Source organism: Rhinatrema bivittatum, chromosome 8, assembly GCF_901001135.1.
Source record: "Rhinatrema bivittatum chromosome 8, aRhiBiv1.1, whole genome shotgun sequence".
NCBI classification, from domain to species: domain Eukaryota; kingdom Metazoa; phylum Chordata; class Amphibia; order Gymnophiona; family Rhinatrematidae; genus Rhinatrema; species Rhinatrema bivittatum.
This window is the reverse complement of record NC_042622.1, coordinates 42,847,883-42,919,971: the sequence shown is the minus strand read 5'-3', so window position 1 is coordinate 42,919,971 and position 72,089 is coordinate 42,847,883. Positions and strand designations below refer to the sequence as shown.

At 43.6% G+C, this 72,089-nt stretch overlaps 1 protein-coding gene and 1 long non-coding RNA gene across 2 annotated transcripts; one reads left to right on the top strand and one right to left on the bottom strand.

Moving 5' to 3' along the window:
• The first annotated feature begins 29,885 nt into the window (after positions 1–29,885).
• On the top strand, positions 29,886–59,653 carry LOC115097159 (protein-glutamine gamma-glutamyltransferase 5-like). The gene is made up of 10 exons (XM_029612715.1): positions 29,886–29,964; positions 35,370–35,549; positions 36,113–36,328; positions 38,346–38,464; positions 40,748–40,876; positions 41,189–41,366; positions 48,642–48,780; positions 57,144–57,247; positions 57,373–57,612; positions 58,705–59,653. The coding sequence occupies exons 1-9, from the start codon at positions 29,955–29,957 to the stop codon at positions 57,603–57,605; spliced, it is 1,308 nt and encodes a 435-aa protein (XP_029468575.1). The 5' UTR covers positions 29,886–29,954; the 3' UTR covers positions 57,606–57,612; positions 58,705–59,653.
• Positions 36,033–46,886, bottom strand: LOC115097160. The gene is made up of 2 exons (XR_003858228.1): positions 46,630–46,886; positions 36,033–36,412 (listed from the first exon to the last, which is right to left on the bottom strand). It is a non-coding gene; the product is annotated as an uncharacterized LOC115097160 (long non-coding RNA).
• Positions 59,654–72,089: the final 12,436 nt, after the last annotated feature.

The window sequence follows — 72,089 nt, the reverse complement described above, 5'->3', positions numbered from 1 at the left end:
GCTGTCCTTGGGCTGCAAGGCACCCCACCAGAACTGCTGACAGTACGTTTCTGAGGTATACCCAGCTTTCTACAGGATAACAGCCTTGGCTTCTGCATAGGTGGCTCTCCCATCCCGGTTGGCTGCTTGGATAGCCTCTTGATTCCTGCTCATGAGCAAGTTCAGCAGGTAGGTTGTCCAATTCTTTTTTTTTTTTTTAATTTATACATTTTTATTAGCAAGGAGAAGATACAAGTCAATATTATGTGATCCAGTAGCCAAGCCGACAGCTGGGCTGCCCTTTCAAAGTTTTTTAGGAAGTCTTCAGGGTTTTTGCCAGCTTTCATTTTAAACAGGATATGCAGAACATAAGAAATTGCCATCCTGGGTCAGACCAAGAGTCCATCAAGCCCAGCATCCTGTTTCCAACAGTGGCCAATCCAGGCTACAAGTACCGGGCAAGTACCCAAACACTAAGTAGATCCCATGCTACTGATGCCAGTAATAGCAGTTGCTATTCTGTAATACAATTTGATTAATAGCAGTTAATGGACTTCTCCATGAACTTATTCAAACCTTTTTTAAACCCAGCTATACTAACTGCACTAACCATATCCTCTGGTAATAAATTCCAGAGCTTAATTGTGCGTTGAGTGATAAAGAATTTTCTCCGATTAGTTTTAAGTGTGCTACTTGCTAACTTCATGGAGTGCCCCCTAGTCCTTCTATTATCCGAAAGAGTAAAAAACCGATTCACATTTACCCGCTCTAGACCTCCCATGATTTTAAAGACCTCTATCATTTCTTCTCCAAGCTGAACAGCCCTAACCTCTTCAGCCTTTCCTCATAGGGGAGCTGTTCCATCCCCTTAATCATTTTGGTTACCCTTCTCTGTACCTTCTCCATCGCAACTATATCTTTTTTGCGATGCGGCGACCAGAACTGTACACAGTACTCAAGGTGCGGTCTCACCATGGAGCGATACAGAGGCATTATGACATTTTCCGTTTTATTCACCATTCCGTTCCTAATAATTCCTAACATTCTGTTTGCTTTTTTGACTGCTGCAGCACACTGCGATGACAATTTCAATGTATTATCTACTATGAGACCTAGATCTTTTATCTGGGTGGTAGCTCCTAATAAGGAACCTAACATCGTGTAATTACAGGATGGATTATTTTTCCCTATATGCATCACCTTGCACTTGTCCACATTAAATTTAATCTGCCATTTGGATGCCCAATCCAAATGGCAGATGAGGTTGCCTGCAGCATCCTGTCCAGAGTAGTCTGTACAGCCTTTGCTATCTGAAGAAGTAACTGTGCTTTGCTGTGTCATCTGCACTTGAAGCGCCTGCTGCTGGTCAGTCTGGGATGGCAGGGCATTTTGCAACTGTTGCTGACCCATCGTAAGCATTTCAATACTCTGCTCCATCTTCCTTACTTACTGAGCTGCTTTCCTGTTTTGTATCTCTCCGGGGATAGGAGAGTGTGGGCAAAACAAAACAAAAAAAAACCCTGTGGGCCTGTCTGGTCCTTACTCTGTCCTTGACCCCTGACCAACCAGGCAAGGATAGTCCCCTTGGCCTGTGCACAAAGCTGGGGTTGGAACTGAGGCCCAGGAAAAGAAACTCTCTGTAGAGGGGTTTTTTTTTGTTTTTTCTTCTTCTTTCAGGCCTCTGCCTATACTTTACTACTACTAAACATTTCTATAGCACTACATGACATGCGCAGCACTGTACAAACATGCAAAAAGACAGTCCATGCTCAACAGAGCTTACAGTCTAATAAGACAAACATACAGGACAAGAGATTTGGGGCTTTTCAGAAAGGAAGTCAATGGTTAAAAAGGAAAAGAAAAGAAAGTTATTTAACAATGCTAAAAGCAGACAATCAGGCATAATATCTGAAAACTTTAAACTCCTGTGCTCTGGTGAAGCAGTTCTTTGAATATATAGTGTTAAATTATACTGTTCAAATGGATCCCAACAAATTAAAGGAAACGTTCAGCTTCTCAGCAGATTATATATCGAGCATGTTACAGGGTCAACCTCTTTTGACTGAAGAAACTACAACTCCTAAAGTGGATTTTGAAACATCTTACAATGATTTACAACAGCAATTGATTCGTTTCGAACTTCATTCAGCGACGTTGATTCAATACTTACGTCAACAGATTATCCCGTGTGGTCTAAGGATCAATAAAGCTCCTCTTGTGTATCAAGAAGATGAATTATTTATGAGTAAGTGGATTGCAATTTTAAATAAGTGTTCCATAGATTTGATGACACTTATAGTGGAACGTACGAAAACATCAATTGATGAAACAATGGTACAAATAATAGAGCTTCAAGAAAAAATTACACAAGAGACATCATCAGAACAAATGGAACAAATCATTCAAAAAAATCAGGCAGCTTTAGATGAGTTCCGTACCTCGATGAAACAATTTAAGATAAATAAAATCCATTGAGATGAAGATGACTATGCTTCAAACAATGTATATCGTTGGCTGAATAAAGATAAAGAGAAGGAGAAAGAGAAAACAAAGAATAAATCGTCGGAGGGAAGACGAGTCACTTTTGCCAGTTCAGACAGTTTAAGCAGTTCAAGCAGTTCTGATGAAGGTTCATCCTCCAAATATTCGAAGAGGGGTATTGGAAATCGCCCCCCTTTTTTAAACAGAGGGAGAGGACGAAATCGATGGCGATCCCAACGCAAAGCTTACCATCAAGACCCAGTAACACAGGCACACGCTCAATGGGAGGGACCGCAAACCAGGTCCAAAACACAACAAGCTCCGCCGTAATAAACATTTCTCATTATAAATTGACAGAGGCGCAGGAGCAGATTTTAAATTGTGGGTTATCTTTTGTGCCATCTAACTCCCATAAAGCGTTTGAAAGCCGAATTTCTATAGCTCGATTTATTAGGAAACTTCAGATCAAGTTATATTGTGCAAATAACGACTTTCCATCAGATAAAGTCTCAGTGGTCAGACCTAAATCATCGTGGATGCCTCCGGGACCCATAGATCCTAAGATTGCTATATTTAGAGACCTAGTATTAAATGACCTCGGCAAAATGGAATCCTCGTCTGGGAAATCATATCACAATGTTTCAACGCATCATAAATTGGCTTTAAAAACACTAGCGAATAATGATGCCATTATAGTAAAACCTGCAGATAAAGGGGGAGGCATCATTATTCAAGACAAACTCCAATATGTGCAGGCATTACAGGACCAATTGGCAGATACCAATTATTATCGATTATTAGAAGAGAATCCCACTGAAGAATTACAGATGATCATAGATCATTATTTAGAGGAGAAAGCAACTCCTTTCCTCACACGGAAAGAAAGACTCTTTTTGAGGGTACAGCATCCAAGAACGCCAGTACTCTATGGCATTCCGAAAATTCATAAATCGATGACTAATCCCCCGTTAAGGCCGATTGTGTCCAGTAATGGGTCTTTATTGGAACCGCTAGCAATTTTTCTTAACAAGTTCCTGCAACCACACGTAGAAAAAATGAAATCCTACGTGAAGGATACAACCCAAACATTGAAAAAACTGAGTGAATTTGAACATCAATCGGATCAACTTTTTTTGATGTCGTTGGATGTGATATCACTATACACTAACGTGTCACAGTCAGTGGCTCTGGAAGTTATTTCTGAAACTTTGGAAAATCATTTACCATCAAGAATCCCAGTATCTTTTTTGTTGAAGATAGCAGAATTAGTTCTTTAAAAAATTTTTTTTTGTTTTCAAGCACAATATTATTTGCAGATTCACGGAATAGCGATGGGGTCTTCAGCGGCCCCATCGATTGCTAATTTGGTTATGGATCGTTTAGAACGTCATTTCATATATGGATCAATTTATTTTCAACATATTCCATTCTGGATTCGTTATATAGACGATTTATTGTTTTTTTGGACGTTAGATGAGGGGTCGTTGAAACAATTCATTATTTGGCTTAACACAGTTGATCACGATTTAAAATTTACTTTTCAGTATAATACAGAACAAATCAATTTTTTGGACATTCAAATACACATTCAAAATAAAAAAATTGCCACTACTATTTTCCGAAAACCATCAGAGAGAAACAACTTATTGCGATTTAACAGCTGTCACCCCACAGCATTTAAACGAGGATTACCGGTGAGTCAGTTTTTTCGATTAAAACGGATTTGTTCAGATCAGCGGGACTTTAAAAAACAAGCAGGAATGTTGGCATATAGATTTTTTGAACGTGGATACCCGTTTGATGCCGTTCACAAAGCCTATCGACGAGCTAAATACTCTGACAGATCATCCCTTTTGGAATATCAGACACGCAAACAAGACTGTCCAGATGTTTGCGTGTTACAACATTCTGATAAATCCAAATTTATTGTCCAGAGTATAAAACGACATTGGCATGTATTACAATTACATTCTTCCATTTTTTCTGATTTACCTTTGTTTTCATACTCTTGGGGAAAAAACATCAAAGAACATATTGTTCGTGCAAATACCACCCATACTATTTCAATGAGTGAAGGTATACATAGTACGTGTGGAGCATGTGACATGTGTGAATCAGCAATTGTAAGGGGCCGGAATGGTGTCATCCCAATACAGGACGGAGATTCAAGAAATGGTGTCATACAAACTGTCTGTCTTCCAATGTCGTATATGTCATTCAATGTACTTGTCCGTTAATTTATGTTGGACGCACAAAAAGAGCGATTAAGGTCCGCTTACGAGAACATCGTAGCAGACTTAACACCTCAAATTTGGAAGCTCCAATGGTCAAACATTGTATTGACAGAGAACATGCATTTCAAAATCTTAAATGGACAATTCTGGATCAAATTATTCAGTCGGATGACAGCGGAGATAGCTCTTCCAAACTCAACTTTATTGAACAGAAATGGATTTTTACATTACAAGCAGTCTCCCCTAGGGGGATGAACGAGGCCATTGATTGGACCACATTGGTCTAACGTGTGAGAGTTTACAATGTCATTACGTTAGTTTGCTGTTAGAACTTGGACCACTCCGATTGGTTGGGATACGATTCGTGAGTCGGTTTAAAAAGCCGCCGGGTTAACTTTTCAAGATGGAGGAACAGCTGATCTGTAGGCTGTGGAAGTCGGGAGACATAAGTTATACAATTGATGTACAGATAAATAGCAAGTATATTATATAATTGTCTTTCTAAATTGCATTATTTAATACAGCGTTTGTGTTTACAGACAACTTACTAAGAGCCCCTGAAGAAGCAAAAAAAGAAACGCGAGCCGCGTCGGGCGTAGTTGTTTCTTTTACTCCGGCGTTCCGGTCTAAAGTTTTAAGACATTCAGCTGTAAACATCATTTAAGATAAGTACTTCTTATAAAATAGTGTCTTTCAAGACAAGTACTTTCCACAGTATGTTATAAAAAACAAAAAGAAAAAAATATGAAAAATTAAGAATGCAATGCTATCGAACCTTACAACCAACGACCAATGATTAGAACCACAATGCACATAAGCCTTTCAAAATATGTGGTATCTACCCAGGGCAATTGAGCTCGGGTTAAGGTGTATGAGGTCTGGTTGAATGGTCCATTTCTCTTCATTTGCTGGATCCTTCCAGTATAATACCAGTGTTATGTGAGATTTTTGATTAGGTGTTACACAAGGGTGAAGCAGTTCTTTGAATATATACTGGTGCACACTACGGCACTGCTTGATTTCAAACTTCTGGCAGGCTATATACACCAAACAAACTTTTATTTCTTCTGCAGGCTTTCGGCTTTTCTCTTTACCTGGTTTAGAGAAAAAAAAAAATCCCACACATCACACATGTGGTAACTCGAGCGGTGAGTGGCTGTTAACAGCCAGAGAAAACAGCAGGTATGCCCTGGCTGTGGCTTGAGTGCACTTTATTCACAGTGGAATTAACTTCAAACAATCTGGCATCATGACTTCATTTTACTTAAAGTATGGCACAAACCTTTAATCTTGGGAGGTCGTTGTAACAGGCAGGGCCGGTGCAAGGGGATTAGGCACCCTAGGCGAGCCTTCTCCCTTGCACCCCCACCCCCCCGTTGCGCCACTCCCCTGTTCTTGGCCCCGATTCCTACTTCATTCTCGATCACGCCCGCTGACTGTCTGGTTTTTCTGGGTCGCGAGCAGGTTGGGCACTGCTCGGGGCCCGCCAAATCTCCACTCCTCTTTGCCATCGCTTGCGGCCCCATATGGCTCGCACCCAGTGGCGCACCAAGGGTCTCCAGCGCCCGGGGGCTAATGGATTTGTGTGCCTCTCCAGCATCCCCCCCTTAATCCTTCTTGTACTAATGCTTAAGGTCACAGAAAATCAGTGGCGTCTCTAGACAGAAGAATTGTTGGGGGGGAGCCAAAATGACATTTCTTCATCTCACCCACCTCTATAGCATGGATCCTGCTTTAAAATTGGTTATAAAAAAAAGTGTTAATAAAAAAGTCCAAAGGGTCTTCTGTGTAATTTTAAAAAGCTGGCCAGTTTCACACTTCTAGAAAAACTTTTATAAAATTATCTGATAGCCTCATTCATATGGCTATGAGAGTGAAGTCTGGAATTTATAGGAAGGGACAGAATGTCAATATAAATCCTGCACCTCCAGTTCTTTAACTCTGTGCATCCACTGAAATTCCCCCAAACAATGGAGCTTGGATGTTTCCCTTACAGCCCATCATACTAAAAGATATTTTCAAATTCTGGTGTCACCTCACAGTAACAGCAGCACAAACACCTTCCACTGCCAGACACATTGTGAACTAACACAAAACCCCGCAAAAAAGACACTCAAAATCTATACTGCAATCCCATCGTAACATAACAGTAATAACACCAAGGACTCAAACAACAATAACCCTATCTGTGAAAAAGCACAGGTAAATATTACACTGGGTCCTAGAATACCAATACACCACCCACTGAGGAAACAAAACAAACCCGATTGCTATAGATCCCTATACAGACACTACATGCTAGCAGAATCTCTCATCGTGGTCACACACACAGAGCAGAGACAGACCCTCACCAAAATTAGAATACAAAATAAAGGAGCACAAATTAGAAAAAACTGAAATGGAAACCCCCAAGAAGCCAGACTCTGTGTATTAACAATGGAAAAACAGAACAACCATTCCTCATAAAAAAATAAAATCAAGAAACATAAAGCATCAGTTATAATAGTAAAACTATACTAATAAAAGAATATTTTAAAACTACTGATTAATAGAATTTCTATTAATTAAAATCATATACATTTTTTACAATTTCCCAAATACCAATAAAATATTTCAAAACAGCGCATATATCAAATAACACCCAATAATTAAAACTAATAAGGATTTTAAAAAGCCCCTGCTGTCCATACGTGGGAGCTCTTGATTTCCAGTCACCCTGATATTATCGAGGATTAGGAGGTTATCCTCTCTCTCTCACACATACTCACATGTCCATTCTCTCTCACACATACACTGTCACATACATACACATTCAGGCTCTTATACCCACCATAACCTCTCGCTCTCACAGACACTGACACACTCTCAGGCTGTAAGACACTCTCTCTCCCTCCCCCCCCCCCCCCCCCCCCCACACACACACTCTTACTCCCCTGGATTTTCTCATACACACTCATGCTCTCACTCTCACTGGCTCCCTCACATACACACAAACACACATCCCCAGGCAAGCTCCCAATCATTCTCACACAAACACACACACACACACACAGGCAAGCTCCCAGTCATTCTCACACAAACACACACACACAGGCAAGCTCCCAGTCATTCTCACACTGACCCCCAGGCAGGCTCCCATTCATTTTCACACCACTCCCTCCCCATCCCCCAGGCATGCACACATTCATTGTCACACCACTCCCTCCCCATCCCCCAGGCATGCACACATTCATTCTCACACACACAGACCCCCAGGCAGGCACCAATTCATTCACACACACACACACATGCACCACACACAGGTAGGCACCTATTCTCACACATACAAACCCCAGGAAGACACCCATTCATTCTCATACACAGACACACCCTCAGGCAGGCACCCATGCATTCACACACATACACCCCCAGGCAGACTCCCATTCATACACATGCACACACTAAAGGCAGACCCCCTCTCTTTCTTTTGCCAGCAACCTCAGAGCCTCTCTCATTCCTCTGCTGCCACTGTCACTGCTGCCGCGTGGCTATTGGGGAGGTGCTGATTGCTGCTACTGGCACTGAAGCCCATTCTGCTGCCTCCTCTATGCAGGCCCTGTGGGCTTCCAGTTCCTCCATGCTGATCTCATACATTGTGAGATCCACATACAGAACGTGCTATTCTTGCACATTACCAAAGATTACATGTGCCAATCAGTAAAAAGTAATTTATTTTTTTTTACTTTGCTGTCTGATCTTAGTTTTCTGATCGGTTGGTAACAGGATTTTTTTTTTTCCACCTTTCCTTTCTTATTTTTTTTTTTTTGCCAATTCCTTTTATATTGTCTTTTTTTTCTATTTCTTTTCTCTCCATCTGTCTTCTTCCCTCAAACACACAGCCAGGTTCTCATTCTCACATGCTTTCTCTCTCTCACACACACACACACAGGCTCTCACTTTCACATGCTGTCTGACACACACACAGGCTCTCTCTCACTCCCACATGCCATCTTGCTCAAGCACAGGCTCTCACTGTCACATGCTCTCTCTCATACAATCATTCATACACACAGTCTCTCACTGGCACATGCTGTCTGACACACACACAGGCTCTCTCTCACTCCCACATGCCATCTTGCTCAAGCACAGGCTCTCACTGTCACATGCTCTCTCTCATACAATCATTCATACACATAGTCTCTCACTGGCACATGCTGACTCACACACACAGAGGCTCTCACATGCTGTCTCTGCAAACATTCAGGTCCTCACTCCCACACACAGTCTCTCAACTCACTCTCACACACAACTCATCTCATGCACGCACACATACACAGTCTACAGGCCCTCAGCCTCTCTCTCACCTCTGGGCCTCCTCTTCATGGGTCGCTGCAGGATGGGCTCTGCAGCGGCCCTGGTCTTCTCGGGCCGCCCGCAATGTGGGATTCACGGCGGCCCGTAAGCGCTGCTCCTCTTCTGCACGTGGCTGATGCTCCTCCTCCTTCCAGCACGTGGCTGATGCTCCTCTTCCAGCAAGCAGCTGATGCTTCTCCTCCTTCCTGCCCATGGCTCCGGCAACATTTTTCTTCTGGTGCCGCGGGGGCAGGAAGGAGGAGGAGTAATTGCAGGCTTAGATGCGACCTTTTTCTTCAGGCCATGGTGACGTGAGGTCCACCATGGCCCTGCCGATCTTCGGTGGCCGTATGAGCCTTCTTGTCGGCCACCAGCGGCTCCGCGCCCCCTAATGCTAGGCGCCCTGGGCGATCGCCTAGTTCGCCTAGTGCTTCCACTGGCCCTGGTAACAGGTAGCTCTTTCTCTCTCTCTCGCTCTGCTTCCTAGGCCTTCCCAGCTCTCTCGGGCCCTACCAGCTTAACTCCTAAATATAGGGAACGCCCCTGGACCAGAATCCCTTACAGTACTGATCCTTAAGTAGGACCAGGCCAGATACCTGTGGTCAGTCCTTTAAGGTGGTTTGAGGGAGTTTCTTGGAACTCCCTCACAGGGAGCAGTAAATGTAAATCATATAGAATATGTTAGCTCATGATAACCATTAGGACTGAATTATAAAGTTCATCCATTTAATGGCATTTCTCTACGCAGATGACATACAACTTCTAATTCCCATCAAAAACTCCATTGACGAAACATACAAAGAAACATCTGTTCTACTTGACTCAAACAACTTCTAACAAAATTAAAACTCATAATCAACATTGACAAAACCGAAATAATCATCATGGACACAAAACTCAGTCCAACACCACCACCCCAACTCACAGCTAACAATCAAATGAACCCAATATCCCCTGTCACTCACACCAGAAACCTTGGCGTAATCATTGACAAAAACCTATCCTACAAAAACCACATAACAACCAAAATCAAAGAAGGATATCACAAACTTCTAACCCTAAGATGTATAAAACCTTTCCTAAACTTGTATGACTTCAGAACTGTACTGCAACTACTAATTTTCTCAACCATAGACTACTGCAATTCCCTACTGATTGGCCTTCCATACAACAACATCAAACCTCTTCAGATTCTACAGAACTCAGCAGCCAGAATCCTAACTGGAGAAAAAAAGAACGATCACATCACCCCCATACTAATTTTCACTACACTGGCTTCCTATTAAATCCCGAATTGAACACAAGACCATGACCATCATACATAAATTAGTACACATCAATCATCAAAAACAAACAGGTTTAAAAATTACCCCACAAAATGCCCATAGGAACCTGCGATCAAACAACACATTTCGTCTAACAATTCCTCCCATCAGAGATGCTCACCTATCAACCACAAGAGATAGAGCATTCTCCATTGCCTGCCCGAAAATATGGAACTCCCTACCACATGATTTGAGAATACAAACCAGCATCAAAACATTCAAGAAAGATCTAAAAACATTGCTTTTCCACTAAGTCTACATTGACAATCAGTTAAATCAATGATCTAACAACAATCAGTACCACCAACCAAACCCACGCAAGAAAGAAACAGCAACCAGCATCAACCATTGTCATACCACTATGAACTTATAAGAAACAACACAAAGAGACTGCCTCTAAGATTAATAAATCTCAATACCATTGCTATCCTCTTTCCCTTTCTTTCCATTTCTTCCCAAGTTTTCCCCCCTCCCTCTCCCCCCTTCCCGACATCCCTCACATTGATATTTTTGCAATGATCAGCAAATGTTTAATTATCTGTATTCTGTTTGAATCTTGTAAACCGTTGTGATGGCTGCACCAAATGACGGTATATAAAACTTAACAAATAAATAAATAAATAGTGTGACAGAGGTAAAACTGTTCAAATTTAAAAGATGATGGGGAGACTCTTCAAGATATTCAATAAACAGGTTTATTCAATGGTCTTCTCATGCAATGCAGTCCCCCAGCTCGGCCGTGTTTTGCCAATGGGGCTGCGTCGAGAGGGGCCTAGAATACAATATTTGTATAACAAACAAATTGAAACTATTAATTATATGAACATGGGCAACGTATAGCAGCATCAAAGGATTATAGAAACCCACTTTGTACCAGGTTAGCTCTAGTGCTCCTGTACTAGCAGGTATGCTCTTTTTAGATGGCAGGTCCTTCATTTATCCTTGTTATTTTAGTTTTTTTCTATAGATAATTTCATGACATGGTTATATCACCTCAGCCTCTGGTTCCTTCACTGCTGAGGCAACTATATCAAAACTAGTTTCGGATCAGGTCAACTTTAACAAGAATTTTTCACTATAATACACACACTCTATAGACACAAGCGTTTGAGGATGTGGAAAGCAATACAACGAGTGAGGTAATCAAATCTACGGATAACACAAAATTATGCAGAGTAGTTAAATCTCAAAAGGATTGTGATAAATTGCAGGAGGACCTTGTGAGACTAGAAGACTGAGCTTCCAAATGGCAGATGAAATTTAATGTGGACAAATGCAAAGTGATGCAGATAGGGAAAAATAACCCTTGCTGTAGTTGCACAATGTTAGGTTCTATCTTAAGCGTTACCACCCAGGAAAGAGTTCTAGGCGTCAGTGTACTGTGGCAATCAAAAAAGCAAACAGAATGTTAGGAATTATTAGGAAAGGAATGGCAAATAAAATGATGGATGTCATAATACCTCTGTATCGCTCCATGGTGAGACCACACCTTGAATACTGTGTGCATTTCTGGTCGCCACATCTCAAAAAATATATAGTTGCACTGGTGAACATGCAGAAAAGGGCAACCAAAATGATAAGGGGCATGGAACAGCTGCCCTATGAGGAAAGACTGAGGAAGTTAGGGCTGTTCAGTTTGGAGAAGAGACGACTGACAAAATCATGAAAGGGCTTGAACAAATTAATGTAAATTGTTTATTTACTATCTCAAATAATAGAAAGACTAGGGGACACTCCATGAAGTTAGTAAGTAGCTCATTTAAAACAAATCAAGAAAATTATTTTTCACTCAGTGCATAGTTAAGCTCTGGAATTCATTGCCAGAGGATGTGGTTAAGGAAGCTAATGTAGTTGGGTTTAAAAAAGATTTGGATAATTTCCTAGAGGAAAAATCCATAAACCGCTATTAATTAATAAGCAACAGTAGCTTGTGATTTATTTAATGTTTGGGTACTTGCCAAGTACTTGTAACTTGGCTTGGCCACTGTTGGAGATAGGATACTGGGCTTGATGGACCCTTGGTCTGAGACCCAGTATGGCACATCTTATGTTCTTATGTTCTAACACTCGATTCCTCATGTGTTAATCTTTGTACAGAATGTTTTGGCTGTGACCTCACAGGAAGTTAATTTTGGAACATATTAGATTTTGGTATGTACTGTCTTTATAGAATAGCCTTTGATGCTGTACATTGCCTCTGCTCATATAAGTAATAGTTTCAATTTGTTTGTTACACAGATACTGTATGCTGGATCCCCCCAACACAGTCCTATTGGCAATGTTGGGGGGACTGCATTGCATGAGAAGACCATTGAACTTTTACATTTGAACAGTTTTACTTTCCCCCTTGCTTGAATAAAGACCCTCGTGTGTGACTCATTACTCCATGCCCTCTGTGGCATTTCTTTTGTAGTGTCAGGTAGGGAAAGAGAACATGCCAAATGTTCTTCCTGCGTATAAGAACATACATTAGCCTGGCTATCTTCTGCATAGGAGAGTTAAAATAATTAGTAGCTATTAGTAGTCTTCCACCATCTTCTGTCTGTTGAGACTCGTAGACCAGTTTTATGAAAAGAGCACTTAAGGCTCACTGCATTTTTTCAGTGATTCTCTGTTTACTGTTTGCTCTGCTCAGATTTTTGTTTTATTTTTATGATCTTCATTTGGCTGAAAAGTTCCTCCATAAGTAAGAAGTTCCTGCTTGCTGGGATGCCCACATAATCCGTTCATAAAAGTAGATATAAAAAAAAAAATATCTCCCTTGTTAAAATCCTCTGGGACTCCCTGACATGTCCCGAAAATTTGGTGGGGACAGCACACGAGACACAAAAGTTATTAATACACACACACAACATTCACATGGTGATCTTATCAGACTTTTTTCCTTTGGAAAGTAGGCTTCAAATGAATAAATGGGCTTCAAGAAGCAGAGGTGGCTCCAGATGGAAGGCGGGGAGGGCACGAGCCCCTCTCTCCACAGCTGTCCTCCAGGTTTGGCTTGACCACTTTCTGGCCGATACATTAAAGAGCGCAGGAAAGTGGGCACTCAGTGTTGAGCACCTGCTTTCCTAACACTTGCCCAGCCACCTCTCCTGGGGGCACAATAGAATATTTAAATGAGGGGTCGCCCTGCCAAAGAGGCCCTAGGGACAAATGTGCCCCCCTAGTGCCTCCTTGGCATCAGGTGCTCAGGAAAGGTGGCTTTCAGCAGGTTGGGAAAAGGGACGCTCAATTTTACGAGCGTCTGTTTTCCTAACCTGTGCACAGCCACGGGTTAGGAAAATGGACGCTCGTTAATTGAGAATCCATTTTCCTAACCTGAACAATGGCATACTTTTTTTTTTTTTTAACCTTTTGGTTCCTCCAACTTAATTTCGCCACGATATTAAGTCTGAGGATGTACAGAAAAGCACTATATTTCTGCTTTTCTGTACACTTTTTCAGTATGCTCAGAAATTAACCGTCAGGCGCTAATTTCTGAGCATAAAATGTGCAGATCGGGCGCACGTTTTTTTTCTGTATCCCGGATGAATAGCTAATAGTCTCATCAATATGTATTTTGCATGGGGTGAGCACTATTAGTTTTGGGGGGGAGTTTAGATGTGCATTTTGGACACGCTAAACCCCTTATTGTAAGGGGTAGTGGACGTGCGACCAAATATACGTGTCCAACTGTGGGTAAAACAGTGTGCTCGGCTGAGCGTGCTTTACTGTAATGGCCTGTTTGTTTGGTTGCATGTGAAAGCACTTGGCATTTGCTCACCCTGAAATACACTGGACCTACTGTATATCTTCCTCCTTGCCCCCCCCCCCCCCTTCCACCTCATACAAACATTTCTGGAGCCACTGCTGGAATAAAGAAACTTGTTTTAAACAAAGGCTAATCACGTCAATATACTGGCAAAAGTACTGCAGACACGTCTTGAGAAAGCAATGCTGGTCCTGATTGGGAGATAATCAAACTGGCTTTATTAAATGCCACCTATCGACTACTTACACCAGATGGCTTTTTAACATTATTGCTTTGGCAAAGAAAACTACCACCGCTGGTTTGGTGGTCACTTTGAATGTAGAAAAGGTGTTTGATCTACTTCAATGGGCCTTCCTGTTTAGGGTGCTGGTAAAGGCATGGCTACCTCTAGAGTTTAGGGAATTAGTGCATATTCTATACGCACATCCCCAAGCCCAAGTCTACACTGATGTTTATTACTCCAGCCTTTTTCCAATCTCCTGCGGCACTAGTCAGGGTTGTCCCCTTTCCCCACTCCTGTTTAATTTGGCTATTGAAGTCTTAGTGCTTAAGGTTCGCAATGACCCTGGGGTGAGAGGATTTCTCTGTGCAGGGGTAAAGCACATTATCTTCCTTTATGCAGATGACGTTCTATTCTATTTTACTAGTCCCAATTAGTCAGGGCCCCATCTTTTGAATGTCCTGTCTCATTATAGTTGACATTCAGGCTACAAAATTAACTTCTCTAGATCGGAAGTATTCCCCCTTGGCCCCCTGTCATTAGAAGGGATACCCCGTTGTTTTTTCCCTTTTAAGAAAGCATGGACGGGATTAAAGTACTTAGGCATTTGGATCCCTTGGGAGACATCAGATCTATATAGACTCAATTATGCTCCGGTAGTCACAAAGATCCATCAGGATATGGAAAGATGGGATGATCATTTTCTCTCCTGGGCAGGCAGAATCAGGGGCGGATTGACCTATCGGGTGATCGGGCATCCCCCGGTGGGCCGGTTGCTCTGGTCACGTGGTCTGCCGAGCGCGGCCGCGACACAGCCTCACTCGGCAGACCATGGGGTATCTTCTGGGCCGGTTTTGGGGAAAATCCCTGGGCCGATCTTTACCCGGAATCTGCTCCTGGGCAGAATTAGTGTTCTTAAAATGAATATCTTGCCATGCCTGATGTATCTTTTTCAACACATTCCATGTTACTTACCTAAAGGCTATTTCACATCACTAAACGGAGCTATGTCCAAGTTTATCTGGCATAAGAAACCTGCGTGTATTAAGCTCCGTATGCTTTGGAGTCCTAAGGCAGCAGGTGGGATGGTCCTACCTAACTTGCAATGTTACCATTGGGCTTGTGGTCTTGCGGATGCCATGGTGTGGCTACATCGGGATTGTGCCGCGCCATGGTACATGCTGGAGCACACGCTTCTGGGTGACACTGATTTGTCTTTATTATTATTGCAAAAACCCTCACCATAGGAAGCCAGACATGTGGGAAGAGCTATGTTACACCTTCAATATCGTGTAACAAATATGGAAGGTACTGAGCATGAAACTCAAATAGTCTCTCCATGGTGTAACTGCACTTACCGCCCTGCTTGGGAACTGGAATTTGTCTACAGCTATGCAGAAACCATTAGGTGGTGGAATTAGGTCTTAAATTTGTGGGTCAACTATGGGAGGATGATGTACCTCAATTTCAATCCTTTCAAGACCTTCAAGATGAATATGACCTAGATGATAGTTCAGTGGAATTTCATAGTCAACTACTAGCAGAATTCGACCACTTATGGGAAAGGTGCTCCCGGATCCTGTTATACGAATACTTATTCAGGATACCTGTCCCCACAGGGGAATTTCTCTTTTCTATAAAGCTTTATTGAATGTTCAAGGTATGCAGGACCCACCTCCCATCATCATTCAACAGTGGAATAGCGACCTACAACTTGATTTAACTAGTCAACATTGGAAATGTATTTGGGAAAAAGCTCATAAGATTTCATTATGTGGCAGATGGGTGGTTGTTATGTGAAGTTTCTTCACAGGGCTTATCGGTATCCTTTGTTTTATACTAAGTTTAGTCCAACCTCTACCAGCCTATGTTGGCGTGCATGTGGCCTGTCAGGCTCCTATGTTCACATGTGGTGGACCTGTAAACATATTGATCTCTTCTGGAAAGCAGTGTTAAGGGTGTGTTACCTTATTCTGGGCAAAGAAATAACCCAGACCCCTGAGCTGTGTTTATTCAGCTTATGGAAGAAACATACTCTCATGGTTGCACAAAGAAAACTAGCCGATCATTTAATTCATGCAGGACGATTTACTATCGTGCTAATGTGGAAATCATCATTGGAACAATGGTTGCGGCAGGTACACGAGATTGCTCTTGTGGAGAAGCTCACTTACACTCAAACTGAAATTGTCAGTATGACACAATATGGTCAGTTTATTGGGTTTACAAGACCACCTTTCTTGTGTAATAACGCACTTCAGCTGTCATTGGCAAAAGTTATGTGCTGCTGAGTTAAACCTGGGTATACTTGCATAATATACTTATTCTGTTCATACTGTGCTTTTGGTTCGGCTCCATGGGAGGGTGGGTAAAGGGCTTACTACTGTACATTTAATTATGTTTTAAGATTTTACTTTCTGTATCGTTAAAAATCCCTAAATAAAGAGTTAAAAAAAAAAAGAAAGAAAGGCATGGAGCTGTAGCTTCCATATGACCTACCCTTGTTTTTTATGCAGATAACTAACCACTACCTTCCTGCATTTTATTTTAAGCAGGAGGTTTAATTCTCTTGCTTTGGTTAGGGTTATATCATCATTGTGTTCCTAGGTTCTCAGTCTCAATGTAAAGACCAAGAACGTACTGACCTCAACTGGGTCTTAGCCTAAGAGTCCGGGAAGCTGTTGTTACATCCATAACGAGCTGTCCCTGTGTGTGTTGCTTAGTAGCTGAGTCTCCTTTGATGATGACTTGTCAACTCAGGCTTCTGAAATGCACGCCTCACCTAATGATTTTTTATCATGTGCCACACCCTCGTAGATGATTTATATCTGCTCATATGCAAATTGGAAATGGCAAATGATTTCAAAACACTACACCATCATCTACTTTTTTTTTTCCTTGTGTTGTGCAGCAATTTATTTTTGTGCTTTGAACCGACCTGCTTTCTGATTTTGCTATTTAGAGGTTTTGTTTCATTTCATCACCTGCATTCCTAAAAGAACATTGTAGTGCAAACTTCTAGCAGCCATACTGGTTCAGGAGAAAACTGGAATTTTTGTAGGTTGTGAGATATTGCAGCACATTTATTTATTTATATTGAGACACACTTATTCTACTTTTCCGAGGTAGCTCAATGCGGATCATATCAGTAATAACAAAATATTAACAATGTTATAAAAATGCCATTAAATATAAAGAATACATATAAAATATAAACCAAGTTAAAAAAAAAAAAGAGCACAGTTGCTTACCTGTAACAGGTGTTCTCCGAAGACAGCAGAATGTCAGTCCTCACACATGGTGACATCATCTGATGGAGCCTGGCATGGAAAACTTATGTCATAGTTTCTAGAACTTTGAATGAGACTCTCTGAGCATGAACAGCATGCCATTATACCATGTGTCCATGCGGGGTTCCCTCAGTCTTATAACATAGAATTCATAATAGAATAATAACAACAAAACTCACTAAATGGAAACCCAGCTCTGCAGGGTCGTGGGTAGGTTTCATGAATATTGATATCCTGCTGTCCTCAGAAAACACCTGTTACAGGTAAGCAACTCTACTTTCTCCAAGGACAAACAGGATGGTAGTCCTCACACATGGGTGAATCCCTAACTATAAGCTGCCCTCCCAACAGAAAAGGGAACCAACAAAACAAGTGCCAACAGGCACAACAACAACAGTATTTTGTTGGCAACAGGAGGGGACAGCCTGAATAGAAAGAACGGACCCTAGGCAGGAACAGAGTTGGGTTCTAAACCTCAAACAAGTTCTGAAGGACAGCTTGGCCAAATCTGCTGTCACGTCTGCCATCCCTATCCAGACAGTAATGTGATGCGAATGAGTGGATGGAACTCCACATAGCAGCTCTGCAGAGCTCCTCCATGAGGACTGTTTGCAAGTGGGCCATCGATGCTGCCATGACCCGAACAGAGCGAGCCTTGATATGACTCCCCCAAGATGCATAACAGGAAATGCAGTCTCCTAGCCAACTGGAAAGCATCTGCTTGGCAATAGTGATCCTCAGCCTGTTCTAATCAAAAGAAACAAAGAGCTGGGTGGACTGTCTCCAGATAGAAGACCAAGGCTCTTTTGCAGTCCAAAGTATGCAGGGCTTGTTCAACTTGATGCGAATAGGGTCTGGGAAAGAATGTTGATAGGTTGATGGACTGGTTCAGATGGAAGTCTGACAGCATCTTAGGCAAAAACTTAGGATGTGTGCATAAAACCACCTTATTGTGAAAACATTTTGTATAAGGTGGATAAGTTACTAAGGTCTGGAACTCGATGACCGTGCGTGCTGAAGTGACCACCACCAAAAATACAACTTCCAGGTCAGGTACTTCAGGTCACAGGAGAGCAGTGGCTCAAAAGGAGCTTTCATCAGCTGAGCCAACACCACATTAAGATCCCAAAACACAGCAAGAGGTCTTAGGGGAGGCTTCAACTGAACCAGACCTTGCATGAAATGTACAACTAAAGGCTGTGTAGAGATGGATTTAACTGCTGCACCATGGTGATATATGCCAATCACTCTCAGATGGACATTAATGGACTTGGTCTTCAGACCAGCTTCTGAAAGGTGCAGAAGATAGTCAAACAGTTTTGTGGTGAGCAGGAGATAGGATCTAGGGTCTTTTGCTCACACAACACAGAAAATTCCCTCCACTTCAGTTTATAGAAGCTATAAGGACCCAAGACACACCTTCCGAGAGATCAAGTGATTGCTCAATCAGCCTCTCAACATCCAGGCTGTGAGTGACAGGGCCTGAAGTTTGGGATCACACAACCTCCCCCGATCCTGGGTGATGAGATCTAGAGAAGTCCCCAGTCTGATTGGTTTTTTGATGGATATCTCCGAGAGGAGTGGAAACCAGACCTGTCTCTGCCAATGAGGGGCTATAAGGATCATAGTCTCTTTGTTCTCAAGAAGCTTCAACAAAGTCTTCACCACCAGTGGAGCTGGAGGATACACGTACTGGAGACCCTCAGCCCAATAGAAGGCGAAGGCATCTGAAGCTGATATGCTGTGTGCTCTGTACTGGGAGCAGAACTGAGGAACCTTCTTGTTCCAAGGCACTGTGAATAGATCCACATCTGAACTTCCCTACAGGCAGAAGATATGATTCACAACCCCTTGATCCAGAGGCCATTCATGGGGTCCGAAGAAGCAACTCAATTTATCCGCTATCCCATTCTCCATCCCAGTCAGATACAGGACCCTAAGCACCATCCTGCAGGAGAGGGCCCTTGACCATATTTGGACCACTTCCTGACAGAGGAGGTACAAACCCATGTCTCCTTGCTTGTTAACATATCACATTGCCATTGGGTTGTCAGTCTGTACCAGCATAATTTTGTTGGACAGTCGATCTCTGAAAGCTCACAGCACGTACCTGATTGCCTGGAGCTCTAGGAAGTTGATTTGAGAAAGTCATTCCTGGGCAGCCCCTGGGTGCTGAGCCCATTGACATGAGCTCCCCAGCCCAGAGTGGACACATCTGTCGTTAGCACAATTTGGACATGAGAACTTTGGAAAGGTACCCCGTTCCAAATTGAAAATTTCCCACCATCAAGACAAGGAGTCCCAGAGGGGTGAGTGACTTTGATGCAGTACCTTAGTTCCTAAGTGGCCTGGTGCCACTGGTACCTCAGGGTCCATTGGACTTTCCGCATATGTAAACGCACCAAGGGAATGATATGTACTGTTGCGGCCATGTGGCCCAGCAACCTCAGCATGTGCCACACTGATACCTGATGGTCATCAAATTGATGGCCCATTGTGGGGGCAGAAAGGCCTTGGCTTGAGTCATGTCTAGCAGGGCTCCAATGAAGTCCAATTGTGGTGGCAGGCTGAGATGGGACTTGGGGAAGTTGATAACAAACCCTAATGATTCCAGCATCTGGATAGTCAAGTGCATGGATACTTTTGCCCCTGCCCAAGAAGTGCTCTTGACCAGACAGTCATCTACATAGGGGAAAATGTCTACTCCCAGCCTGCGAAAGTGCACCACCATGACAGCTAAGCATTTTGTGAAGACATATGGGGCTGACGCTAGCCCAAATGGCAGAATGTGATACTGGAAATGCTGGTTTCCCATCAGGAATTGGAGATACTTCCAGTGACAGAGGAAGATCTCAATGTGAGTGTACGCATCACTGAGATCGAGGGAAAATAGCCAGTTCACATTTTCCAGAAGGGGGATCAAGGTGCCCAGGGAAACCATCTTGAACTTTTCTCTTTTTATAAACTTCCTCAAAGCCCTTAGATCTAGGATGAGATGGAGTCCTCCTGTTTTCTTTGGAAACAGGAAGTATTGGAAATAGAATCCCTGCCCTGATGGAACAGGCTCAATCACTCTTGCCATTAAGAGGGAGGAGACCTCCACAAAAAGTACATCCTGATGCTACCAGAGCCCAAAAAGGACTCGGGGGCAATTTGTTGGGGCACTCAAAGGGGTAGATTTTTAAAAACAGCGCGTTCGCGTACTTTTGTTCGCGCTCCAGGCGCAAACAAAAGTACGCTGGATTTTAGTAGATACGCGCGTAGCCGCGCGTATCTTCTAAAATCCAGGATCAGTGCGCGCAAGGCTGCCGATTTTGGGCAGCCGGCGCACGCCGAGCCGCACAGCCTGCCTCCGTTCCCTCCGAGGCCACTCCGAAATCAGAGCGGCCTCGGAGGGAACTCTCTTTCGCCCTCCCCTCACCTTCCCCTCCCTTCCTCTACCTAACCCACCTCCCCGGCCCTATCTAAACCCCCCCCCTACCTTTGTCCACGGATTTACACCTCCCGGTGGGAGATGTAAATCCACGCACGCCAGCGGGCCGCTGGCATGCCAAGACGCGACCCGGGGGCGGTTCCGGAGGGCGCGGCCACACCCCCGGACCGCCCCGGACCGAAACCACGCCCCCAAAACGCCGCGTCCCGCCCCCAAAACGCTGCGTCGATCGGCCCCGCCCCCGACACGCCCCCGACAAAAAACCCCGGGACTTACGCGAGTCCCGGGGCTCTGCGCGCGCTGGCAGGCCTATGGAAAATAGGCGCACCGGCGCGCAAGGCCCTGCTCGCGTAAATCCGCCCGGATTTACGCGAGCAGGGCTTTTAAAATCCGCCCCAAAATGTTTAGTTTGTACCCTCTGCTGATAATGACAAGGATCCACTAGTCTGAGGTTATACAGCCACAGGCTCAAAAAGAATCACAGTCTTCCTCCAACTGGATGGTTTCTCACCATGGGTACAGTGGACTTGATTACCCTCTCTTTCATCCAGTACAAATCCTGTCCCAGGATTTGATTGATGCTTGGTTGAGGCCTGATGCTGCTGACAAAGCTGAGATGGCAAAATATAACATTTCTTTGGGTGGAAGAAAGACTTCCTATGGCCCGACCTTGGAGGTCTTCTGGATGAGGAGGATGGGTGCTGAGTGTGAGGGAGAAAGTTTGAAGTGTCGCATGGAGGTCCTGAATTTGGGCCACTGTGTCCTTCACATTATCTCTGAAGAGATTCTTCCCTGTGCATGGCATGTCAGTGAGTCACTCCTGCACCTCTTGACAGACATCTGAGCCTCCAATCAGGCAAGTCTGGGGCACTGATCCCTGCTGCAGAGACTCTCATTGCCATCTCAAAAATATTATAGGTCGAACAGACCCTGTGTTTCCCACACTCCAGACTCTTGACCACCAGCAACTGGGGAATGTCCTGCTGCTGTTGAGGTGGCTGCTCAGCCATTTCCTCACCTGATTCAGAATGACCTGCATATACTGACCCATGTAGAGCCATTATGCAGGCAATAAGCATAGCAACCTGAGACGCTTTTCTCCCAAGAGCATCCATGGCTCTCTGATTCTTTCACAGGGGCACCAAGTGCTTGGCCTTTTTGAGAGTGGATTTGACTACAATTGATTGGTGTGACAGCTATAGCTTGTCAAATCCAAGAGCTTTCTGGACAAGATTTATCTAGTCTGTCTTCCTATTGATGGGAAGTACTGAGAGGGGGTGTTCCCACATCCTCAGCAGCAGCTCCACAAGGATTTCATACACTGGGACTGCCACTATCTTCTCAAGAGGCTCCACGTGCTAAAGAATATGCAGCATCTTGTGCCGGGTATCCCCTTCCATCTGTAACTGAAATTGGATGGCCTCAGCTGTCAACCGGATAAAAACTGTGAAGGAGAGGTCTTCAAGTGGAGACTTTCTTCAGGTTTCGGAAAGAAATGGGTCTGAAGGGAGGCGCTCCCTTGATGATTCAGAGTCTGAACATTGTGGAGCCCTCCCCCCCCCCCAGGGGTCATAAAGGTCCTCATCCTCATTGTCAGGGGTAGGGGATGAGTTTCAAGGCACTCAGTCGCTGGCCAGTGATATAGGAACAGACTCAACTACCTATGTTGGGCAAAACACCGGGGCTGCCCCATCATCAGTAAAGCTTCATCCTTCAAGGAACCATGGATGACCACTGAACCAAACTGAGGTGGCCTCAGTGCCCCACCAGGCATCAATGCTGCCCTGGGCACTGACACTGGTAAAGGTGTTGGTAGCACTCCGATGAGTGCAAGTAGGGTTTCAAGCAAAAACTCGAGGAGGGATGGTGCTGGGCCTGATGCCATTTGTGCCCCAATTCCAAGGCCCCTACTGCCCTCTCTATAGTCAGATGCACACCCCTCTCCAGCTCCTCCTCAAAGATTGACAATGCCATGACTGGATGGGATCCAGGAGGCATGGCTAAATCCTCTTTGGAACCAAGAAGAAGAGCGGTAATGGGCATCAGGACCGGTGGAGACCATAGTGAACCCCTGATATCAACGGAGGACTGACACTCCTCACCACAGGGTTACTTCAGGGGCATCACAGCTAATGCTGGTGCCTCTCTGTGTCTGGGGCCATGCATAGATGGAGACCAATGCTGATGCTTCTTTCTACAATGCTCAGATCAGTCCTTCCCCAGTGTTGAGGCTAAAAACGACGAACCCGATGTCTTTGACCTGGAAGAGGCAGGCGATGGCTCATCTGCGCATCCCTGAAAGCCATCAACGCTGATGGAACCAGTGGCCCAACCAATATCGATGGCTCAATGGTCATCAGTGTGGTCCAAGATCACTCCATGTCGATGCCTCTAATGTTGATGGACCAATCTTGCTTGGCCCAAAGAGTCAATCCATCTTATCGAGCTGGATGCTGTGCCCTTTTGGGGTCATCTGGGCACACCTGCTGCAACTCAAGACATCATGTGATGCCCCCAGGCAGAGAACACATCATGGGTTCCATGATAGACATGGTCCTCATGCACCAAGGGCACTGGTTAAAACCAGGCAAGGTCTTATCATTGTGAAATAAAAGGGACACAATGTCAAAATCTATGGCAGCAGCCTTCGATGGCCAGTGGGCCCTGAGTGTGCTGCTGCCCCAGGGGATTGACTATGAAATAAAATTTACCAAAATCATCAAAAACCCTGGCTAAGAAGATAAGGGGAGAACTGGGGGGACCCCACATCTTCTGTGTGATCCCAAATGATGACAAAAACCTCAATTAAACTCGCCAAAACCTTCTTGAATTCACAATGGGGTAGATTTTTAAAAACTGCGCGTTCGCGTACTTTTGTTGGCGCACCAGGCGCAAACAAAAGTACGCTGGATTTTATAAGATACGCGCGTAGCCGCACGTATCTTATAAAATCCTGGATCGGCGTGCACAAGGCTGCCGATTTTGGGCAGCCGGCGCGCGCCGAGCCACGCAGCCTGCCTCCGTTCCCTCCGAGGCCGCTCCGAAATCGGAGCAGCCTCGGAGGGAACTCTCTTTCGCCCTCCCCTCACCTTCCCCTCCCTTCCTCTACCTAACCCACCTCCGCGGCCCTATCTAAACCCCCCCCTACCTTTGTCCACGGATTTACGCCTCCCGGAGGGAGATGTAAATCCACGCGCGCCAGCGGGCTGCTGGCGCACCGAGACGCAACCCGGAGGCGGTTCCGGAGGGCACGGCCACACCCCCGGACCGCCCCGGGCCGAAACCACGCCCCCGGGCCCGCCCCCAAAACGCCACGTCCCGCCCCCAAAACGCCGCGTCGATCGGCCCCGCCCCCGACAAAAAAGCCCGGGACTTACATGAGTCCCGGGGCTCTGCGCACGCCGGCAGGCCTATGGAAAATAGGCGCGCCGGCGCGCAAGGCCCTGCTCGCATAAATCCAGGCGGATTTACGCGAGCAGGGCTTTTAAAATCTGCCCCTTTATCTTTGCCACCATAATTATATGTTTCTGGTCATCATATGAACTATCAGGCCATAAAACTACCTGCAACACACTCGCTATTTTTTATATTATTGGGTGGGTTACGCATATCTGCCACATTCTTTGTAGTGATCATCTGTTAAATCAACATTTGTTTGTATACCCACCCAAAGTTATGACCTACAAAAAGGTAGAAATTTGGAGCACTGTGTTAGCAACCCTTAATAGAACTGCTTAGTAATTGGGTGGATAAGGAAGGCTTTGAGATGGATGCTTTTGCATCTACTGAGTCGTCTGGTCTTTCAGAAACTAAATAGTCCTGAAAGCTTGCACCCTTAAACATTCGTTAATCTAATGGTGGTATCATATCTACACAACAACTAACTGGGTTTTTAACCAACTTTATTCTGAGAACAGTCAATTTATTGTTATGGGCAGTTTACAGCACAATGCAGCCTTCTGTCCATAAAAAGAGAAGAATACCCAGGTCATTTCAGATCTCTTCATCAGCATCACTTTTAGGTTAAAAACTAAAAACCCATTTCTTGAAAAATATTCCCTCCATGATCCTGTTCCTTGATATCTCAACAGTAGGGAGAGTAAGGGGTATGAAAAAGAAGCATTCAGGCTGTGATCCCTGGTGGATGTAGAATATCCTTTCAAATTATTCATTTTAAACAAAGATAGGAGCCAGCTACTTCAAAAATAAATACTTTACAAAAGATGTCAGGTAAATTACGAGAAATTTTGGTCTTCTTCATTGGGATGGTAACTTTCAAATCAGCGCATGGGCGGGTGCCCAGATCCAAGGCCATTTTATAACTTGAGCACACGTGTGTGCCCCATTTTAAGTGGACACACGCCTAGGCATACAAATTTACCGCCAAGTCAGGGTATTTTATAATGGGTGCGCATCCACGCCATTCCCAGTTTCACCAGTTCATCCACTAGTTTGCCCAGTTAAGAGCTAAGTCCTCCAAACCTCCCTGGTTTGATAGCCTGCACTCCCCCCCCCCCCCCCCCCCCCAGTTATCTCAGATCCTTTAAACCCAACAGAAATAGCTAATTTCTTATATTTTTTGTTACACCTCCTCTATACAAGAAATAAAATTATGTGGCAGTGACCTGAGTGCACCCAGGGGCACATTTGCAAGCACATCTCTTGGCCTCACCCTTAAACAACCAGGCCACACCCCAACCACGCCCACACTACCCTCTTTTGAAATCAAGTGAGATGTACATGCAGCAGGAGATATGCATGCATCAGGGCAGCTTTAAAAATTCGGTGGGAGCATGCGAGCCTGACTTGTGTGTGCTTTTCCCAATTTTGGCACATGCCATGCCTTGAAATATTCACCTTTTCAGGATTTCCGCAACAGGCATATGAGACACTTTATTAAATCAAGTACACCGATGCCTGCTCTAAAAAATATTTCTGAGTGGAATCTGTTTTATTACACTAATGCTGCTCCTCTAAATAAAAAAATAGCATTGCATGACTCAGTTTCAGCAAGGCTGGCATGCAAAAACTTTTATCTTTCTTTGCATCATGACTGGAAGAAGAGGAATAGTTTTTCATTTTTTTGGTCTGCATACATGGAATGGAATGTAAGTGAGCCGGTTTCGAAGAGATAGTGTTAACTTGAACGATTAAAATAAGAGTTATGAAGGGTGGTCTAGGTTCAGTCCCAGACATCTAATTATTCAAAGTTTGGATTTTTGGTGAACATCTAAGATCATCTCCCATAAAAAGTAGATTGCTTTGATTACTGTGCTTTCATAGGTCCCTTTAAATGTCTGCAAACATCAGATGTACTTTCTAGTGAGTGAAGACTAAGTCCTGCAATCCAAGGGGGTCATTTACTAAGTATATTTCCCATAGGCACAAAATGGGAGAAAACCTTTAGTAAATAAACCCCCAAGTCAGCCCCATAAAACTACCATGCAAGTATTATGATTCTTACGTATTTCCTGGACCAACGGAGATACTTTATAATTAAAAAAAAAAAATGTGCACCTGGAAAGTGTGCTCCAGGATGTCCCTTTCCAATTTCTTATAAAACAACAATTTTAGGCTTTCCACCCTTCCCCACCACTGAAAAAAAAAAGTGTCCTTTTATAGGCACGATATGACATGTTGGAGTATACGACAATGAGGATTTGTCTACGCATCCCAAGTGGGTTTAGTCTTCAATTCTACCTTGTTCCAGTCACATCAGGAGCATGTGACAAATTTGTTTTGCCAGGCACCTACTGTATTGGCAAACGAGGTGGAACAATGTCAGATGAGGCAATTTTTAAAACTGCCTTTCTTCAGTAGCCAACACAGACATGTGGAGAAGAGCACAAAGCATGCACACACAGCCTCCTGTGGAATGCCACACAACAGACAGTGCTCCCCATTATTTCTAGTGCAAAGTTTCGGGCGGTCCCGTCCTATTCTTGGTTGATTACTTCTCTTGGTGCCGTGCTTTCCCCATTAGGAGGAAGTAGGAGAGCATGGTGGCTTGGGACAGGATGCACGAAACAGCACGCACCATGGGAATGGGGAGCAACAACCTGTAGGTGTGTTCACCAAGCAAAGTCATTAAATTATTTCAGCCTGAACTTGTACTTGGGGGAAGGCTAATTAAGAAATGTTATTAAAACAGCTGTAACAATTTTGTAATGAGTCAAGTATCATAATTTGCAAACGGGAATTTTCTCATGCATGCTGCGCATCGTCAAAGAATCTGTGGAATTTAAAACGGAGTATACTGTGGCGTCTCAGTACTGTGGGGGATGATTATGGAGGTTTCCTTGTTTGTTTTTTCTGGAGGCCATCTCCTAGACATATTGATCTTCATATTGAGCCTGAAAGGCTACCTGAGATCCCCAACATAGATATAAGCCTGATGTTACTAAAACTGTTCAGACTCTGTATCATAAGTCCTATCAGGAGAGACTTAAAAACCTCTATATGCACATCTATGTAAATACCCGAAAGCTATAAATAAATCACACATGGCAAGCAGATTTCACTGGACAGGAAGTATTAGTCTAGGACAAGGGTTCATGGCATGAGACTGGAAGGTGGTAGATTTAGAAGTAATTAAATATTTCTTCACCAAAAGAATGGTGGTGGATGCATGGGGCAGGCAGAAGACCTTTAGAAGTCAGAAAGTGAACGTAAAGACAGAGAACATGTAAGATCTGCGGTGCTGTGGGAGGCATGGAAAACAGACAGTTCAAATGGGTCTGGTGAGCTTTTATACTTTAAACTAAAAACATGCTGAGCCCTGATCACCACCAGACTACCTGTCTATTCAGTCAGGAAAATGTGCCAGTCCTGAGGGTAGCTCTAAGCCTTTGGGTTGTCCACAGGAAAGGATTTTGTTTTGTTTCATATTTTCCTTTGTTTTTGTTTTGTTTGATCCTTATTTCGGTTTGATTTTTTTTTTCTTCAAGTGGAAAAACATCAAAGGAACAAAAACCCCAGAAACAAATAAAACAAAAAGGCAAAAGGGACTTAGGCTCTTCTCTCTCCAAACGCACACTGACACCCCCCCCCCCCAAACACACACACACCCCCACACACACACACCCCATGACCACTGAGCACAGAATTTTAAATCACTGCCACCAACCCTACAATGTGCGAAAACTAAAAAATTAAATTCATCCGCCACCCTCACCCCTATCCTTGACATAACATATCCCATCTGTGGGGTTCCAGTAGTCCAAATGGGCAGGCGTGATCCCCAATTGCTCCTGCCCCTCTGGGTCATGGTTTGAAAATGGTGTCCGTTTACCCCAAAACTGGCACAATTTTGTTGTATTTTTTTTTATTTTATTTATTTGTTTTTGTATACCGACATTCGATCAAGATATCACATCGGTTCACATGTAACTGAGCATAAATAAGATAATGGTTGCTTATTTTACATTGTAACTCATATAAGAATTTAGGAAGGTTAACTTACATAATAACTTTGAGATGATAACATTTAACAAGTGATTTGAAGATAAATAGACATAAAAATAAAAATGAAACAGAATTAACTACTTCCAGTGACTTTTTACAGGGGGAACAATTAGGGTAGATGAGGGGGACTGGGTAGAAGGGGTGACAGGGAAAACAGGGGTATCTGGCTGTACCACAAAATGTTGCCAGCTGGTGCTGTTTTGAAAGCAGAGCCTGGCAGGACAGAGCGGTGAGGATCACTCCTGCCTCGTCTGGCAGAACCTGGTGGAGCAGCGCTCCTGCCCCATTTGGACTACCGGTTGTCAATGGGAGGTGGGGGGTGCATTTATTTATTATTATTATTTCTGCAGACTGTAAGAGAGTTTGGCAGGAGTGATGGTCCTTCTAAATGCAAAAAAAAAAAAAAAAAATATCTTAAATACATTTCAGCTGGTTTTTCTTTTCGTTTCATTTTCTAACCAAAACATTTTGCTGCATTTTTCATTTCACTGGAAAAAAAAAATGCACATCCTTAGCAAACACCTCAGTGTTTAATGAAATAACGGGACCAAAAGGAAGTTAGCTCCAAATTAATGCTTTTGCGTGAAACTAATAAAATGATTTTCTGATGCTATTATTGACTTCTTGATGTTATTTGTTTGTGGCAAACATTAAAATAATAATTTTCATATTGTAAAGGGTAAAGAAAATGGGTCGGTATTCAATCTCACCCCTGCCAAAGACACATTTTTCTGCCCAGTCCAACAAAGGGGTCCCCCTAGAATCATGGCGCAGGTAGAAGTTTATACTGAAAAAGAAACTGAAATCACGTATGCACTTCAGCAATACTTTAATGTCATGGGGAGAAAGCACAGCCTCCAATTCTAAAGCATCTAGCAGGCCTTCTCTGAATTTTGGCAAGCAATGAGCAGGGACAAGGGCCTCAGTACTATGTAATTCAGAGGCCTAGAAGACAATGTGGTGGCCATGCCAGTTCACAGAAGTAAAGGCTGGTAAGCAATACCATTGATTGGACCAACCTTATACATTTAAGTCTAACTTTCAAGAGTTTTATATATTCTTCCTTCATCAAGACAGGGTAAAAAAAAAAAAAAAGACACTTCCACAGGACAGAACCAAATATCTCTTTTCTGGCCTAAATATCTTTTTTTTTTTTTTTGCAGTGTGAATACACAACACTGTGGATTGAATCTCTCTAGCTATCTGGCTATTGAGGGAACTCGTGAATTCTGCAGAACTGAAGCCACTGTGACTCAAGCCACTTAGTGTAAATGGTCAGGGCAGAGGAATGAGAGGAAGTACCTAATGAAGGCTCCACCCTCCTTTTTATGTTAATTACACATAAAAGGAAAGATTGAACTCTCTAACCATGGGTTGATAGGTTCTCAAACATTCTAACAGGAGCATTGAGTCTTGAAAGAACCAAGAGACAGAGGACGGGGCCCATGGCAACTGGTAAGTAAACAGGGCTGGATCAAGACTAGCCCTAGACTATTTTAAAGATGGCTTCTTAGCCCACTGTGCCTTCCTAGACAGGCTTCATTGGAAAGCTGCATGTGAAACCTGAAAGCAACAAAGATTTATCAAGTGCAGAATTCTAAGGGCCATAACCATTCTGGATTGTTATGGAACCAACATAAGAATTATGCAAATGTACATCTCTGGATGCTTCTTTTGCTGGTTCAATAAATGATATTAAGATTGCTAGAAAAAAAAAAGTGAACACACCAAAGAAAGCCTGCGCTCAAAAAATGAGTTTCTTAGGGGAATCTGCTGCTTACCTGCTTAAAAACTGAAATAGCACAGGAAAGTCTTAAGTTTTCTGGTTCAGTGTGGAATGTTCCTATTGCGCTCATATGCTGCTTTGTATTTGTCAGTGGATTATCCAGAATGACTTGTCTGTATAAACAGAGAAAGATGTGAGCGTGTACAGTGTACCGAGATGCCGGTAAATGTTCTATTTTTGTTCAGCAGTCCCACCCCACAGGCAGATTCTGCCTTATGTAGATCTATATACTTGTAATGGGAGCATCCAACTAATTGGCATCAATTAAATAAAACCATGTGCTTATTACAATTTAATTTTTTTTAAAAAGTGCTATTTTCTATTTCTGACAGCAACTTTTGTTGCTTCCAAAAGTGTTTTAGTCAACTTTTAATTTAGAGTTCTGTAATTGAAATGGCCTATTTTACGTTCACATGGAACACAACGGAAAACATGAATACCTTTTGCATTAATCTTCCGCTTAAAAATAGCTCACATGCAAAGGGAAGCATTTCCACAGTGTCCACGTCAGGACAAAGCCTGCCGGTACTCTTTCATCAATTTTCAAAAAGGCACATGCGTGCCTGTGTGAACTTTTTAACCTTGATTTTATGGTAGAAAGGCAGTTAAGAAACGAAATAAACTAAACCTAAGCTATAAACTTTGAAATTTGCAGCGGGTACGTCACGTCCACCTGCTTTTTTGAGTGCGTGCGAGTTGTCTCACGGGTGGGAGGAGGTGGAAAGAGCGTGCATAGACCTGAAAATTCAACCTGCGCACTTTGAGGTAGATTTTAAAAGCCTTGCGCGCGCAATAACAGCCAGATATGCACGTAAGCGGGCTGCACGGGAACTGCGCAAATGTTAAATAGCCGGGAAGGGCGTGCTTACATTAATGTATGCGCACCCAGAAAATAGTAGGTGGAAAAGGGGCAGGGCGTTCCAGCGCTGACATGTGTAACCCCTTGTTTTCCTCAGCCAGCGCACGCAGATTTGCTACAGTTTATCAGTAGAGAGAGAGACTATAAAGCTCAGCTTGACACTTATTATATGTAAGGGGCACTTTGATTCGGGGTGTTTTTGGGAGGTGGCTTGTAGGGGTGTTGTTACAGACACATTCAGAGGTATTCCTTATAAAATTGACATCATTAAAGAATTTTAGACCTTATAAGCAATGAAAAGTCTAACAAAAGGAGTTGATTTGTACCCTGCAGTCTCTGCTAGCTGCATTGTACAACTCAACTCTTTTTCATCACTTATAAGTACTATAATTATATCAATTTTACAATGAATACCTCTGAATGTGTCTGTAACAACACCCCCTCCCACTCCAACCTACCTCCCAAAAACTCACCCCGAATCAAAGTATCAAAGTGCCCCTTTACAATGGTCCATGTATAGAGTGTCAAGCTGAGCTTAACAAAGGGTCTCTCTCAACATACATGTGTGAAGAGTATTGTATAAAATCTTTGCACATGGCAAGATATGGGCACACATGTAGCCTGTTTATTTTCTGAGCCCACACAAAACACACCTCTGGCCAGGAAGGCCTTTCTCAGTGCACCAGAGATGACCACGTGCGCCTGTACTAACGAGGAAGAGAAGTTTTTTGACAGCCGATTCACGCACATGAACGGCTTGCAAACTTGTACTCCAAACAGGAGGCATAGCTTAACCAGGTGAAGCGAGACCCTACATCGCTTCCACATCACCTTTGAACATGGCGTAGGAAAAAAAAAAAGGCCACCCTGAAATCATCTGCCAAGCATTTAAAACAAATGGGTTTTTAGCTCAGTCAACTCTTTAAGAATGAAATGCTATATTAAGAGTCATTTCGTTAATATCATGAAAACATTTGTCATCCATGGAAGAAGGGAAGGCAGTCCCTACCCACTCCATCTGCCTGTGCTGTAGTAATAACTATATTCACACACTCAGTATGAGGCATGGAATGCTGCTCCCTCAACCAGTCAAACTAATGGAACTGGCTAACAGGAATCCATTTGAATTTTAGTCTTAGATGTGTTTGCACAAATCCTCAATATTCCTTGAGATTACCAGATGGAGAACTTTTTGTCACCATTTAACTTCAGGTCATGTCCCACCAGACTCAAGACGACTCACAAGGCACCTTGCTCATTGACAGCAAACCACGGAGTCTTACAACATTAACCCATTATGCCCCGGTGTCCTATTTAGAAGATAGCTTCTTAAAACGTTTGGGACATAATGGGTTAAGAGGACAGTTCTTAAAAGGGATTTAGAAGAATAACATAAGTAATTCCCCTGCCAGCTTCTCCTAGAGGAAAGTTCTCCCCCTGGGAGAAGCTGCTGAAAGTGTACACCAGCTTTGACAAAGGCGCACTATGAGCCGGATTAAAAAGAGGCGTTCCTGAAAGGAGGGTGTCATTTAGGTCAGAGAAGTAAACAATGCATGCAACAATTGCGTTTTCAAATGTACGTGCGTTGTTTTCCCTGCATTGCGCTACCTGCAGAAATATCAGGTGAAGAGTAGGCAGGTACTTTTGTACCCACGAATCTTGTCGCTAATTTTCAAAGGGAAACTGCAAGGATATTTATATCCTTGATGAATTTCTCTATCATAGTCCCCCTCCCCCCTTCTCCTACCTGATATATAAATATTTAAGACCTTACATTTTACTTCCTAAGGTTTATGGGGCAAACTCTGCACTGTACTGGTAGCCTGCCTCTGGGTTGCATCTGTGCTGCTGTCTGGGGATTCGGCTTCTAGTGCCGAAGACAATACAGCAGAGGACGACTCACTGCAGGCTTCTCAAAATTGCACCCTAAGCACATTCTAGCTTGCACACAGTACAGCAAAGCGATATTTGTGGTCTCTAAAATTCAGAATGCACATTTGGATTCTATTGGGGCAATTCTGAATAGGCCACATAGTTGCAAAGTACCAGGGTAATTTTACCACGCGCACTTTGTAGCTAATTTTGAAAGGGAAATTATGTGGGTAGTTTCTAAGGGTGTGCATTCATTTCTAAATGAAAACTGTGAAGAAAAGCTTGCATTTCAGTTAGCTTTGTTTGAAAATGAACCAAAAAAAATAAAACACCAAAATATTTTTTCATTGACTTTCATTCTGAAAAGTTAATGAAACAAAAAGGCACCATAATTTTTCATTCTTGCCCCTTGGCTTTTGCCTGAACCCTCCCTCCACCCATCCCTCTCCCCACCCCCGCAGGCATAGCTTACCCTAACTGTAGGGTCATAGCAGTCCAAATGGGGCAGAAGTGAACCCCTATCACTCCTGCCCTGACAAGTCCCAGTTACAAAATGGCACCGGACTGCCCTGAAACACAGAGCAAAAAACCAAAATGAAAACATGAAACCAATTGAATATTTTTCTGCATGCACATCCCTAGTAGTTTTCCTTTTGAAAATTAGCTAGCATAAAGAATGAATGTTAAAAAACCCCATGTACTTTGTACCTGCTCTTTGTGCAGGTGGTGAGGTTAAAATAACGTGTGTACTTGCGTCCCTGACCTAAAGGTGCTCCGAGGGATGTCGCTTTTTAATGTGGTTAAAAGTGCCTGCATTGTGTACCCTGCATATAACTTTTAACTGCTAAGGAGAGCAATTTTCAAACAGGACAAGTTACCCTGGTAGGGGGGTATATGAAGTATTTGCAGGTAGATTATTTTATCCAAGGTGAGATGCAACAGTATTTTCATTTATAATTATAGAGGTCCATATTCAGACACTGCCCAGACTGCAAAGTTAGCCGATTAAACTTATCTGACCAATTTTGGAGGTATAATTGAATAGTGCTGCTGCACTATTGAATATAGCTGGCTATCTTAAAATTAGCCGGCTAAACATAGCCGGCTAACTTTAAGACAAATCTTTGGCCCAACCAGACAGCCAGGTAAAATAGCAGGCTAAATCTGAACATCAGAGTTAGCCGATTAACTTAGCTAGCTAACTCAATTCCTCCCAGTTATGCACCTTAAATGCTTCTAACGTAGCTGGCTAAATTCTAGCCGGTTAACATATTAGCTGGATTAAATGCCCAAATATTAATTCAGCTGGTTAACTTCTGAGTTAGCCAGCTAAATGCTTCTGATTATACACCTCAACGTGTATATGATATTTCTGACACTTTGTTTGTTATATTGAATTTTTAACCTTTTGTAAACCACTTTGGATCATCTAAATTTTAAGGCTGGGAAGGTGGTTTGTAAACATAATAAAATGGTAGATTTTAAAAGGAGCGCGTGCGCACATGGGCTCGGCAATTTTATAACATACGGGCGTCGGCACATGCATATTAGAAAAATACAGATCCCGCACACACATTTGCGCCGGATTTTCATGTCCACGGGCACGTGTGGGCAGGTGGCCTGCTCTGCACACAAGGGGGGATTTTAGAAAAATACAAGCGGCAACGGGAGTAGGGCTTCCCAGTTCCCTATACCTCTACCTAACCTTCCTACCTTCTCCCCTCTCCTGTCCGACCCCCTAACCCTTTCCTAGCTACAATACCTTTTTTTGTTTTTTACCTTGCTGCTCCTTTGGAGCAAGCGTAGTTTCCATGCGCCAGCCAGCTGCAGGCACGTGCTTCCCCAGGACAGCGGCTGATGGCACTGTCATGGCCTGCCCCCCACCCCTCATCCCCGCCCAGACCATGCCCCCATCCCCCCTGGCTGCCCCGGCACTTGTGTGCATATCAGGGGTTATGCGCGCGGCCGGGCCCATTATAAAATACACGCAGCGCGCACAAGTCCCAGCCACGCGCATAACCTCTGAAATGTGCGCATGCACAGCTTTTAAAATCTGGCCTTTAATGAAATAAGATTACACTGACATTTATTTAATGCATTGCTAACATGTGTGGAATAATGTACAAAATATATATCCAATCCACCCTATAAAACCCCCATAATCAACAATCAGCATCTTTACACCATTATTTAAAACCCATTGTTAATAACTGCTCTCTACCTTCTGTCCCCTCATATCCTACAACATCTGATATACTAATATAGTCAATAACTCTAACCATAGCTGCATCATGGCCATTAACACAGCCTAGACCGTATTAATTACCATATTCTTCTTGACAGGAAAAAACTTCCGATATGCAAATTTTCAGATCCATCAGAACAGCAAGCAACATCATACAGATGTATATAGGCACAGCAAGCTGATTGTAAGAAGGGGACAACCTTTTACCTGCACCCTATTCTTCAAACATGGAGGATTTCAGGATGAAACAAATCAAATGACTTTCATCGCTGAGACAGGTAACCCTTCTTGAAAGCATGATATGTATGGATACTCAGCTAATAATGCCACTAGTGTCAGTTCATCTCCGCATGAACAAATAATATCCATCTGTGTCACTTCACAGAATGGCAATACCTTACATACTCTTTAGAAAAAGTAGAGTGGTTGCCATGTTACTCCCCTTGAATGCATCATGGAAATAAAGGTTACTTCACAGAGGTGTATTCTGCAATACTTACCTCGCAGCTAAGCTGTCTCCAGAAAATTCACCTTGCAGTTGATCTCCATCATACATTCATGTCACAGACAAGTAATCCCATCACACATTCATATCTCAGACAGGTACCTCACAGGCAGATAATCTCTACCACAAGTGTCTCAAATAAATGGTTTCCATAATATCTGCCTCCATAGTGATTTGAAATAATGCCCACCTGAAACTTGCAGTAGGTGTGATTTATCAAAAGCACTGTGTCAAGGGGAAAAGAACCTTTAGTAAATTAGGCCCAAAGCTTTCTTTTATTTAAAAGAATAAGAATCGAGTTCATTTGGCAATGGCTGTTTCTTGTTCTGGTTCTAGGTTCCAACCAAAGGAAATTCTCAATATCGCAAAATGAACCTGCATACGCTTGGGGTGCGGTTGTTAACGACACAAGTCCACAAACACTGGAAATCACTTTTTTCACTCCATCCTTTGCCATCGTTGGGCGCTACTCGTTGATGGTCCAGTTCTCCAAGGAAGAGCAACCCATCAAATGTGGAGAATTTATCCTTCTCTTCAATCCCTGGAAGCCAGGTAGAAGTTTTGAGCAGCCTTTACCTTTACTAGCAGTGTCATTCTCCCAGAAGGCTTTGTGCATCACTGGTTGGCTCCACTTTACTGAAAAAAAAAAAAAAAGAAATTGTTCACCCCAAGAATGAGGAAGTGAGGTAGCAGCAGAATTTACTTTAGATTAAGATGTGCCTTGTATGGTTGGGCCCAGTCAGGGCCACTTGGTACTTAGCTGGATTAAACCATACTTTACCTGATTACATTTCCTACGTTTTAAAACAGTGAGGAGAATGGAGGTACAGCCAACTAAATTGCTGCAATGTGTATTTTAGGACACCGCTGCCACGCACGGTGCAGGGGTTTTGTAGCATTCTGCGGGGGAACTTTACCCTGTTACAGAGTTTCAAAATAAACTATGAATGAGAAATTCATAGGTCCTTTGGGGAAAAATTAAGATGCACCAGGACGAGAACCTTTTCCTGAAGAAGAGTGTTATTGTGCTGCTAACTAGAAATGTGTGGCTAATTTGAGGCTGAAATCAAACATGATTGGAGCTTGCTGAAATTTTCAAATTTTTCCTCAGATTTGCCAGGGAAATTTGTGGGAAAAAAAAAATGTCCAAGCAAATCTGGGATAATCTGACAGATTATATAGGGATTCATTGCAGGTTTGCCAATTCAGAGGAATCTGCATTGAATCTGATTGCTGCTCATATTTTAATGAAGATTTGCTGATTTGAAGACCCAGCATCAGGTTTTTTAGGAAAAAGTTCAGGAAACTAATTTAATAAGTTTACAGATTACATAAGAACAAAAGATATGGCCTGATAGGTCAAGCCAAGGTCCATCCAGCCTAGCATCCTTCCTCCAACAGTGGCCAGTTCAGTCAACAAGTACCTTGGCAGACCCCAAAAAGTAGGATCTATTTCTTGTTACTGCCAGGGATATCAATGTCTGCCCCTAGTCTACCTGGCTAATAATGTTTTATGGGCTAATCCTTCAAGAACTAGTTACCTTGGCCGCATCCTCTGGCAACAGTTTCCTCAGCTTCATTGTGTGTTCAGTTCAAGAATACTTTCTATGATTTGTTGCACTAGTTCAGGGTCCTTTTTTTTTTTTTTTTTTAAAGTTTGCACCCCTTTACTGCTAACCTTGCTTTTCAGATCATGCAATCATTTGCTTCTTGCCAAACACTGTATAGTGATACACCGATATAGTAAGAGAAATTGTTTAAAGCATGTCTTTAAGTTACTTTTAATGTCCTCTGAGTGTAGAAGCTCACTAGGAGCCCGACACTACCTGCAATAAGACACACACAGTAGCTAAAAGCTAGTGACTAAGTGTAGTAGGACGCAGTGATGGATTTAGGTTCTTGCCATTCCTTGGCACTGTTGGCATCACCACCCCGCCTTCTTCTAGGAAGGAAGGTCAGACATGGATGGGGGTGGGAATCTCAAAGAGGCATTTCAGCAGCCCGGCCCTTGTGCCGCTGTCTTTATTGCCCAGTGAAAGGTACAGAGGTGGCCAAGAACCTCCCGGGTTCTTCATGGACCACCGAGGCTGCGCGACTCTTCTTCCCTCAATGGAAATGATTAACTGTACCGTCTAATGGGAAAGGTGATGGGGGACCGCAGTCCAAATCTGCTGCGGCATTTTGTATCCTTCACTACTTTGCTGCTCCAGATTTTTGGCACTCTACCACCCTTGGAAATTCAAGCCTGGTAGGATGGTTCAAACTCTCTCCTTTCTAGTGGAAATGATGCCCAAATGCAATAATGCCCAAGATTCAAACTCTCTTCCCCCAAATCAGTTGTGCACAGGCCTGGGAATTCAAGCAACTGGCCTTTAATACAGTAGGATCTCCACTGCAGCCCAGAAGTTCTTGTATTCATCACACTCCCAAGAGCCTCTGAGTGCAGTAGAATATATATCTAGCAGTTCAGTAGCTCTGTGATTTTAAAGTGTTGAATATGAGTTGCACAAAGGAACACTTTTGTTTTTCGGTCACCTAATCTGTGTCCCTCTTCACTTGCCTTTCTCAGGTGATACTGTGTTTCTGAGCAAAGAAGAGGAGATTCAGGAGTATGTCATGAACGATTATGGCATTATCTTCCAGGGGACTCAGAATTATATCCAGTCAATTGGATGGAATTATGGGCAGGTAAAAATTGCATTCTTTTAGCATTAGGATCACTGATGGGCCATTACAAGGACAAATTCAATACCCGAGCATCCGTTTCAGTCCTGTGATCCTCCCCTTTCCATGGAAAAAAAGGCAAATCTGAAATTTCAACATTTGTAAACAAAGCAGGCCAATGTGTTCATGCAGTGAAACAGCTACATTTCCACACATGCTTATGCTCAGGACCAAATGATTGCAGAAATAGTCCAACATTTCCATTGGGAGGCTGATTCCTAAGATTACTCCTGAGTCTACCCCCTTTCAACCTCATCTTTCCATTGAAAAAGGCTCCTTTCCATTTGCATAATGACAGGAAAAAAGGTGTAGTTATTCTGGCATTAAAATCCACGATAGCATGTTTTACACCATCACACACAGCACAAACCACCCCTCATTTTATTTACTCCGCCCAGTTCGGGAAAAGTTCAAAATTTGCATATGCATCTCGCGATGCGTATGCAACTGAATGTAGGAATGTGCAGGGGTAAAAAAAATTCATTTCATTTTTCGGTTTGTTTCCAGGAAGCTTTTTCCACATAAATTTCAATTTGTTTAATGTTTGAAATATGTGATTTGTTTCTTTCATTTTAAAAAAAACTGAATGAAGCCCCCTAAAACAAACAAACAAAAAAAGGAAATGGGGCCTCCCAAACCCACTATCCATCCTTCCCACCTGGAAAAATGCTGGGACCAAGGCTAGTAGCTTGCCGCAACCTTGGCTTAGGCTCTATGCAAGGCCGAGGCTTGAAGGCCTGGTCCTGACGCCTCAGCCCAGGCCTGACGCCAGGGTCTAAACCAGATGCTATGGCCTCGGTCTAGGCTGGAGCCCAGGCCCAATGCCAGGGCCTCAGCCTGGATCCAGGCCCGATGCCAGGGCCCAATCCAGAGGCCAGGGCCCAGGCCCCAGCCATACACCGGGACCCAGTCCGGAGGCTGGGTCCTGATGCTGGAGCCTCAGCCCAGACACAGGACCGATGCCTGGGTCCAGCCCGGACCCAGGCCTGATGCTGTGGCCTGGATTGGAGGCTAGGTCCCAGAGCCTGGGCTTTGGCCTAGGTTAAGGCCCAGGCCTCAAGCCTAGCCTTTGGAGCTCTGTCAGATACATTTTCTTTCTTCATCTGTATTCATGAACCTACTGCCCTCCATTAGGGAGGAATGCACCAGAGTTAACTCCCAGGTGTCGGGATCCAGCCTGGCCATGGCTTCGGATACATGATGGATCAGGTAAGTGGGAAAAGATTTTTCAGGGAACCCTGCCCTTGCTTGGATCTCAGCCAAGGCCCAAGCATCAGCCCAAGCCTAGGCTAAGTTCCCATTATCGCACCGGGCCTAGGCCGTGGCCCCTGCTTTGGGACTAGGCCTATGCCCTAGGCGAGGCCCCAACTTTGGGCCTAGGCTGAGACCCTGGCATCATGCTCAGGCCTAGGCTGTGACCTCTGCTTTAAGCCTCAGTCTATGCCCTAGGCGAGGCTCTGGCTTTGGGCCTAGGCATAGACTCAACCAGAAGTTTTAACCAAATTAAACAAATAAGATTTGTTTAATTCAGGGGCCCCTCAATTCATTTCAGAGCCCCACAAATGAAACTAATTGACCCTTATTCATTGCATTTTGCATTTCAGTTCAAACGAATGTTCATCCCTAACTGAATGAAATAGGGGCAGGTAGTCAGTTAATGAAAAGCATTTTATTTACTAATCTTTCTGACATTTGGTGGATATTTGCTATTAACTTTATTACTTACTTACTTACTTACTTATTTGCTACTTATTGCATGTACCTTTGGGAGCCTTTGCATTTTCTGGCAGGATACACCTATTTCCAGAATTGTTGTTTCTTGAATTGTTTATACAGCAATTCCTCTTCTCCATTTTGGATTTTGGCGAGAGTGTGAGCAAACTGTATTCAGTGCCCTTGTTTTCTAAGAAATGCTGTGGGAGTCTCTTTTGACACGAGTAAGCAAATCCCATGACTGAACTAAGTACTAAATATGAGGTTGTGTTCAGATGTGGCTATGAATGCAAGTTCAGCTGTTACTGTGGTATCCAAAGAGACTCTTCCTTGTAGATCACTTTCCACATTATCTGTTTCACATGCCCCGAGTCAATGGCTGATCTTGTAGTTTGGCTTCTATTGTGTCTGCTGCTAACATAGGCTCAATATTTATGTGATATACTAAAAATAAAGGCAACGCATTTTTTTTCGGAATATTAGCATTTCAATAATTTAAATGGATTTGTTTTCTTATTAATATCATTTCTAAAGTTTGAAGCAAACATTCTGGATATATGTCTGGAAATACTGGACCACAGTTTAGACTTCCTTGGGGACCCAGATTCTGACTATTCACGCAGAGGTGATCCTGCACACGTGAGCAGAGTGATCAGCGCTATGGTGAGAGAAGGATTTACTTCTGTCGTTTTGAATCAGAGCAGCAAGGCAGGATTATGGGAAGGGCAAGGGGGACAATATGGTAGGGTCTTGGCACGCTTGTGTACTGCAGATCTAGGACAACAACACGTCCATTGCTCACTAGTCTTAATGTAGTCATCCTAACTAAACAGCAGTTTTAACCATTGCTTCAATGTATACAGTACGTATAAGTATCCATCACAGAAATAATGCAAGATAGTCAGTTCTACTCTCTTGTTTTCACAATATCTTTTGTGTTTGGAAGTTCTCTCCATGTCCTTACTTGGTTTCCAGGTCAATGCCAATGATGACAATGGGGTGGTGGAAGGCAAATGGGAAGGAGAGTATGCTAACGGAAAAAAGCCAACTGACTGGAATGGAAGCGTAGCCATCCTGCGACAGTGGCAGGCAAATGGATTCCAAGCCGTGAAATATGGGCAGTGCTGGGTCTTTGCAGGAGTTCTGTGCACAGGTAGGTTAGACTTCAACATGGAAAATGGGATTTTGGTGTTTTAGAAAAGTGTAATATCAAGTTATCGTACATTATAGTAGTATCTCTTAGGTGGCTTACGTGTAGGGAATGAGGACTCGCACTTCATTCCTAGAGCAGATGTAGTTCAAGTGAGTGATAACAGGCTGTACTTCACTTTGTGGCATTTAGGAAAAAATAGCAAAATGATGACATACTTAGACTGAAAGAAGACTAGAGGTGTACAACTTTCTTCTAATTTCCTAACAGCAATGTGGAAAGTTAGAGGAAGATGAAAAAAAAAAAAAAAAATCACACTATGTATCTATTACTAATTATGTAAACAGTGAAAAAATTCCTTCCTGACTGTGTGACCAGTAAGTCACTGGATCTGCACTTTTCTCCTCAATTTCACTACAACATCATACCTTTCCATTCATGACACAGTAACGACGGCAGAAAAGGACCAAAATAGTCCGCCCAGCAAGCTTCCCATGGTAACGATCCGCTGCGCTGTGCAGGTTACCCCTATGTTTCTCTTTTATTGGGTAAGGAGCCTTCTTGGAAATTTCAGACAGTGCCGCTTGCCATGCTTTGCTTATGGATGGCCAGAGAAGCAGTCCTGTGCTTTTTACTGATGTCTGTGTATCAGTACCCCAGACCGTGTTGGTTGTCATCTGAATTCAATAACTCTTTCCACCACCCCTCTGCCATCAAAGCGGAGAGTGGAGTTTCAGTTGCAACAAAGGAATCAAGTAAACCCATGCCTTCTGTTAAGAGTCGTAACTGCCACTCTGTGCAAGTTATCCCCATCCTTATCAGTTTCCCAGACCATAAAAAGGCAGAGGCCCTGGTTGGTTGTTGTCTGAATCCAGTTCCCTTTTTCCCTCTGCTAATAAATCAGAGAGCAATGTTGCAGTGGCATCAAAGTATCAAGGCTTACTGGTTAAGTGTAGTAACCGCCACACCAGCAAGTTACCTTCATTTCCATCCTCCAGCCTTTAGGGATCCACAGGGTTTCTCCCAAGCCCCTTTGAATTCTTTGACTATTTTCATCTTCACCACCTCCTCCAGAAGGGCATTCCAGGCATCCACCGTGAAGAAATATTATCTGATGTTGGTTCTGAGTTGTCCCCCCCCCCCCCCCGGAGTTTCATTTCATAACCCCTAGTTCTACAGATTTCTTTCCAACGGAAAAGGCTCGAACTTCGTGCATCATGAAATTCTTTCAAGTCTGTACCTCCTCTCTTCCAGGGTGTAATTATTCAGATCCTTCAGCCTCGCCTCATAAGTCTTACAATACTGACCCCCTCACCATTTTGCTTGCCCTTTTCTGGACCGCCTCCATCCTGTCTCTGTCCCTTCGGAGATACGGTCTCCAGAACTGAACACAGTGCTCCAGGTGAGGCCTCACCAAGGTTCTGTACAAGGGCATCACCACCTCCTTTTTCTTACTGTTCTTCCTCTCTCTATGCAGCCCGGCATCTTTCTGGCTTTAGCTATCGCCTGGTCACATTGCTTTGCCATTTTCAGATCGCCAGACACTATCACCCCAAGATCTGTCTCTTGGTCCATGTATAACACTTTTTCACACCCCCCCCCCCCCCCCCCATCATAGTCGGCTCTTTTGGATTATTGCACCCCAGATGCATGACTCTGCACTTCTTGGTATTGAATCCTGGCTGTCAAGTCTTCGACCACTCTTCAAGCTTTCTTAAATCACTTCTCATTCTCTCTAATCCTCCAGGCGTGTTTTCTCTTCCACAATTCTGTGTAAGCCTCATTCACGAGATATCTAAAACATGACTCCAGTTAAATACAAGAACACATGGTGGAGGACTAGCCTAGTGGGTAGTGCAGTGGGCTACAAGCCAGAGAAACCAGTGTTCAAATCCCACTACTGCTGCTTCTTGTAACCTTGGACAAGTCTCTTCCCCCTCCATTGTGACAGGTATGAACTTCAATTGTGATCCCTTTGGGGACAGAAAAATACATGCATATAATCTGCTTTGAAGTGCCAAAAAGCAGAATATAAATTGGACTGAGATCACTTAGGGACCAATTTAAGCAGTGCAAGAGCTATTCCCAAAATTCACCATTGAATAAAAATAAAAAAATTACAGAGAAAAGTTGAAACTAGAAGTGTAGATATGGATGACCCTGAAATGTTGTCCCATTGTTGGAGACCATCCAGCATATGTTTTTCCTACAAAAATAAAACACATGCAAGAAGTATACTCCAAGAATACAGATTTCTGTGATCTTAATGGTAGCCTTGGCTTTGAGATCCTCAAAGTGATCTTATCTTTGAAATGAAAAAGTAAAATAATATGATGGCAACTTTCACATGGGCACACATACATTGGTCCACGCCCAAGGACACAGCTATTCTATAACATATGCATATATGCATGCATGTTATAAAATAACTTGGCCTCACACACATATGCACCAAATTTTAAGTGAGCCCACATGTAGAACGAAAATCCCACTTCTACCACGCAAGTCAGGAGATTTTAAAAGGTGCGCTTGCCCACACCATTCCCAGTTTATTAATTCATTCACCAGTTCACCCAGTTAACAGTTAGGTCCTTCCAAATCACCTCCCCTCCCCCCGTTTGATTGCCCAATTACCCCAAATCCTTTAAACCCCTCAAAAATGGCTCGATCCTTTTATTTTATGACTAACACAGCATCCATAGCAGAAGTAAAGTTACGTGGCAGGGGAACTCAGGTATCACCAAGGCATGTAAGTATTTACACACTCATCTCTTGGCCAAGCCCCGAAATGCCCATGGCTCGCTCAGACCACACCCATTCCCTTCCCCTTTTTGAAAATTTTGAAGATGTCGGCCCTGAGGCATTTACACGTATATCTGGGTGCTCTTTTAAAAAAGGTCAGCACAAGTGAGCCCAACTTATTTGTGCATCCACCAACTGATGTGTATGCCAGGCTTTTAAAATTCACCTTAAAATGCAGTTCCTCATTCCCTGGCTGGGAATACCAAATTATCCTAATCAACTGAACTCAAACTTAAGATTTCCTTAGCATTTTCTTTCTAGTTCATACACTCAGCAAGAATGTCTGGTTAAATTGATCGGTTCCTTTTGCAACAGTAGCATGGAATAGACTTAGCTTTTTGGGTACTTGCCAGGTTCTTGTGGCCTGGATTGGCCTCTGTTGGAAACAGGATGCTGGGCTTGATGGACCCTTGGTCTGACCCAGTATGGCATGTTCTTATGCTCTCAAAGAACCCTTGCATCTTCCTCTGGGAGAAATTTAAGATAAAAAAAACTTCTCTCAAGAATCTATGATGCCTCTAAGTCAGACTCTGCCCCTCCCCTCCCTGAAAAAAAAAAAAGTAGCATTCCTTGATCTTCTTGCAATATGACATGACAAAATCAAGGCTACCTTTGCCCTTCAGGATTAAAACCATGCCATTTTGTTTAAATGAGGTTCAGGTACCAGTATGTTGGGCTCAGAGAAAATCCAGGTTTTGCAATGAAATGGGGCCATGACAGAATAATCCACAGTGGAGCCAAGTAAATTTGACAGTGGATTTTCTGAAACTCTGCTAAGCAGATTTCCAGAGACTGGGTTTCCAAGGATTGTTCTGTGGATGTTGGCAGATTTACCCAAGTTCCACACCATAACATATGACAGCTTTTTGCTTGCAGATCATCAGAAAACCCACTGATTTTTTTCAAACTTGATCCAGGCTGAAAGCCATCTAACCCTAATACAGGAATCCTCTTGCTGAACTGTCTCTGAGGAACTTTCCATGGCTCTATGTATTCTATACAGTAGTGACACCTAATGCCAAAATTTATAATAGCACCTAAAAGATTTCCTAGCATAGTAACATAATAATGATGGCAGTTAAAGACAAGATGGTCCATTCAGTCTGCCCAGCAATTTGCTTATGATAGCAACTGCCGCTCTGTTAAGGGTTGTAACTGCCACTCTGTGCAGATTACTCCATGTGTTATTTATATATATTTATATAAATAATCATCTCTTGATTGATTTTATCATTTACAGTCAATAAAACTTAAGGAATTAATGAATATAAAGAAGTTTATAAATACAAAGAATCCAAGCTATATTACAACTCCATATTAACAAGAAAAAGGGATAATAAGAAAAAAAAATACATATTAATATGACAAAACAAAAAGAGTCTTTGAGGAACCAGCCATTACACATTAAACCAACTTCTTAAATCTGACTAGGCTGAGATGCAAACTGAGCCCTATCATCACATTCTACCATCTTATCAGTTAGAAAACGTTCCAGATGAAGTGAATTGATGGATTTACAAAAATTAATTTATTATTCTGGTAAGGTAAGAAACCAAACATTTGCATGGAAACTTAAGAAAAAAGGAAGCTCCTATAGCCAACCCGCTATACTTTAAAGAAAGAAAATACTTCTTGCAAACCTATATAGTGCATGATATGTAGGGAAAATCTGAATGTCCACAAAATACTTATATAAAATCAGATCTTTATCCTGCTCCAAAGTAAAAGAGAGTAGCAAGGTGGCTCTAGTAGGAATAGTATCAGTTGAAGCTTCTAAGAAAGTAGATACCCCAGGGCCCTCAGATATCTATCTCACCTTCCCTGGTAGAACAAAATATCCCTTGGGACAAGTAATATATCTTTGACAACATTTGGGAGTTTATCCTCAGTAAAAGATAAGACTTCACCTACATACTTTTTGAAGAATTCCTTTGCAGGCAACAATCTTGAAACAAGAAAATTAAAAAAAAAAAAAAACAGAAATTATGAGATCTGAGTATTTTCTAAATTTTCAAGATGGCTATGAATAGTAAGATTATTTTTTAATAAAGGAGGCACTGGTAGCTTGAATTGAAGTTAATTGAGAAGTGACTATCTTAACAGTTTCTTCCAGAGTTTGGATCCTATTATGTTCTTCCATCTTTAGTCTCACTTCTGTTAAAAAATTTATGTTTGAGAAACAGAAAGGGCTAGATTTTTCTCAAGCTTTGCAAACAACCTCCATCCAGTAGGGTCACCTGAGCAGGTAAAAGAGACCCCGCTGATTACCCAAGGAGTCCCCCTCACGTGGGGCAGATAGTTCCGTATGTCCAGCACCCGTCCAGAATGTAAGGAAGTCAACACTGCCTCACTGAGATTGTCAGACACTATCAGGTTTCCCCCAGGAAATAGAGAGGCAGGTTGGAACGGCGGTTGGTTAGCGCCAGGACTCCGTGACATCCCAGATAAGGAACAGGCAGCTCACCCAATCGACAACATGTTCATTCGTGGGGCTGCGAGTTGCTGCAACAGGAGCTGGTGAAGTGATGTCCAGAGCGTGGGTTTTCTCTTCCTCCCCCTCGGTGCCTGGGGCCTGTCAGCAGCTGCATGCAGCCGGGCTCTTGATTATACAGGCAGGCGTGGGTAGATGACATCACCTGACCTGGCGGGGAGGAAGGGAGTGCACCGCCAAACTCAGTCCGTTGCTGCCGCACTACATGCATCTTTGGCAGCTGGCTTCACCCTGCACTCTCTTCCTCCGAGCCTCTCAGCTCCGCCCCCCCAAGTATTCTGACTGTTCACTAACTTCCCCATCAGTCACAAAGGGAATCCCATGGCCAGTGACTCCTACGAGATTAGTGACCAGAGCAGTCCCAAAGATCGAATGCAACAAGCTACATTCCACCCACCAACTGGAAGCTTCCGTGGACTCAGCCATATCCACACAGGAGTTCCTGGTTTGATAATATCGCTCACTAGTTTATTCACCGGACTCTGGGTTACAGCTGGCATTACAATTCTAAAATCAAAGGTTTTACAAATCGTAACCCTTGTTGAATTCAGAAATGTTGTCCCAGGCGAGGAGGGGAGGGACATCGAAGTTAGTACTCGGAGAGTAGCCACGTTGGGACAAAGAACGCACGCGACTGTGTGACTCACTTTGAAGCTCGCTGCCAGTACAGAAGAGAAAATCTGTTGGCTCGTGCATTGTATCTCCACGAGCGGTCGCGTGCACCTGCATTTTCTGCAGGAGGAATTTTGCTAGAACGTACTCGCAGAGACTGGAAAATGACGTCTATGCACGGACTTTTCCTTTACCTGGGACAAATCAGAAGTCATGTGATATACTTCAGGACTGTAGCACATGTAAGAAATGATTTTCCATGCAAAAAACAAGTTTTTTTATTTTACAGTTTTAATAAGTTGATTTTCATTTTCTGAGATGTCTATTATATTATTCATGTTTTAAAAATCATATATGTTTGTTTTCCATTTGTATTCTTTTCTTGTCTGTTAACAAAAGTAGACCAACAGAAGAATTATCTAACAACGATGGTACATGGGCCTTCAAAAGTGTATAGGTTCCTTTTTCAGATGTCTGAAAATAGAACCGTCTTGTCCTTGAAAGCCCGTCTACCAGCAACATCTCTCAATAATTCCTATATTAGTTTAGTTATTTAATTAAATTTGATAATATATTTCTCATTACAGACATCATCAAAGTGTATTACAAATTAAAAGAATGACATACAATGAACATCGCCTGCTCAATTTTCCTACATCAGATGTTTAATTTTAGTATAAAATTGCTTGATTCATTTCCACTTGTGAAGTCTCTTCTCTAAACTTCCTCTACCTACCTGCCTGCCTGCCTTCCCTAAACGATGCATGCTAAATTTTCCTATAACTATTGTGGACCTAAGTACACTTGGCATATATCCTCAGCTGGTTTCAAGCCAGGAGGAGCGCTTAGGTTCAGCCAAGGGTAGTAGGGGGAATTTTGCTGGTTATCGCCACAGTGCACAAGAGTCAGGTATTCTCTCAGTGGCTGTGCCATTTCCTTGTAACAGCCTTCAGTTAGAGGTATGCCTTGAGAGCAATCATCTGTCTTTTAGAAAAAAAAGATGAAAGCTTGTTTGTTTTTTTTCCTGTGAACTGAATGGTTAGTTGGGCCACATCTGGTACTTTTCTGTTCTGTTTTTTTAGTTGCCAAGGTTTCTTGGTGTTATTTTTTAATGGGATTAATTTTTAGGCTTTTATATAGTTTTTAATGCATTTTTTATGTGTATATTCCTTGTTGGCAATCTTTCTTCGCTGCTTTGAACATTTTTATGATTGGGGATGTGGTATATAAGACTTGTAAAATATATAAATACAAATTTTAGAATTGTGTGAAAATCCCACCAGTTTTTCAAGGTATGCTCTTGATGACAGATCCCAGATTGTTTACAAAAGTGACTTTATCCATCGTTTAAGAGCAGTATTTCTCTTTTCTAGTGATGAGATGCTTAGGGATTCCAACCCGTGTGGTTACAAATTTTGAGTCTGCACATGATGCCAATGAGGACCTGGTCATAGATCAGGTCTTTGACAAAAATGGGAAGTTGCTCAAGGCGGAATCCAACGACAGCATCTGGTAAGAGCTCTCTCTTCAACCCATATTTTGTCATCCAATGCTACCAACCTTATTACAGCCAAAGCTTAAGGAATAGCAAGACCTCGCCAGGGCCACTGCAGAATTATGGACAATATATGTAAAAATTAGAGATTAAATTGCCGCAACTCAGAACTAATTTATTTAGCAGAATTCCTCTGGAATTATTTGCAACAGGGGTTGCGTTCACTCCAAATTCCCTTGCAGATGAGGGGCTTAGTCTGAGTTCTAATTATATATATGGCTTTTGAGGAGACAGATCATTCTGGAGCCTGATCTCATACACGAGGAGGGCAGTATTCAAAGCCTGTTCTATGCATCCTTTCATGCACAGAATGGAGGCTTTCCTACGGGGTGTAGTCTGGGTGGGGTTGGTACTTATGCCCACGTGTGTATGTGCATAATTTTGCTGGAAAAAAAGAACTGGCACAAATAGTAGGTGCAGGTCTGTGCACGTATGTTTTCTGATTCTTTTTCCCTTGAAAATGAACATCAAGTTTATGGGTAAAAATTACTCACCACCTTTATAGTTCTGCACACAGTTTGAAAGTTCCCCTTGTAATATAGGCCTCCAAAAAAAAAAAAAAAAACACTTAATGAACTATGATTTTGGAGTAACAAGTCTCTAGAGATGGTAGAACCATACAGATTGCTGATGTTTCCTAATATAATTGGGATTCCAACACACCTTTTCCCTCAAGATGTTATTTCAACCTGGAAGAGACTGAAAGGCAAATTAATGGAATACGGGTTTTCCCCCCTCTGTGGCCAGCCATACAGTAAACCCTCAATGAACTAAATCTAAGAAATGTCTTAAGTGTCCAGAAAGTAAAGGCTTACATACCTTTCAAGATCAGCAAGTTTACAAATAAAAATGTAGTCCAGTTCCTTTTTCTAACATTTCAGGTTGTTGTAGTATGACGTTTCTCCCCAAAATAAGAACAGGATACTCTGGGGGGGACCTGTTCTCTAAAAGATTACATACAGGCGCACTATTTACTAAGGTACAGTATATCAATTGCTAAAGTTGGTAGGTGGGGATACCATGATTCAAGATTTTGATTTCACTTTGGAAAAGAATTTGGACAACTGCACATAAAGGGGCGGATTTTCAGAGCCCTGCTCGCCTAAATCCGCCCAAATCCGGGCGGATTTAGGCGAGCAGGGCCCTGCGCGCCGGTGAGCCTATTTTACATAGGCCTACCGGCGCGCGCAGAGCTCCGGGACTCGCGTAAGTCCCGGGGTTCTCCGAGGGGGGCGTGTCGGGGGGCGGGCCCGGTCGTCGCGGCGTTTAGGGGGCATGTCGGCAGCGTTTTGGGGGCGGGTACAGGGGCGTGGCTACGGCCCGGGGCGGTCCGGGGGCGTGGCCGCGCCCTCCGTACCCGCCCCCAGGTCGCGTCCCGGCGCGCAACAGGCCCGCTGGCGCGCAGAGATTTACTTCTCCCTCCGGGAGGCGTAAATCCCCGGAGAAAGGTAAGGGGGGGGTGTAGACAGGGCCGGGCGGGTGGGTTAGGTAGAGGAAGGGAGGGGACGGTGAGGGGAGGGCGTTAGAGGATTCCCTCCAAGGCCGCTCCGATTTCGGAGCGGCCTTGGAGGGAACGGGGGTAGGCTGCGCGGCTCGGCGCACGCCGGCTATACAGAATTCATAGCCTTGCGCGCGCCGATCCAGGATTTTAGTGGATACGCGCGGCTCCGCGCGTATCTACTAAAATCCAGCGTACTTTTGCTTGCGCCTGATGCGCCAGCAAAAGTACGCCTATTCGCGTTTTTTGAAAATCTACCCCAAAATGTGAATATGTACTCAGAGGGTGGAATTAAAGATCGAACTCATACACAGGTAATTTATTCAAATGCTTTCAGAAATGGATTTCTTGTGTTGGAGAGGCCGTGGGGAATCTGGAATGCAAACCAATGGACCTGTGGTAGGATCTCACAATTTAGGGAGAAAAGGTTGGAGACGTGGACGCTTGGACTGAGGTGGAGTTGGTGCAACTTGCAGGGAGGAGCCCTGCAGATCCCCACTATCGACAGGCGGAGCTGGACGAGGCAGAGGCCTAGCTGGAGCTTCTCCTTTACCAGCCCACATCCCCTCTGGTTGAGCCTTTGGGTTCCAAAGCTGGCAGGTCTTAGATGGGGACCTCTGCTGATGAGCTGAAGGTCCAAGAAGCAGGCAGTGGTCAGTAGCAGGTGGCATTCAGGTAGGTCCATGAAGCAGGCAATGGTCAGTTCTGGGAATCCATCCGAACAGCAAGATGGGATGGATAGGCAGGGCAGGAAGGTGAGGAGCAAGACAGGAGGCAAGGGACACTGAAGAATGAAGGAACTCAAGACTGACCAGAAGAACTGAAGAGCGAAGTCACTGAGTCAGAAGTTGAAGGAACTGAAGACACAACGGGTTCTGAAGACACTGGACTCAGGACTGGAGAATGCAGAAGACAGGAATGCTGAGCAGCTCACACTACTAGCAGTAGGGAGACCTTTTGCCAAAGCACTGGAGAAATGTCTGCTGGGCCTTTATAAAGGCCAGAGAGGATGACATCACGTGAGGTTGCCAGTTGGGTTTCCAGCCACTGGCCTTTTAAGCCTGGGGAAGTTGGAGTGTGCGCTTCCGAGAGGCAGGCTGGTGCCACAGCATCCTGACAAGGGGGAAGATCCAAGGTAAGTACAGCAGATCATGGGAGAAGCCTGTGGACTGCCAAACGCAACTGTACACCCCCTCTTAAGCCCCCCTCCTTGAGGCTTGGGTTTTCTTGGGTGGCATAGATGAAATTCCCTTAGTAGATTGCGGTCCAAAACATTTGAAACTGGTTCCCAGAAGTTCTCCTCTGGACCATAATCCTTCCATGCAATAAGATATTCAAGTTTTTTACCCTGCAATGAGAATCTAGGATTTCCTTGACCTTGTATGTTGTCTCTCCATCGATAGTTACTTCCTAAGGTTCTGGTGGTTTCCTGGAAGGCCAGGAGAATATTAGGTGTTTAAGAAGCAAGACATGGAATACGTTGTGTATTTTAAGAGTTGCTGGTAGCTTCAGTTGATAAACAATGAGCTCCAGTTGTCGCAGTACTGAAAAGGGGCCAATGTAGTTTAGAGCCAGGTGCATAGATGGTACCCACGTATGTGTGCTGAGCCACACTCTCTCCTTTGCTTTGATCTGTGGAGCTGGTCTTCTGAGAACATCAGTTGTTCTTTTGGCTCGAGCAGTGGCCTTTTGGATTAGAAAGTGATTTGTGCCCATAGTTCTTGCAATTCCTGAGCTGACCATTGAGCCAATGGCAAAGACACTATTTCTGGCAATGGGAGGGGAGGCAGTGGCTGTCTTTCATAGACCAGCAAAAAGAGAGAGGACCTGGTGGCAGCATTCACATGGGAGTTGTGGGAAAACTCAGCCCAGGGTAGGAGAGTGGCCCAATTGTCCTGGCATTCATTGATGTAGGAATGGATGGAGGCCTGCTTGTCTGTTTCCCTGGGGCGCTCTGCTTGATGCGCTCTGCTTGTCTGTTTCCCTGGGGCGGTATGTGGTTGTGAAGTCTAGCATGATACCAAATTTCTTGCACAAGAAACACCAGTACTTCGCAGTGAACTGTACTCCCCAGTCTGATAGTATGTGCTTGGGCAGCCTATGCAAGCAGAAAACATGAAGAGTAAAGAAGTCTGCCAGTTCAGGTGCTGATGGAAGACCTGATAGTGGGACGAAGCGTGCCATTTTTCAGAAATGATCAATGATTACCCAGATCACAGTAGCACCATTTGAGAGGGGAAGGTCCATGATGAAATCCATAGACAGATGGGTCCAGGGGTCCCTAGTGGCTGGCAACAGCTGTAACAGCTGGCAACAGCTGTAATAGCCCCCAGGGTCAGCCTAGCATGGTCGGGCAAGAGTCAGCATAAGCTTTGACATCTTACTTTATTTGATGCCACCAGTAGTACCGCTGACACAGTTCAAGGTTGCATGCACATCCAGGGTGACCTGCGAAACGGGAGTCATGGACCCATTTTAACACTTTTTCGCGCAAACGGGAAGATTTGACCATATTCCCTGGAGGGATGGTCATGGAGGTGGCCATAATTATCTTAGCAGGGTTTAAGATGTGCCTGGGAGGCTCTGGGATGTCCTCAGTCTAGAAGGAGCGAGAGAGCATCTGCCACTTAGTTCTTAAATGCGGGACAGTACCACAGTTCGAAGTCAAAGCAGGCGAAGAATAGGAACCAGTGAGCTTGCCTTGCATTTAATTGCTGAGCTTGCTGGAGATGTTCGAGGTTTTTCTGATCCGTATATATGATGATACAGTGTTGCGCTCCCTCGAGTAAATGACACCACTCTTCAAGAGCCAATTTTATGGCCAGGAGCTCCTGGTCTCCGATGCCATAATTATGTTCTGTGGGAGAGAATTTCCTTGAGAAAAAGAATCAAGGATGAAGTACTCCTTCCGGAGAATGTTGGCTTAAAACTGCCCCGATGCTTAGGATAAAGGGCCATCTGGGATCTGGATGGTGCAGACAGGGTCTTTTGAGGATTCCAGTTTTTAGGTCTTGGAATGCCTTTAGGGCTTCGGGATCCAAGTCCTTAGTATTGGTGCCCTTGATAGTGAGAGCAGTGAGGGGAGCCACCATGGTGGAGTAGTTTGGGATAAATTGCCAGTAATAGCTAGCAAATTCCAGGAATCTCTATAGAGCCCAGAGTCCTGTGGGGTGGGGCCAATCTCTGATTGCTTTCACCTTGCCAGGGTCCATGTTAAACTCACCACATGAGACAATGTATCCCAGGAAGTGGAGTTCTTCCTGCTCGAAAATGCATTTTTCTAGCTTGGCGAACAGATTGTTCTCTCACAGGCTTTGCAGTATTGTGCACACATCTGGTCGGTGGGTGCTAAGGTTGTGAGAGAAAATTAGGATGCCGTCTAAGTACATGACTACACAAGTATAAAGGAGGTCGCAAAAAATTTTATTGACCATCTTTGGAAGACTGCCGGTGTCTTACAAAAGCTGAATGGCATGACAAGATACTCGTAGTAGCTGTCACGGGTGTTAAAATCTGTTTTCCACTCCTCACCTGCCTTGATCTACATGAGATTGCATGTCTCTGTGATGTTTACTTTTGTAAAAATCTTCACTCCTTGGAGGCCACCAAAGAGCTCTGATATCAATGGTAAGGGGTAGTGGTCCTTGTTCATGATTGCGTTCAGGCCTCGATAGTCAATACAGGGCCTGAGAGAGCCTTCCTTCTTTGCCACAAAAAAGAAGCTGGCTCCAGCTGGAGAGGAGGAAGGGCAGATTAATCCATGCTCCAAGTTTTCCTTGATATACTCTGTCATGGCTTGAGTCTCGGGGATACACATGGGGTAGACCCTTTCTCCATGGTGGTGTGGTATCTGGAGGAGCTTGATGTCACAATCGTATCATTGGTGTGGCAGCAGTGTCTCAGCTTTGCACTTAGAAAGGACGTCTTCAAAGTCAGCGTAGTGTGGGGAGAGCCCCAGAAGGGTGGTTGGCAAGATTAGACAGTGAAGATTTTACCGACTCCAGGCAGAAGTTCATGTATTCTTGGAGAGCTGTAGGTCAACCTAACTAAATTGTGGATGATGTTCTTGGATTCAGAATAAGCCCAGTATCATAGGGTGAATGGCCCTGGGAATTACGTGGAAGGTGATTCTTTCCCAGTGGAGGAGGCCTGTGCATAATGTCACTGGTGTGGTACTTAAGGTAATCTGGACAGCAGGAGGATCTCTATGGATATAGGAAATTATCAACAGAGAGTCCCTTTGAATGGTGAGAATGAGAAGCCGGTCTATGTTTTCTTTCATAATAAAGTTCCCACAAGAACCTGAGTTCACAAACGCTTGAGTGGGAAAACTGATTAAATCCAACTCATTGATCAAAGGCAATAGTAATTGGGGAGTTGGAATGGTAAGGCCTACAATTACCTCCCCACTGGACCCTAGACGCTGGATTTTCTCACTTTCAGTGAGCATTGAGCCATGAGTTATCCTCTGCCTGCACAGTATAGACATAGTCCCTGCTGTCTTTGACGGAGCCTTTCTTCGGGGGCCAGATGGCTGCAACTTATCTGCATGGGCTCTTCGAATGAAGTTGAGGGAGCTAGAGCTGGTGATCAGAGTGGCTTTTGGAACCGGGGTGCCAGAGTAATGTTTCTGCATGGGGGATGGAATTCCCAAGCACTCTACTGAAATCGATAGTTGATTTTCCTGGTTAATTTGATGAGGACTTCCAGCAAGGCAGAGAGGTCTTGAGCAGCAAGTTCATCTTTAATTTTAGAGGATACACTCTCTAGGAATCTGTTAATCAGACGGTCCTCCCGCCAATTGAGTTCTTTGCCAAGGTTCTAAACTCAATTGCAGTATTCGGCCAGTGTTTTGGTGCCTTGCTGGAGATGAAGCAGGTCTGTGCCCTCAAGTAGCTGTTCGGCTAGGTTCCTCGAAGACCATGAACTGATCTATGAATTGGGACAAGTTGTGCAATAGATGGTCTGTATGTTCTCAGAGGGGGGATGCCCGTGCTAAAGCCTTCCCATCAAAGAGCAAGAAGATGTAGGTGGTCTTTGTTAAATCATCTGGAAACAACTGTACCTGCAGAGTGAAGTGCATGTGGCACTGGTTCAGGAAGCCACAGCATTGCTTGGTATTCCAGGTGTACTGGAGAGGGGGAGGGGGGAACTGGCAATTGTAGTGTGAGCCAGCTTGAGGCAATGGGCAGTGGTGACCTGGGTGCTGAAGGCAAAGGAGCCAAAGAAGGAGTAAGGGTGTTCAACTGCATGGAAGCCAGCAGGATTTTGAAGATTTCCTGTTGCTCTTGTAACTTATGAGCAAGGCCTGGGATGACCTGCAGGGAAGTCAGGTCCACTGGGTCCATGGCCTCATAAATATTTTGGAGATGTGGCCCCTTGGACCAAGGTGGAGTTGGCGCAACCTGCATGGAGGAGTCCTATAGGTCCCCATCATCAGCAGGTGGACTTGGATGAGGCAGAATCCCAGCTGGAGCTTTGCCTATACCAGCCAATGTTCCCCTCTGGTTGAGCCTTTGGGTGCCAAGTCTGGAAGATCTTAGGTAAGGGACTCTGCTGATGAGCTGAAGGTCCAAGAAGCAGGCAATGGTCAGTGGCAGGCAGCATTCAGTCAGATCCACGAAGAAGGCAATGGTCAGTACAAGGTATCCATCTGAAGGGCAAGATGGGATGGATAGGCAGGGCAGGAAGGTGAGGAGCAAGACAGGAGGCAAGGGACACTGAAGAACGAAGAAACTGAAGACTGACCAAAAGAACTGAAGAGCGAAGACACTGGGACAGAAGATGAAGAAACTGAAGACACTGGACTGAAGACACTGGACTCAAAAGTGGAGAAGTCAGAAATAGGAACATTGAGGCAACTCATACTACTAGGCAGTAGGGAGACCTGTTGCCAAGGCCCTGGAGGAATGTCTGCTGTAGCCTTATATAGGCCAGAGAGGGTGACATCGTCTGAGGGTGCCAGTTGGGTTTCCTGCTGCAGGCCTTTTAAGGTTGGGGAAGTTGGCACGCACGCCCTAGAGGAAGCAGGGCCCAGCAATGTCAGCAGTGTGGTGCCACGATGGTATTCAGTGGCATCTTGCTGCAGCCTCCTGCCATGCTAGGGGGAGAGGCAGGCTGGCAGCAGCCTAATGAGGGAGAAGGCCCAGCCTGGGGGTATGTGCAGCGGTCTGTGGGAGGAACCCACGGACCGCCAAACACAACAAGGTAGGCATAAGATTTCAGCCATCATTGTTTTTTTTATTTTGCATATTTCCTTTGTTAGGTATTTTAGGTAGCTGTGAGGCAGCACAGGTCATTAGGGGTGTGCACATGTATTTTCTTTTTAATTTTGTTGTATTTATCTTCTCCTTTTGTTGTTTGTTTATTCTTTAAAATGAAAACTAACAAAAAAAAAAGAATAATAAAAGAAAACCAAAACTAAAGTAAAAAATATCAAGTCCATAGACAAACAACTCTACTGGACCCTCCCCTATTTCTTCTTCCCTTCACCCCCACCTCTGAACCCTCATATCCTGTAGTTGAAAATCTCTTCACAGGGGAGGGGCACTCCCTGGTCACTCCTGTCCCAATTGCTGCTATTGGAAATGGCACCATTGTTCATTTGTTACCATACCACATGATATCTAGTAACAGAAAAGTTAGTGTGTGGTGGGAACACACAGATACACAAACACACACGCAGCGATCTCCTAAACCTTCCTCCCTTCAGAAAGTACAGTAATAAAAAGCTCATCTATACAAAGACGAGTTGTAAGACGTGAAGACCATCTGTAGAGAAGCATTAACAGTTGAACTGAATCAATGACTTTATTTGTACAGGAACTTCCATGTTTGGAATGAGTGCTGGATGAGACGAAGGGACCTTTCATCTGGGTATGATGGCTGGCAGGTAGTTGATGCAACTCCTCAGGAACAAAGCAATGGTAAGATCCAAGCCTTCCCTTCAGGAAAGTTGCCATTATTTTGCCTTGGAGAAGAGGTGAAATAGTTCCAAATAGTTCTGATATATTTATTTTTTATCCCCCCCCCTTCCCAAATTGTACCCTAGGGGTCTACTGTTGTGGTCCAACTTCAGTGAAAGCTGTCAAGAGGGCGTTGTTTAGCGCAAAGTTTGATTGTACTTTTGTGTATGCGGAAGTGAATGCAACGATCAATTCCTGGGTATTAAAAGCCGAGAAGAAGGAAAAAGTGAACAGTGTCAGAAATGCTGTTGGAAAAAACATAAGTACCAAGAGCATCAGCGGCAATGAGCGTATAGATATCACGGACACTTACAAATAGCAAGAAGGTGCGAAAAATCAAACTGCGTTTGCCCTCCTTTGCCCTAGTGATATTATAAAACAACTCTACCATAGCATACATGCAGCTTAAGAATAAACTTCTGACATGCACAAGATCTGAAGAATACGCATGCATATAGTTACATTCGGGTACATTTTCAGAGCTGCATCTAACTGCAAAGTTGCCTGCAGACTTTTCAAGTGCAATCAAAGCCGCCTGCTTTTCAAACAGAAGGGTACCTGCAAAAATTGTCTTTAACTGTCAGGTTGTCTTGTGGTTAACTCTCCCATACTCGAAACTTTACCAGTTTCAAAACGATGGCCTAAATTGTGCACATTATTGACATGCCAAGTCTGCGTGCATTTTTTTGAAAATTTAGGGGTTGCACATGTAGATTTGTAACATGCCCCTGAAATATTCCTCCCCCCCCCCACACACACACACACACACTCAAGAATGCCTTTTACCTGCAAGCTTTACATCAATTTTCAAAAGTACACGTACGCTAGCACATCTTAACTCATTCTAATGCTTTTCTTTATGTAACTTGAAACAGTATTGGGGGGAAGAGCTCGCTCATGGCAATCAGGGGTAGAAGCCATGTCACCTAAGTAATTTAGTTCACTGAATACCCCATGGCATTTTTTTTATACCCCATTTCATGCTTTATCATAGAATCTCTTTCCCAGATAGCTATGCTAGAGTGGCACACACCTTCGCCTGCCAGGAGGGAGGGAGGGGAAATCTCTGAAACATATTCTCAGCGTCACTTCTTCGGCTAACAGGGGTCACTAGCAGCAGCTTTCTTCCCTCCGTCTCTGGGATGAAGCACTTCCCTTTTGCAGCGAGCCCATCCCAAGCTGGCTCCTTTGGACAGGAGACCTCAGCTCAGTGTTGTGGCTTAAGCCATGGGGCTTGCCCATCCCTTGTTGCTTTATAATATACAGGAATGCATAGGAGCACACAGTAGGAAATGTATTTTGTCTTTGCAAGCAGTGCTATTGCCAGCTCTTTGAGCACCAAATCTATACAGCATGAAGGCATCAGTTCTGCACATGTATGTTCAGAAAGTTTAATGTTTCCATCTGTTTTTGTTAAGGAACTCCAGAAGAATGGGATATGTTTCATAGTATCTAGCCAAGTTATTGAGAGGCTGTGGCCGTGCATCAACCATGGATGATGATTCCTTACCTCCGTCAAGTCCAGAAAAAATCAGGGATTATAGAGAAACTTCTCTTGACCAACCATTGAACAGAACAACTGTAGTTCTCTCTTTTGGCTCTGTCCCTCTTGCCTTCTCCGCATGTGTGCGTGGAATCTGGGAGCTACACTCAACCTTTCTCTTCCTCTATGTGCTCACATTTCTTAGATCTGGCCTTCTCTTTTCTTTCACCTGTTTAATATTCATCTCCTTCTGACCATTCAAGCTGCTTTCTTTTCCCATGACAACCACTTGTGGTAATCTCCTTGCTGGTCTCCCCAAATCCTCACTTTGCCCTATATAATAAGCCCCTGCCAGGTTTCTCTACCGACTGCTACTCCTGTTTCAGGTTTCCCTCCATTGGCTTCCTATTAGGTCATGCTCACATTTTAAATCTCTAGTCTTCACTCTCAAACATATTCATCAGCTGATCCCCTTCTTAACTTGCCGCTCTTACTCACTGGTACTCTGTTTCACATTCTCCCTGCTCTCGGCCTCACATGCACTAAGTGAGCCTCCTCCTGCTTCTATGCATTCTCCCTTCTAGCACCCTTACACCAGAGTAAGTTACCTCCCACCCTCTAAGATGCCTCCATTCTGGTCCCAAGTGTAAAAAAAAACGTATTTAAAGTTGCCTATCCAGATGCCTAAAATCTGTCCAGCCTCACTGTTGTCTTATCTGTTTTCTTACTGTGTATAGCCTTTTCATTATGTTGGCCTTGGAAGAACCCTGGATATAATACATTGAAAAGAAAATAAAAAATTTAAATTCCAAATGTCCCCAGTAATTGACTAGAGTATCAGTTTCATTCTGTTTTTTTGCAAACTTGTCCTTTCACTGAAAAACATAAAATAAAGGTGAACCTAAGTGCAGAGATCATTTATTTATTTATTTATTTAGAGGTTTTTCTATACCGGCATTCTTGATTAGAAATCACATCATGCTGGTTTACAGATAACAGGGGGGTGTGAAAACGAAAAAAAAAACCAGAACATTAACAAGTGCAAAGAGGTCATAAAGTTACATTACAACAAGGTTGATATAACTGGGGAAAGAATTAGAGCAAGATAACTGAGCAGTTAAGGATTAAATATTTACATTATATAGTGAAGTCTCTTAAAATATGTTGCTGTCATTCAATTGGAGTCTGGGAAGGCTTGCTTCCCAGACTCCAATTTGGATCATGCAGTAGGCTGGCACTCTGAGGCACCTGTTCTGGTAGTTGCATGATCCAAAGCAGATAATTCACGATGCTGTTACAGTGCCCAAAAACACTGATGAAGACCGAATACCAAGTGACTCCCGATAACATCTATTTTCACCTTATTCAGAAAATATAGGGAAGACCCCAAGGTGAATGCCAATGACCAGTCTCCATGCTGACATGCAGGGATCAGTAGACAGGAACAAACAGAAATAAACGGGAGGAGATTCAGAGCAATAAGGAGCATGGTAGCGCGTTAGGGAATGGAGCAAAACAATACATGGATGACAATAAAGCAATCTGTGTCACTTCCTGCAGAGGGCGCTGCAGGGATGAGCACAATAAAGGAATTCACGTGGGAGGTCATTTCTGTGTAGATCAGAGACAAATCCATCTAACACAGACAACAGAAAAGAGTATATAAATCTGTACGTTACCAAGCAGGACATTTTGCAGAAATTAGACAAGCATTGGCTAATTTCCAATGGAGGAGATACGTTTTAAAGTCAATCAGTTCCATCTACTTTTACCTGAGCGTTTATTCATTTTTAGTCCTTTGCAGCTGCCTTAGCCATTATATAAGCAGCATCTGACTGGAGGGAAGATGAATTGTTGAGATAACAGGTGTTAAAACTGCACTTAGCAGATGATATCACTCTTGCAATCCCAAAGCTTCGGATCGAGGTAGAAAAATATCATCTGTCATGAGAGATCATACATTTAGAACCCATGCCTTACTTATTAGTTACTTTTGATTAACGATAAAACCACCACCACCACAGAATCGGCTTTTCAGCCCAGTCTTCCAGACTGAGACCCTGCTTCCCCTTGAGCTTAACTACCTGAGCTTCCGAGTTGTACTCCACTTGTGCCCAATGTTGTTCTAACTGTAAATTTGTTCTCCACTATAACTTATCTAGGTTATCTGGCGTAAATTTGTTGTAATCCACCTGGAGACCATTCTTGATAAAAAAAAAAAAGCACTTCAGAGTTCTAAAAAAAAAAAAAGAAAGAAAGATCTTTACAGGCTTAAAATCACAGATGAACATAACTAATGTTATGTTTTATATAATGAGTTTTCTTCTGTCTGCATGATTGCTCGATTTAAATCAATTTTACCCTTCTTACATCCCACACCCCTACATCATACCCGTTCACCCGCCTGTAATACCAGACATGCCACATTCCCAGGCAGTGTTTTCTTTCCAGTCTATCCTAAGAGGCTTCAGGGAAGAGCGAGGCTTCATTTGTGGGAGCTCCCACACTTCTTTCTGGAGAAAGGCAGAGCAACAGGGGTGCTCTGCTCCAGCCCCTCCCCCTTGAAGCAGCTTGCAGGGGGGGGGGGGTGAGCCTGGAGCATACAGAGAAAAGTCACTCTGCCCTCTAATCCAGCCCCTTCCCACTGGTTCCCCCCCTCCCCCCACTTCTCATGTATTGGGAGCAAGATGGGGGTGATACTGCAGCGGACACTGCAAAGCAAGGAACAGACACAGAAAGGGGCTGAATTAGCACCAGTTGGAAACTTGTGAGCAGGAGTGCCAATTGTCAAGGCTTCAACCCTGGCCCTGATGAGTGGCACTGCTGCTCACAACTTCCAAACTTGTACTAATTCAGCCCCTTTTTTGTGTCCATTACCCAGGGCTTAATTTCTGGCAGAACAACTCAGAACAGCGTTCTGACACCTGTGCAATTTCCCAGCACAATTTAGGAGGCTATGAGGGACAAAAGCCAAGGTTAAAAAAAGTCACGATTCTGCCACTCCTGGATGTGTTGGCTTCCTGCTTTTCAAACCATCATCCCAGGCCCTGCCATCTCTCCTGCTGGTAACCATGCTGGTGAGGGCAAAAGGTCCAAGAAAGTAAATGAGGGGATTGGGGGGAGTGAGTGATGGGATGTGGGAGAGAAAAAGAGTGCAGAGATTGGAGAGGCTGTGGGTTGTGTGGGAAGAGGGGGAAAGAGTGAGTGAGAGAATCAAAGGTGCCTTGGGGAATGTGTGAGGGGATCAGAGGGACTATGATCAATTACCGGTACTTTGATTGCCTGATCAGAGTTACATAAGAACATAATGAGCCATACTGGGTCAGTCCAAGGGTCCAACAAGCCCAGTATCCTGTTTCCAAAAGTGGCCAATTCAAGTCACAAGAGCCTGGCAAGTACCTAAACATTAGATAAATCACAAGCTACTATTGCTTATTAATTATTGTAATAGCAGTTTATGGATGTTTCCTCTAGGAACTTATCCAAACCTACTGCTTTAACCACATCCTCTGGCAATGAATTCCAGAGCTTAACTATGCACTGAGTGAAAAAGAATTTCTTTGATTTGTTTTAAATGAGCTATTTGCTAACTTCATGGAGTGCCCCCTGATCCTTCTATTATGTGAGAGTGTAAATAATTGATTTACATTAACTTGTTCAAGTACTTTCATGACTATATAGACTTCTATCATTTACTCCCTCCTTTGTCTCTTCTCCAAACTGAACAGCCCAAACTTCTTTAGCCTTTCCTCATAGGGAAGCTGTTCCATGCCCCTTTTCATTTTGGTTGCCCTTCTCTGCACTTTCCCCAGTGCAGCTATATCTTTTTTGAGATGAGGTGACCAGAATTGCTACAGTATTCAAGGTGTGGTCTCACCATGGAGCAATACAGAGACATTATGACATCCTCCATTTTATTTTCCATTCCCTTCCTAATAATTCCTAACATTCTGTTTGCTTGTTTGATCGCCACAGCACACTGAACCAACAATTTCAATGTAGTATCCACTATAATGCCTATATCTCTTCTTTCCTGGGTGTTAGCTCCTAATATGGAACCTAACATCATGTAACTATAGTATGGGTTATTTTTCCCTATATGCATCACCTTGCACTTGTCCATATAGGGAAAAATCTGCTATTTGGAAGCCCAATATGCCAGTCTTGCAAGGTCCTCCTGCATTTCATTACAATCTGCTTGTGATTTCACTACACTGAATAATTTTGTGTCATTCGCAAATTTGATTACTTCACTCATCATGCCCCTTTCCAGATCATTTATAAATATATTAAAAAGCACTGTCCAAGTACAGATCCCTAAGGCATTCCACTTTTTACCTTTTTCCACTGTGAAAACTGACCATTTAATCCTACTCTCTGTTTCCTGTCTTTTAACCAGCTTGCAATCCACTAAAGGACATTGCCTCCTATCCCATGACTTTTTAGTTTTCTAAGAAGCCTCTCATGCAGGACTTTGTTGAACGCCTTCTGAGAATCCTAATACACCACATCTATTGGTTCACATTTGTCCACATGTTTATTCACCCCTTCAAAAAAATGTAGGAGATTTATGAGGCAAATCCATGTGGACTGTGTCCCATCAAACCATGTCTATCTAAATGTGTTGTGATTTTATAATTTATAACAGTTTCCACAATTTTTCCCGGCACTGAAGTCAGATTCACCAGTCTAAGTATCCCAGATCACCCCTGGATCAATTTTTAAGTATAGGGGTTACATTGGCCATCATCCAGTCTTCAGGTGCATCCAATGATTTTAATGATAGGTTGCAAATTAATTGAAATATGTCTGAAATTTAATTTTTTTAGTTCTTTCAGAATCCTGGGGTGTATATCATCCAGTCCAGGCGATTTACTACTCTTCAGTTTGTCAATCAGGCCTACCAAATCTTCCAGGTTCACCGTGATTTGGTTGAGTTGATCGGAATCATCACCCATGAAAACCTTCTCCAGAATGGGTATATCTTCAACATCCTCTTCAGTAAATACCAAAGCAAAGAAATCGTTTAATCTTTCTGTGATGGCCTTATCTTCTCTAAGTGCCCCTTTTAACCCCGTGATCATCCAACGTTCCAATTGACTCTCTCATAGGCTTTCTCCTTTGGACATATTTTAAAAAGCTTTTATTGTGAGTTTTTGCCTCTATGGCCAACTTCTTTTCAAATTCTCTCTTAGCCTGCCTTATCAATGTCTTACATTTAACTTGCCAATGTTTATGCTTTATCCTAGTTTCTTCTGATGGATCCTTCTTCCAAGTTTTCAATGAAGATCTTTTGGCTAAAATAGCCTCTTTCACCTCACCTTTTAACCATGCTGGTAATCGTTTTGCCTTTCTTCCACCTTTCTTAATGCGTGGAATACATCTGGACAGTGCTTCTAGGATGGTATTTTTTATCAATGCCCATGCCTGTTGCACCTTTTTATCTTTGTAGCTGCAGCTTTCAGTTTTTTTCTAATTATTTTTTTCAGTTTATCAAGTTTCCCTTTTGAAAGTTTAGCACTGGAGCCATGGATTCACTTACTGTCCCCCTTCCAGTCATTAATTCAAATTTGGTCATATTATGATCACTATTGCCAAGCAGCCCCACCACCATTAGCTTTCTCACCAAATCCTGCGCTCACAGAGAATTAGATCTAAAATTGCTCCCTCTCTCCTTGGTTCCTGAACCAATTGCTCCATAAAACTGTGATTTATTTCATCCAGGAACTTTATCTCACTAGGATGCCCAGATGTTTCACTTACACAGTCAATATTATGGTAATTGAAATCTTCCATTATTACTTGACTACCAGTTTGGTTAGCTTCCCTAATTTCTCTTAGCATTTCATCACCATTTTGGTCAGGTGGACGGTAGTATACTTCTATCACTGTACTCTTCCCCAGCACACAAGGGCTTTCTACCCATAAAGATTTGATTGTGCATTTAGTCTCTATGCCATCCTGGACATAAAGCGCCACCCCACCACCAAGAGGCTCCTCTCTGTCACTGAAATATAATTTGTATCCCGGTATAACACTATCCCATTGGTTATCCTCTTTTCACCATGTCTCTGAGATGCTAAAAAGTCTATGTCATCATTCACTGCTATACACTCTAATTCTACAATCTTACTTCTTAGACTTCTGGCATCAGCATACAAACATTTCAAAGTGTGTTTTTTGTTTATATTTACATTCTGCTTTTCAGTTGACAGGGATAAATTGGAATCTTTTAGCTCAGATGAGTTTTTAATTATAGGCACTTGGACTACTTTTCTTATTATTGGAACCTCTTTGTTGGGATGCCCTAACTCTAATGTTTCATTAGCATCCTTTGAAGATACCTCCCTCCGAACCATGTGCTGCTTAGCGACTGTCGGCTTTCCCCTTTGTTCTAGTTTAAAAGCTGCTCTATCTCCTTTTGAAAGGTTATCGCCAGCAGCCTGGTTCCATCCTGGTTAAGGTGGAGCCCATCCCTTCAGAAAAGACTCCCCCCTTCCCCAAAAGGTTCCCCAGTTCCTTACAAAACTGAATCCCTCTTCCTTGCACCATCGTCTCATCCACGCATTGAGACTCCGGAGCTCTGCCTGCCTCTGGGGACCTGCGCGTGGAACAGGGAGCATTTCAGAGAATGCTACCCTGGAGGTTCTGGATTTAATCTTTCTACCTAAGAGCCTAAATTTGGCTTCCAGAACCTCCCTCCCACATTTTCCTATGTCGTTGGTGCCCACGTGTACCACGACAGCCAGCTCGTCCCCAGCACTGTCCAAAATCCTATCTAGGTGATGCGTGAGGTCCGCCACCTTCGCACCAGGAAGACATTTGCCAAAGATTGTGCCCTGTCTGTTAGAAAGGGGCAGAATTGAAACTGAAACCTGAGAGAAAGCCATTTTGTCGGATTTCTAGGGCCAAGTATTACATCTGAACAAACAGTTCCTTAGCCAGTGTTAATTTTCCTCCCTCCTTGCCCCTCTACCCACCCACCCCTGGCTTTACTTTCATATATACTCTTCCCTGGTCTCCTAGATAATTAGCTTCAATTACCTCATATTGCTTGTTAATATTATATTGCTTGTTAATTTGGTTTGCATACTCTGCCTATTAATCTTTACTGGATAACACACATTTTTAGTTCAAATACCTATAAAAAATCATTGCTAGGTAACCATACCTTACCTTTTCTTTAGGATTTTAATTAATCAGAGAGAATAGTGTTGCGCCCATCGGTCCTAGATGGCTTCGCCCCATATGCCTCACCTTGTTCACGGCTCCTCCCGCTTACCTTGGGAAAATGGCTATTGCCGCGTCTGTAAGCCTCCCTCTCCGGCGTCCCCGGAACGGCTATGATGCTGCCTCCCGCCATGTTCCTCCCAAGGACCTACTAGGGTGCGCGCGTGCGTGCTACCCACGTCTTTATTCCAGCATTGGCACGAACCTCGGGGGTGTCCCCCTCAAGTGACGTCACGCCATCCGGGTATATAGCCTGTACTTTGTTGCTAGCTAATTGAGTTAGCAAAGGATTGGTTTCGGCCAGACTTAGCTATTCTGCCACTTCCTTGCTGCCACTGGAAGCTCTCTCTCTGCCCTTCGGGGTATTGACTAACCTGGGTACCCGCTCCTTGGGGGCCCTCTGCTTTATTTCAGGTGCCTTACCGGGATCAGGTACTCGCTCCTCGAGGGCCTGCTCTCCCTGCCTCGGTGCCAGTACCATCCTCTTCAGTCTGGTGGAATCGCCTACCTACAGCTACCATCTAGTGAGTAATCTAACTCTCAGTCTGTCTCATCTACAGCATTGCCTTGCTGGGAAATCTACACCGGAACCCCCTATACCAACGGGGTGAGAAGGGTCCTCTCTGCCGAGGGTCCCGAGATGGCTACATCCAGACTACCTCACTACTGCCACCTATGGTGGTAATCTACAAACTGTATAATAAAAGATCTTATTCTGTGTTTGTGCATGCTGAGGGGCCCCACAGGGCCCCTCTCTGTGGGTGTGGTCATCTGCCACAGTACCCAAGAATCCACCCAAACACCGCTAAACCCTAATAGATTGCTAATTCCATGGATTTGGCTGCTCACCGCATTGTAGGCCATTCCAGGCCTGGCCCAGTGAATCTCTGAACAGCAAAATGCGCTGGAGAATTTGACTCCTGCATTCAACCAGCTGCACGCACAGATGAACTTACCCTCCACCACAGGTAAAGAAGTTACACTGCCAGAAGTGACGGTCAAGACTATTGTACCTCTATCTGCTCCAACACGCTTCTCGGGGAAAGTTTGTAAATGTAGAGGTTTTATTAACCAGTGTTGCATGCACCTTTCCCTGCAACCTAGCCATTTCCCTACAGCTTATGCCAAGACCACCTATATCCTGTCTTACCTGGACAGAAGAGCGTTGGCTTCGGCCTCTTCGCTGTGGGAGCGCGGTGATCCTATTCTACATGATCTTGCCGGATTCCTTGAGCTGTTCAAATCAGTTTTTGATGACCCTGCCCGGCATACCATTGCAGGATCTTCACTGGGTCACCTGAAGCAAGGTACTAAACCTTTGGCTGACTTCGCTATCAAATTCAAGACACTGGCATCTGAATTACATTGGGATCCTAAATGCCTGAGGACCCTCTTCTTTGAAGGACTGAACTCTCATTTGAAAGCCGAGCTCGCAGCTCGTGAAATGCCTGAGACCTTGGCTGAACTGCTGAAGTTGGCAACCAGGATTGATCGCCGACTTCGTGACAAGGTTCAAGAGACCAAGACTCCCAGAAGACTCATTCAGGGTGAAGCTCGAGTTAAGGCTACACCCAGGCCTGTTCCCTCGGGTCCTGTTGCTGGCGAAGAAGAACCAATGCAATTAGGCCACAGCTACTTGACATCAAGAGAGAATAACACGGAAAAAGTTAGGGTTGTGCATGTATTGTGGACAAGCTGGTCATGCTGTTCAAACATGCCCTATACGTCCGGGAAACTGGCAGACCTAAGTCCTACGGGAGGACTCTTCTTAGATCTTACTGCACCCTCTCCTCTGCTCTCTCTTCCTGTATCGTTGATTTGCGGACCTTTAGAGTACCAGACTCTTGCTCTAGTGGACTCAGGGGCAGGAGGTAATTTCATTTTACAATGACTAGTGGAGCACTTGCGGATTCCCACTACCATCATGACGTCTCCACTACTCCTATCTTCAATTCATTGAGAGCCCTTACCAGGCAAAGTAACTCAGCTCACTGAACCAGTATGTCTACAGACTGGTGTTCTCCATTCTGAAACCATCTCCTTCTTTGTTTTAGAGAAGGCTATGCACCCTATAATTCTGGGGCTACCGTGGCTGCAGCTGCATATGCCTCAATTCAATTGGGCCCCTCTGGAGCTTTCACGTTGGGGTCCAGATTGCCATGGTAAATGTCTGATGGAGGTCGCTCCTATATCCTACATGCCAACTACCCCATTGATGCCTGGGTTGCCGCCTCAATACGCATCATTTCAAGATGTATTTTCTAAAGAAGCTGCAGACGTACTACCGCCTCACAGACCCTATGACTGTGCTATCAATTTGAAGCCTAACACAGAACCACCCAAAGGACGGGTTTACCCTCTCTCTGTGGTAGAGAATAAAGCCATGTCCGAATATATTCAGGAGAACCTTCAAAAAGGCTTTATAAGACCCTTCAAGTCTCCTGCAGGCGTAGGCTTCTTCTTTGTGGGGAAGAAGGATGGAACATTGTGTCCATGTATAGATTACAGGGGTCTCAACGAGATAACAGTGAAAGATCGCTACCCCTTACCACTCATCTCAGAGCTATTTGACAGACTACAGGGAGCCAAGATTTTCTCCAAGCTTGATCTCAAGGGAGCCTACAACTTAGTCCACATCCGCTCTGGCGATGACAGCCTTCAACACCCGGGACGGTCACTTTGAATATCTAGTGATGCCCTTTGGCTTGTGCAACGCCCCAGCTGTCTTCCAAAATTTAATGAATGACATTTTGCGGGACCTCCTCTACAAATGTGTCGTTGTATACTTAGATGACATCTTGATATTCTCCCAAGACATGACCACTCAAGAGAAACATGGGGGTAGCCTGCATGGAGCGGCAGTTAGTACCTTGGGAAACTTGCTGGGCAGACTAGATGAACCATTTTGGTCTTTTTCTGCCATCATTAGTATGTTACTATATTACTATGTTACATGTTACCAGGTGATCCTCATTCCCATCAGCCACCCAGCTGTCTACATACCTAATAATCGAAACACTAACTATGACAGCCGACCTAACCCTTCCCTCCTGGGTAGTAGCCCTGGGAGACACATCCTCGGTGTGAGAGGACAATGCACCACTTGGAGAGCAGGTGTTTACTACAGGATCATTTCCTGCTGCACCAGGTTGATGCTCTCTGATAATGAGACCTTCCTCCTCCAAGACAGCACCAGGGCTGCCAGACTGGAGATGGGACTGGACTACTATGCCCCTGAAGGTCTCATCTATATACCTCTCTGTCTGCCTCGGCTCCTCATGGTCTGCCACTCTAGCCTCCAGAGATCAGAGTTGTTCTCTGAGAGACAGGAGTTCTTTGCATCAGATGCACACGTACAACTTTTCACCGGGAGGTAAAACTCATACATATGACACTCAATGTAAAAGACTGGGAGGCCTGCCTCTTGCTGCTGAATTGCTACCTTCATCTTAAATTTGTTCAGTTCCTAGTTAAGTTATAGGTTGCTAAGGGAGTAGGAATGAATACAATTAGGGTCCTTTAAATATATTAGTGTATTCACTATATATCTGGGAATGCAAGGGAATGATCAAACTCTTGATAAGGTGTAGGGAATTTCTGAGTTTAAGTTAAAAGGCTGATTTTTTTTTTAAGGTATGAAAGTGACACCTGCCTATAAATTAAAGGATGAGCTAGGGATGAGTGGGAGAGGGGTGGGAGGAGTGGGAGGAGTGGGAAATACAAACACACAAACTTCTGTTTGTTGCTTGACTTTCTGACTACCTATTTAAAACAAAACACACAAACCACTAAAAAATAAACCTCAATAGCTTACGTCTCCCCAATACTTTTAATTTTTATTACATACTAACCAACATGGATTTATTACATACCAACCAATATGGATTCAGAAAAGGACACAGTACGGAATCTCTGCTCATTTCTTCATTCAACACAATCATCAGAGGATTTAACTCAAATACAGATTACATCATGGTGCCACTTGATATAGCAGCTTTTGACACCTTAAATCATGACATCTTACTGTTAAATCTTAAATAGGTGTCTCCAGTACAGTTTTACAATGTTTTAGTTCCTTCATATCTGAACGCCCCCAAAGAATAACCCTCGGAAATTCAAACTCCGATTGGTACACTACCAAGTCTGTGTTCCACAAAGATCTTCGCTTTCTGCAATTCTCTTTAACATTTATTTATTACCATTATGTCACCTCTTATCAGGACTTAATCTTACATTCAAAATCTACGTCAATGATATTCAATTCATAGTCCCGTTCACCGATTCCTGGGAAAAACATTCTCACTATTACAATTATACCTAACATCAATAAAAACTTGGTTATCTCATAACAGATTAAAATTAAATACATCAAAGACAGAGATAATTTTCTTATCAACAGTCCCTGATTCAATATATCAGCCTCCAAAGAATTTCACTTTTGAAGGTCAAGTAATAACAATAAAACCTTTTGTCAAAAATCTAGGCACACTCATTGATTCTAAATTATCCATGTCCAACAATATATCGGCACTAGTAAAGAGATCTTTTTACAAACTTTAAATGTTAAGAAAACTTAAACCTTTGTTATTTCCATCAGCCTTTGGATCTGTAACCCAAGCACTAATTTTGACAAGTTTAGACTATTGTAATTCTCTATACTTAGGTTTATCTACATCCACTATTCATCCACTCCAACTTATTCAAAATTCTGCAGCCCGCTTACTGTACAATCTATCTCGTAGGGATCATATCACCCCAACTCTACAACATCTCCACTGGTTGCCAATATCATACCGAATCACATACAAAATACTTACAATAATTCACAACCTATTATACAACCCAACTTCAATATGGCTCTGCACTTTACTAAGGATTTACAAACCAACTCATCAACTTCGTTCAATGGACAAATGTATCCTTGTAGTACCAACTATAAAAATTGCAAGATTAGACTTAACACACAAACAAGCTTTCTCAGTCACTGGCCCAGCCCTCTGGAACTCCCTCCCGGAAGAAATTCGCTTAACAGTAAACAGTAAAGAATTCAAAAAATTGCTGAAAACTCATCTTTTCACTATTGCTTATAAGATCAGTTAATTGACCTATAATAATCAGATTAAAGACACTTATTTTAATATAACATCTGTTGTTTTAAAAGTTAATTGTTATACTTAAACATTAAGCTATACTGTACTCACAATTTATTTCAATATTTGTTTTTATTGTTATTTTTATTATGTATGTTGTATTTGTAAACCGCCTAGATGGTCAGACTCCTTTTTTATTATGTATGTTGTATTTGTAAACCGCCTAGACGGTCAGACTCCTGCCCTATATGCGGTATATAAAAATGTTTAAATAAATAAATAAATATGTTTTAAAAATGTCTCCAAACAATATCTACTGATTCTCTCCCAGCCTCCAGCAAGGCGATCCTCTCCTCCCAGTGCTCCCACTGGATCAGGGGAGAGCACTAGATGTAATGTATTTGGATTTCAGCAAGGGCTTTGACACAGTTCTGCACAGAAGACCTATAAATATATTGTGCACCCTTGGAATGGATCCTAGAGTGACTGACTGGGTTAGAAACTGGCTGAATGGGAAGCGACAAAGGGTAATGGTAAATGGAGCTTTCACAATGGAGGGGGTTGTTACTAGCAGTGTGCCTCAGGGATTGGTCCTTGGACTGGTTCTTTTCAACATTTTTGTGAGCGACATAACAATAGAGAGGGTGATGGATGCAAGGAACAGCCTCCCAGGTGGAGGAGACAAAAACAGTATCTGAATTCAAGAAAGCATAAGATAAATACAGGGGATCTCTTAGGTAGTGATAAGAATTAAATTGCTAAATTAATTGAATGGATGGGCCTTGCGGTATTTTTCTGTCTTCATGTTTTTCATATTTCTTTGATGATCAGAGTAGGGGGCAGCTGTGAGTGAAATGATCGGAGGAGGTGAAGAAAGATTGAGGAAGGGGAGAAAATAGGATTGGGGGAGGGGATGGGTCGGAGAGAGGAGAGCATGTGATGTAGCTCTCTTCCTTCTACTCTCAAGGAGGCAAAGAGCAGACCATGCTTTTGAATTCCA

Bases quoted from the DNA above. Each gene is read 5' to 3' on its own strand.
- LOC115097159 (XM_029612715.1), top strand. The intron at 35,550-36,112 runs GTAACCCTTCTT...TTCTGGTTCTAG, and splicing joins GACTTTCATCGCTGAGACAG to GTTCCAACCAAAGGAAATTC. The intron at 41,367-48,641 runs GTAGGTTAGACT...TCTCTTTTCTAG, and splicing joins TGCAGGAGTTCTGTGCACAG to TGATGAGATGCTTAGGGATT.